Genomic DNA, 72,089 nt, shown 5'->3' with positions numbered 1-72,089 from the left:
CTCCTTTATCCTTCCTTCCCCACAGGGTGTAGGACAGTGAATCAGGGTGTAGCTGAGTGAATATAATGCAAATACTGTGTACTCACATACATGAATGGAAAAAACGGGAGCAGTTTACTTTGATTTTTGACACAGGATCTCCTTATGAAACTCAGGCTGGCCTTAAACTTGTGATCCTCCTGCTTCACTTCCCAAGTGTGAGGACAGAAACAAAACTCCTCAGTTTTAAAGACCATTGTCACCAAAGGAAAATTCTAGAATAATATACTTTCTTTCAAATTTAACAGTTTAATCACCCTTTCTTTAGATTTCATCATTTATTTTGACAAAATCTGTTAGTGTTGTTATTTCTCCCTTGAAATTGTCTCTTTATTCCTCGTCTACACTCAAGATTTTCTCTTTTTCTTTGTGTTTGGCAGTTTTATTATGATATGTCTGAATGTGATTTGTCGCTTTCTTTTCATGTTGACAAGACCTGTAGATCTTTCTGATTCTGTGAATTCTTACCATTTCAGTGATTTTGTCCTATTTTCAGACTGTTAATATTGCTTCTGTCCCATTTTCTCTTTAAATTTTTTTTTAACTTGATAGTACTTTTTTTTACAGCATATACATTACTGATTGTGTTTGAAAAGAAAAAGTGATTAACAAAAAAGTCCATCCAATTATCTGAAAAGAAATGAAGGACATAGGATCTTACATTAATTATATCATATTGTATTCCCAACACACACTGATCCAAAAAGTACTGTAGCATTTTTTTTTCCTTTTTCTTTTATTATTCATATGTGCATACAAGGCTTGGGTCATTTCTCCCCACTGCCCCCACCCCCTCCCTTACCACCCACTCCGCCCCATCCCTCTCCCCCCCACCCCCTCAATACCCAGCAGAAAATATTTTGCCCTTATTTCTAATTTTGTTGTAGAGAGAGAATAAGCAATAATAGGAAGGAACAAGGGTTTTTGCTGGTTGAGATAAGGATAGCTATACAGGGCATTGACTCACATTGATTTCCTGTGCGTGGGTGTTACCTTCTAGGTTAATTCTTTTTGATCTAACCCTTTCTCTAGTTCCTGGTCCCCTTTTCCTATTGGCCTCAGTTGCTTTTAAGGTATCTGCTTTAGTTTCTCTGCGTTAAGGGCAACAAATGCTAGCTAGTTTTTTAGGTGTCTTACCTATCTTCACCCCTCCCTTGTGTGCTCTCGCTTTTATCATGTGCTCATAGTCCAATCCCCTTGTTGCGTTTATCCTTGAACTAATGTCCACATATGAGGGAGAAAATACGATTTTTGGTCTTTTGGGCCAGGCTAGCCTCACTCAGAATGATGTTCTCCAATTCCATCCATTTACCAGCAAATGATAACATTTCGTTCTTCTTCATGGCTGCATAGAATTCCATTGTGTATAGATACCACATTTTCTTAATCCATTCGTCAGTGGTGGGGCATCTTGGCTGTTTCCATAACTTGGCTATTGTGAATAGTGCCGCAGTAAACATGGGTGTGCAGGTGCCTCTGGAGTAACAGTCTTTTGGGTATATCCCCAAGAGTGGTATTACTGGATCAAATGGTAGATCGATGTCTAGATTTTAAGTAGCCTCCAATTTTTTTTCCAAAGTGGTTGTACTAGTCTACATTCTCACTAACAGTGTAAGAGGGTTCCCTTTTCCCCGCATCCTCGCCAACACCTATTCTTGGTAGTGTTACTCATGATGGCTATTCTAACAGGGGTGAGGTGGAATCATAGCATGGTTTTAATTTGCATTTCCTTTATTGCTAGAGATGGTGAGCATTTTTTCATGTGGTTTCTGGCCATTTGAATTTCTTCTTTTGAGAAAGTTCTGTTTAGTTCACTTGCCTATTTCTTTATTGGTTCATTAGTTTTGGGAGAATTTAGTTTTTTAAGTTCCCTATATATTCTGGTTATCAGTCCTTTGTCTGATGTATAGTTGGCAAATATTTTCTCCCATTCTGTGGGTGTTCTCTTCAGTTTAGAGACCATTTCTTTTGATGAACAGAAGCTTTTTAGCTTTATGAGGTCCCATTTATCTATGCTATCTCTTAATTGCTGTGCTGCTGGGGTTTGATTGAGAAAGTTCTTACCTATACCTACTAACTCCAGAGTATTTCCTACTCTTTCTTGTATCAACTTAAGAGTTTGGGGTCTGATATTAAGATCCTTGATCCATTTTGAGTTAATCTTGGTATAGGGTGATATACATGGATCTAGTTTCAGTTTTTTGCAGACTGCTAACCAGTTTTCCCAACAGTTTTTGTTGAAGAGGCTGCTATTTCTCCATCGTATATTTTTAGCTCCTTTGTCAAAGATAAGTTGGTTATAGTTGTGTGGCTTCATATCTGGGTCCTCTCTTCTGTTCCACTGGTCTTCATGTCTGTTTTTGTGCCAGTACCATGCTATTTTTGCTGTTATTGCTTTGTAATATAGTTTGAAGTCAGATATTGTGATACCTCCTGCATTGTTCTTTTGACTGAGTATTGCCTTGGCTATTCGTGGCCTCTTGTGTTTCCATATAAATTTAACAGTAGATTTTTCAATCTCTTTAATGAATGTCATTGGAATTTTGATGGGAATGGCATTAAACATGTAGATTACTTTTGGGAGTATCGACATTTTTACTATGTTGATTCTACCAATCCATGAGCATGGGAGATCTCTCCACTTTCTATAGTGTTCCTCCATCTCTTTCTTCAGAAGTGTATAGTTTTCCTTGTAGAGGTCTTTCACATCTTTTGTTAGGTTTACACCTAGGTATTTGATTTTTTTTGAGGCTATTGTAAATGGAATTGTTTTCATACATTCTTTTTCAGTTTGCTCATTGTTAGTGTATAGAAATGCTAATGATTTTTCTATGTTGATTTTATATCCTGCTACCTTGCTATAGCTATTGATGATGTCTAGAAGTTTCTGAGTAGAGTTTTTTGGGTCTTTAATGTGTAGGATCATGTCATCTGCAAATAGGGATATTTTGACAGTTTCTTTACCTATTTGTATTCCTTTTATTCCTTCTTCTTGCCTAATTGCTCTGGCTAGGAATTCCAGTACTATGTTGAATAGGAGTGGAGATAGTGGACATCCTTGTCTGGTTCCTGATTTTAGAGGGAATGGTTTCAGTTTTTCTCCGTTAAGTATAATGCTGGCTGTAGGTTTGTCATATATAGCTTTTATAATGTTGAGGAACTTTCCTTCTATTCCTAGTTTTCTTAGAGCTTTTATCATGAAACAGTGTTACATCTTATCAAAGGCTTTTTCTACATCTATTGAGATGATCAAGTGGTTTTTGTCTTTGCTTCTGTAAATGTGGTTTATTACGTTTATTGATTTTCATATGTTGAACCACCCCTGCATCCCTGGGATGAAGCCTACTTGGTCGTGGTGAATAATCTTTTTGATGTGTTGCTGAATTCGGTTTGCCATTATTTTGTTGAGGATTTTTGCATCAGTGTTCATTAAGGAGATTGGCCTATAGTTCTCCTTTTTGGAGGTGTATTTGCCTGGTTTTGGGATAAGTGTAATACTGGCTTCATAAAATGTGTTTGGCAGTTTTCCTTCCCTTTCTATTTCATGGAACAGTTTAAGGAGGGTTGGTATCAGTTCTTCTTTAAAGGTCTGATAGAATTCAGCAGAGAATCCATCAGGTCCTGGACTTTTCTTTTGGGGGAGAGTCTTGATTGCTGCTTCAATTTCATTTTGTGTTATAGGTCTATTCAGGTGATTAATTTCCTCTTGGTTCAGTTTTGGATGATCATATATATCTAGAAATCTGTCCTTTTCTTTCAGATTTTCAAATTTATTTGAATATAGGTTCTCAAAGTAGTCTCTGATGATTTCCTGGACTTCCATGGTGTTTGTTGTTATCTCCCCTTTTGCATTCCTAGTTCTACTAATTTGGGTTTTTTCTCTCCTCATTTTAGTCAGGTTTGCCAGGGGTCTATCGATCTTGTTTATTTTTTCAAAGAACCAACTTTTTGTTTCATTAATTCTTTGTATGGTTTTTTTGGTTTCTATTTCGTTGATTTCAGCTCTTATTTTTATTATTTCTCTCCTTCTATTTGTTTTGGGATTTGCTTGTTCTTGTTTTTCTAGGAGTTTGAGATGTATCATTAGGTCATTGATTTGGGATCTTTCAATCTTTTTAATATATGCACTCATGGCTATAAACTTTCCTCTCAAGACTGCCTTAGCTGTGTCCCATAGGTTCCGGTAGGTTATGTTTTCATTTTCATTGACTTCCAGGAACTTTTTAACTTCCTCTTTTATTGCATCGATGATCCATTCTTCATTAAGTAATGAGTTATTTAGTTTCCAGCTGTTTGCATGCTTTTTGTCTTTACTTTTGTTGTTGAGTTCTACTTTTACTGCATTGTGGTCAGATAGTATGCACGGTATTATTTCTATTTTCTTATATTTGCTGAGGCTTGCTTTGTGCCCTAGGATATGATCTATTTTGGAGAAGGTTCCATGGGCTGCTGAGAAGAATGTATATTGTGTAGAGGTTGGATGAAATGTTCTGTAGACATCTACTAGGTCCACTTGATCTATTGCATATTTTAGATCTTGGATTTCTTTATTGATTTTTTGTTTGGATGACCTATCTATTGATGATAATGGAGTGTTAAAGTCTCCCACAACCACTGTGTTGGTGTTTATATATGCTTTTAGGTCTTTCAGGGTATGTTTGATGAAATTGGGTGCGTTGACATTGGGTGCGTACAGGTTGATGATGATTATTTCCTTTTGGTCTATTTCCCATTTTATTAGTATGGAATGTCCTTCTTTATCTCATTTGATCAATGTAGATTTGAAGTCTACTTTGTCAGAGATAAGTATTGCTACTCCTGCCTGTTTTCGGGGGCCATTGGCTTGGTAAATCTTCTTCCAGTCTTTCATCCTAAGCATATGCTTATTTCTGTCGGTGAGATGAGTCTCCTGTAAGCAACAAATTGTTGGATCTTCTTTTTTAATCCATTTTGTCAAACGGTGTCTTTTGATGGGTGAATTAAGTCCATTAACATTAAGCATTAGTACTGATAGGTATGTGGTGATTCCTGCCATTTAGTTGTCTTAGCTGTTTGAAGGTTTGATTGTGTGTACCTAACTTGATGTTAGTCTCTACTGTCTTGCTTTTTCTTTTCCTGTGGTTTGGTGCTGCCTGCCTTTTCATGGTTAAGTTGGGTGTCACTTTCTGTGTGCAGAATCCCTTGCAGAATCTTTTGTAATGGTGGCATTGTGGTCACATATTGTTTTAGTTTCTGCTTATCATGGAAGACTTTTATTGCTCCATCTATTTTGAATGATAGCTTTGCTGGGTAGAGTATCCTGGGGTTGAAGTTGTTTTTATTCAGTGCCCGAAAGATCTCACCCCAAGCTCTTCTTGCTTTTAATGTTTCTGTTGAGAAGTCTGCTGTGATTTTGATGGGTTTACCTTTGTATGTTTCTTGTTTTTTCTCTCTTACAGCCTTCCATATTCTTTCCTTAGTTTCTGAACTTGTTGTTTTAATGATGATATGTCGTGCAGTAGTTCTATTTGATCTGGTCTGTTTGGTGTCCTGGAGGCCTCTTGCATATGTATGGGAATATCTTTCTTTAGATTTGGGAAATTTTCCATTATTATTTTGTCGAATATATTATGCATTCCCTTCGCTTGCACCTCTTCTTCTTCAATGCCCATGATTCTCAAGTTTGGTCTTTTGATGGAGTCAGTGAGTTCTTGCATTTTCTTTTCACAGGTCTGGAGTTGTTTAATTAATAGTTCTTCAGTTTTTCCTTTAATTACCATTTCATCTTCAAGTCATGAGATTCTGTCTTCTGTTTGTTCTATTCTGCTGGATTGGCCTTCCGTTTTGTTTTGCAGTTCTGTTTCATTCTTTTTTCTGAGGTTTTCCATATCCTGGCAGTTTTCCTCTTTAATGTTGTCTATTTTTGTCCTGAGTTCATTTATCCGTTTATTCATTGTGTTCTCTCTTTCACTTTGGTGTTTATACAGTGCTTCTATGGTTTCCTTTATTTCTTCTTTTGCTTTCTCAAAGTCTCTATTTTTGTTGTCTTGGAATTTCTTGAGTGTCTCCTGTACATTTTGGTTGACCCTATCCAGTATCATCTCTATAAAATTCTCATTGAGTACTTGTAGTATGTCTTCTTTTAAACTATTCTTGTGGGCTTCATTGGGTCCTTTGGCATAGTTTATCTTCATTTTGTTGGAGTGTGGATGTGAGTTTCTGTTCTCTTCATTCCCCTCTGGTTCCTGTACTAATTTTTTGCTGTGGGGAAACTGGTTTCCCTGTTTTTTCTGTCTTCCCGTCATTGTCGTTGGTGTTGTTACTGTCCATGTACTGTGTGCAATTAAGTATTTTCTAGCTTGTAATAATAACAATGGTAATATTTAGAATGGAAGGGTGAGCTGAGATGGAAAGCAAGAAGTTAAAGGGGAAAACAAATATACAGACAAGAGGGAGAAAGCAGAACAAGGTATCAGACAAGAGAGTTTCAAAGGTATAAACAGGGAGTGTTAGTGTACTAATCGACAGTAAGCTGAACAGACATTAGAGAGACAGAGAGAGGATTGAAAATCAAAGATAAAAAAATAAAAAATAAGTAAATGAAAGAAATATCTATATATAAAAATGAATTAAAATTAAATGGAAAATAGAAAATTAAAAAAACAAAAAACAGATAACTTCCACGTTTATATGCAATGCAGTTTCAGTCTTAATAATTTGGTGTCCGTCTCAATCTCCAGTCCTGGAGTTGGTGCCTCAGATGTTGTTCTGTAGTTGTCTCATCAAAGGGGATGCATAAAGTAGAACAAAACTACACACTCACATACACACACACACACACACACACACACACACAAAAGCCCCACCAAGTGTCCCAAGTTCAAATGCAATACATTTTCAGTAAGTTTTTTGGCTTGCAGGTGTAATTCGGTTGTTCTCTCATCAAAGGTAGGGAGAAAAAGAAAAAAAAAGAGTCTGGAGACCGTTCTGAAAGTGGTATCTGCAACTGTGGCTTGCCTGCCTGCTGCACTCAGCCTGCTCTAGCTGGCGGCGTTATTTATGCAGATCTCTGGGGTGAGCTAGCATTCACCTGGTCGCACAGGCTTTGTTTGTTCAGAGTTCTCCTGTGTGGGAGCCTCTGCTACAAGCTTTCCCCTTTCCTAGCACTGGGAAAGGTGACACTGCCCCCACGTTGTCAGGCCTGCATGTTTATTTACAGTTCATGTGGGAGGTGGGTCTTCCCCCCTCTTCTGTGCAGTTTTCCTCCCACTGCCACTTTCACAAACTTTCCTGTTCCTGATTACTGGGCGGTGCTGCTGCTCCTGCCAGCTGCCATGTTTGTTTACAGTTCATGTGGGAAGTGGGTCTTCCCTCCTCTCCTGTGGAGTTTTCCTTCCTCCACCACTCTCACAGGCTTTCCCGCTCCTGGTTGCTGGGGGCATGCCCTGCTCCTGCCAGAGCCTCTCAGGCCTGCCGGCTTGTTTATTTACAGTCCTGGGAAGGATTCCCTTCCCCCAATCTTCAGCGCTCAGTGCGCCCCACCCTCTTTCCAGCGTGTCTTAATTGTTCTTATTGCTTATTACTCAGTTTCTCTTTTTTTCCCTGGGTGGAGGTCAGTCTGTCCAGGAGGCTATGCTGCTCTGGCCCAGGCTTGTCTGTGGGAGAACCACGGTACCGCAAAGCTCACCTGGTCCGCGTCTTCCCAGTGGGTGCCTGCCACTGGCAGACGGGGGCCCTCCTCGTTTCTCTGTTTAGCGTGAAGTGGAGATTCTCTGCGCCATCTGGAGGTGTGGAGGGGTCACAGTTATGCCTTTTCTCAGTGACTATGCCTGCAAAGTGTGTCTCCGGCGTTTCTCCAAGATTTCACTATAGGAGGCTCTTCTGCTTCCTACCTCTAGCCGCCATTTTGCCATTCTCTCCTTCTCTCTTTAAATTTCTCATTGACTTCTTTTCACTAAAAGATACATATTTTGAGTTTCCCATGTCACTTTTAATCTATTTTAAATATTTGTATGTTTCCCAGATTTTCAGATTTAGCATTTGTATTGATATGTCTTCCATCATACCAATCCAGTCTTATCTTTATCTAGTTAATGTTTCATAGTAACTTTATTTATTGTATTGATCAGGTCTAGAATTTCTTTTGATTATTTCTTTTTGATTCAAACTTTCTAGTGATACTCCCCATGTTCATCCTTTTCTATTTATTTCTCTAGCTTTTTGGATGTTTTTAACATAGGTATTTTTAAGAGTTTTGTCTGATAATTTCCTCATCCTGATTAACTTGGAGTTGTTCTGTTGCTTTGTCATATGCTCATATACTCTTGTCCCTCTGTGGTGCTATATTAATAGTGAATAAGTCTCCTTAAAATATTATCTTCCCCAAGGAAATGTTTCCCCTAAACTATCACAGAGCAATGACTTATGTGTTCAATTCCATCTAGGAACAAAATTAACCAAATCTTTGAAAGAATATTTGATAAATAGTTTGCCTTGCATTTGCCCACTATTGACTTTAGGCCATCATCCTTCCATATGAAAGTTATAAAAATGTTCTTAGATTTGTTTGGGTTATTTCATTACAGATTATGGAACCCAATTCTGACTAACAAGGAAAATGTGGAATTTCTAGGAGAACTAGAGAAGATGAAGGACCAGTGTGTTAGTCACCTTACATCACTGTGACAAAATATCTGAATTAACATAAAAGGAGAAAGATTTATTTTAGCTCATATTTTCAGAAATTTTAGTCTATGGTCATTTGGCTCCATGTCTTTTAAGCCTGTAGCATGTCAGAAACATCATGGCTGCAGGTCATGGAGGAGAAATGATGCTTACTTCACTCAGCCAGCAAGTAGAGAGAGATAAAGCAAGATGCCAGGGACAAGATAAACCCTTCAAAGGTGTACATTCAGTGACCTACTCCCTCCAACCATACCCTGCCTCCTCATATTCCATTTAGCTATGAACTCATCAATGAATAAACCCCTTTATGAGGACAGCATCTTCTTGATCTCATCACCATTAATTCCAATAGCTGGGGACAAAGCATTCAACATGAGTCTTTGGAGCATTCTCACATCCAAACCATACTGACCAGGCTTATAGTAGAGGATAGGCAGCATCCCATGAAATAGATTAGGGCTGGATGGATGAATATTAGCAACTATTTAACCATCTGATTCAGGTTTCTTAACAATTAAAATATAATACCTTACTTTTTGTCAGCATTGTTTCACTTTGTATTACATACTAATTTCTGATATTTTTTTAAAGCCCATGTTTTTATTATTTGAACTAGTCAAAAGAACAGAAGAATGCAGAATCTCTGAAAACACATAGGAAGGAATGTAAGCATGGGTTCTGACTAAGAAATGTTCCTTATAAATAAGTAGAAAGGGAAAACACAAATCTTAATAACTTCTGCTAATATTTCACTTCATATCATCAGATATATAGAACCATTGGGTATCAGGACATTAAAGTAGAAAATGAAATATCTATGATCTGAAACCAATAAAATTCCCAATTTAGTTATTTTTACTATTTCTTAGAGGCTCACTAAGATACAGATTACTATGGTAAGATATGTTTGAAGAGATTTATCTGAAACATAAGATAAATTGAATTTAAAAGACATACAATTTTATGTGATTACATTAATTTAATCCTCTAGGAAAATGATAATGTAACTATGTAATATTGATGTTTAGAAATAAAAAGAAAATTTTACTTTTGACAGTATGAATCATAGAATCAAAGGAACGTTAGAGATCAAATAACATTAGCATATCATTGTACATTAATTATTCTGCATAAAAGTGCTGAGTTAGTATAGACCATGTGTAGAATTGACTCACTTTTGGTTTCACATATTCTGAGATGGTTTTTCATTTAGTAAAAAGAAATAGAAAACTTACTCTTTAATAGAATTAATATGTGAATTACCTTTTATACATTACTCTAGAAATTCACAGAGAAAGCAATTAAGCATTGTCTATAGAAATTAGTTGATTGATAGTAGTATTCCCAAATATTGATAACAATGTTATCTGATATGATGGAAAAAAACATGCAAAATATTTATATGTAATATGAACTTGTACAAAGCAGTAATATATTCTTTTGCATTTGAAATGACAAACCTGAATGACCGTTTGACCTTGTCACCAAACTTAGCCTAAAATAACTTTAGCGATTGAACTATTAGACTTTTATCATTTGAACAACAATTGCAACACACAAAATATCAGGTTATTAAATGACAGATCTAGGAACACTCATCTCAAAGCACAGTAATTTTTTTTTCACAAATTGTTTCTTTCATAGGAGGGACACTTCTTCATGAACATCTATACCAGTTTTTAATTTTATTGGTGTGTTCCAAAAAGTGCTCTGTCTTTATTCTTGAAGAGTATATAGGCTATTGAATAGATAGCAGATGAATTTGAAATGAGTTAAAATTGTTACCAACAATGTACAAATTAACAGTAAAAAGTTATTATATAATAAATGACAGACTGTGCAGGATCAATCAGGTACTTTGTGAAGGTAAGTTTAAAATCATGTCGTGAGATGATAAAGATAAATGAGTAGAGACATTAGAAAAATAATCTGGGTAAAAACACAAAGGGAGCAATGGGTAAGTGTAATTATAGCTTAGTAAAATGTTTTTGGAGATGAGGATAGACAATTGGTATAATAGTTATTAGAAAGCCAGTGGAAGGCCTTGTATTTCATTTGGTGGGAAAGATTAAGTCAAGCTAATATAGTTTCTTTAGGGTAATATTGTAGAGTGAAAATGTGCCTAAAAAGGAGTGTTTCAGTCATAACAAATAGTATAACTTTTTACAAAACCAATTATTTGCCTAGCAAATTGAACTTGTTTCATTTAACTTTTTTATTATCCTTCACAATTGCCATGTTTTTGGCAATGAGTGCTAATTGTCTCTTGCATGGATTTCCTCTTTACATAGAATTCTCAAGTTTAGCAACAAAGTGACAACTGAGGGACATATATTTTGTAGCCTTTTGTAGATGTATCCTTGTACTCTGGGTCACTGATATATATGGAAGAAAATTGTATGAGCAAGTACTAGAACAACACCATGGATTTTCTTATTTACATTTTCCTAGTGGATATGAATGTGAGAGAATGTTGACAATACAAAATGCTTGGAGATGCTAAAGCAAAATGAAAGTAACATGGATCCATAAGTATTTTCATGAAACAAACAATTCTCTCCACCCCTGAACCACTCACTTGTATACTCTAGGTAAAAATCCCATGATTCAAGCCCTGAGTTAGGATCTTTTGCTCCAGCAGTATAGTGTGAACAATAATTAACACAGAAATTAGTGCTTACAAATGGGGATTTTAGCAATAAAAGTTTTAAAAAATATGGCATTTTTTTGTTGTTTGAACAACAAAAATAAAAAAGTATTTTTCATATGCTGATATACTTATTATATTGTTTGTCAAAAAGCATTTAGTGACAGCGATGATTGGGAGTCACACCAAATGCTTCTGAAGTTATAGCTATAGTGGAAGAGGCTGGGATAACAAGAATTCTGTTCCTTAATACGTTTAGCAAAATCCTATAAGAAAGAGATAAGCCCAGTCAAGAATTTGCCAGTGTGTAACCAAAAGTAAAAGCAAGGTTCTGCCTGTGGTCGTAATCTAAATTACTATGAATCAGGAGATTCAGAGACATGGAAAAGTCAATATTTCAGTTTCCCAAATAGCAGGGGATAAGTCACTCAGAGCCTTCCCTGGTCTGATACAAGCCAGACCAGATTCAAAAATGGGAGTTCAGTTACTATCCTCCCATTTGGCCCTGTTATTTCATGAGATAACTACTCCTAAGTTGACCACAACAGGGATGGAATGGTTATAATTGTTGCCAAAGGTAATTTAATTAATTCTCTCACTGAAAAAAACCAAAATCATACAAAGTACAAAATATGTTGGAGGAAGGGGATAGTTTATGAATAGTGATAATCTGAAAGACAATAGGAAACCCCTACTTGATTTCTTAAATTAATTTTTAAAGCATTTTAAGTGACATAATTGTACACACTTCTGAGGCACAAACTGATATTGGATATATGTACACATTGTGTAACGATCAAACCTGAGTAATTTCCATAACTATCTCCTAAAACATTTATCGATATCTTTGTGGTGAGAACATTTGAAACTCTTTCTTCTATGTATGTTGACATATGCAATACATTATTGCAAACTATAGTCACCCTACTATGTAGTAGAATTTCGGAGCAGGATGAATTTTGATTAAGAACCTATAAGTAAAGAATATGAATACATTTTCCACTTACTTTTTGGTTCCAAATATCATGTCCTGAAGTTTGAATCTTATATTGTCATATGTTTTATAAACCATCTTCGCCCAAATCTCAGTGAGGACTGTTTAAATGCACATTGTGGGACTCAAAGCAAGTACCCAATGTGTCAGATTTCTACTGGTCAGATGCTGATAATTGCTTTTTACAGTTGATTGTTAGACACATTAAACTTGAATAAACCTTTCCCTGATCTTATAAAAGCTAAGATTGAATATGAGAAGCACATCATCTGTTTTCATCATTTTGCTTTGTATGTCAGGAAGAACAATGTCAGTGACAGGTACTAAGCAAACGATGCAGTTAAAATAAAGACAACAGTTATTTTAAAATATCCACTTTTCACATAGACCACTATGACAACAGTAAATGTTGACTTATGAACCTTTTTGTTAAATGTGGACTATTTTGGAATACAAACACTATTTTATACTACGAAAATGTTAAATTATAAAAGAACATGGATAATGAACTTATCTTTAAGAATTGATAACAAACCTAGTAGATACAGAAATAATCTTTGTTGTTAGCACTCTGCAAATCTTTCATGATAATTTTTTCTGACCTAATACTTAGTTGCCCCTGTGTAATATGGTCCACAACAATGACAAAATCCAATGCTTTGGAAATCTGCTTTGAGCTCTTTCATATCATTAGAAGATATGAATTCTTAAAGAATTCTACCTACAAAATTTAAAAGAACAAGTATTTTCTTCAAATAATTTCCAGTGTGTATTAAACTGTGAGATTTTCCTAAAGTTTGTACCTGGTGTAAAATTGCAAATACATTGACATGTCACAGAAACAACCCATATTTATAGCACATAGTTTTTGCTTTGAAGTTTTGTTATCTTCAGAGCCTTTAGAAATAATTTTAATCTCTTGAAGTTACTTTCCATAGGTTTCAAAATCTAAATAAAATATTATGTAGCTTTATCAAACTTGAATAATATCCCTTTAAATTTAATTCAGTGTTTTCAATATAACTGTTACACAAGTTAAACAGAATTTCCTTTGTTTCTACACTCTGATGAAAATTCACAGATTATAGAGACCTTGTATAATTTGCCCTGTGATCTTCATTAAAAAGTTATATAAATAATACTTAGGAAATATTTTCATTATTTAAAACATTTTAAAGCAATATTCAGTCATAAGACTTGAAAACGTTGCTATTCCACATATCATTTTTAAAGCAAAACAAAGTAATGTACCCAGCATATGGAATTTTTTGATGTTTAAATATTATAATCTCCTATGGAATTTCCAGTGCTCTTCAACTGTAGGCATTTTACTACATGAAGATAACAGAAAGGTGAGATATAAAATTTGACTATTCTGAGTGATTCATTCACACAGCTTTGATTTAGAATGAACTTCTCTGTTTACTCTCGCAGTTGTATTTTCATTAATGGAGATTGCTTAGTCCTTGGCAGAAAATGACTAATCGTAATGACATTCCTTGCCAAGGTAGGGTGAAGCAGCTCTTATACAGATGTCATGGCTCCCTATGGCCATATGTCCTAGTGAAATATAGCCTATCAGATTTTTGCATAGATCTGAAGGTTTGCCCACGTCAAGTTTGATATGAAATACAAAGAAACCAGAGACCAACATAAACAACCTATTAGCTAGTTGCTTATACACATATGCATGTAGTTCCTGAATTCTCTTTCACTCAATATTCAGTATACAGTGATTAGTTCCACAGTGTTGTAAACCATTAAATTTTGTGATGCTCATTCTCATTCTACTATATACAACATCAAAATCTGCAAGCATCATTTAACTGTAACAAAGCATATTTCAAATTTAATTTGCAGTTCTGATCCTTACCATTATTTATGTCAAGGTGCAACCAAGAACAAAATTAAAAATGGAAGTCTACAAATTGCAATATAAAAATATAACAATATGAATGTTATTAATCAAATTGAAAAGCTGCTGAATAATGTTCAGTTCCTACTCTGACATGTATATGTTTATAATGTTCTAAAAGACCAAATTTGAAATGTATCAGTGTCCTCAGGTTTCTATATCACAATCTATCCATCCACAAAGAAGCAAGTCTTGATCCTCATCCCACAACATGTTCCTACTTCCATTCTCCATATTTATTTCCCAAATCACCACTAGTCACTTCTTTATTCCCTACAATTCATGGCCTTATGATGAACACAGGATATCCCAGGTCTCAAGTCCAAACTCAACCTATGCCTTCCATGACTTCGATTTAAGGATTTGCACACCAGCCATCGGTCTACATTTTCAAGTTCTGATGTAGGTCTGAAATCTATAAAGATCCTAGAAGCAGGTCGAGGACTTTTAAGGTAATGGAAGTCTTGGATTCCAAAGTGATAATGTAAAAGGTAGATTGCATATCCTAAATGGGTACAAGTTTTTGCCTCTGTACATTTCTCTCAAAGGAAAGATTCATAATGGAAAGGGAAGGGGGCTGGGACCTAGAGGAGGGGTACAGGACAAGGGACTACATTGACATGATTAAGGAGAAAATTTCCATGGAATATCCATATTATCTGCCCCAAATTTCTTTTGAGTTGTTTCAAGATATCCTAGATATTACTAAATAAAGATCAATTTTATCCTGCTGTAAGTGAAGGAAATAACTCTGTCATACATGTAAAATGAAGAATTTTAGTTTTGCTCATTAAACATATAGCTTAACTCAATTCAACATTTTCCTGAATTACTTTGAGTGTGAGATTTGATTTAAATGAGGATTCTATCTACCTCTTCTACAGGATTGGCGGTCCCTGCACTGCATATTGGAAATGGTGTTCATAAGTCTTTACGCATTCAGTATCCTCACTTAAAATTCCCATGCTTATTAGCTGTTTGAACCTATATCAGTCAATTAACTATCAAAGCCTTATTCTGCACTGATGGAATGGATGATATCAGTACTACTTACAGTAATTCTTATTTTTATTAATAACAAAAGAATTCATACTTATTACATAGAAATTTGTGATAAATAATAAGATAATAAGCATGAGGCTTTACCATAAGACACATTTATTTGCATTATTATATGCATATAAAATACATATATACTATGCAATATATATGTACATTTCATATTTACATAAATACACACATATTTTATATGTTATTATGCAATACCTATACATACTATTAAATATTTGGTAAAATATATATATTTATATATGTGTATATGGATATGTACATTTAATAATATATGTGTATGCATATATATTATTAAAATAATAAAATTATTTTATCATTATTGGTAAGTTTTATTTCTTTAATTTTATTTCTGCATAATAGAAAGAAAAAATATGAAGGTACATAGATTGAGAGGTTTGTTAGCCATTGTCTCTACCCTGTAGCCTAGTACCTTTAAAACATTCTTCAGTTACTTTAAAAACTAAAACTGTGGTAGAAGTGAATACTTTTTAATAAATATATAGTTCAGTCGTAATGGCACTATTTTTTTAGTTCTGGACCATTATTTTCTCCTTGAAGAAACAGAAAGTACCTCAGTTTTAGAATTTTGTTACTGGAACACAGTACAACTCAGTGGTGTACTTGTAAACATTTCAGACCACACGGGTTTAGGTGGAGTGCAGTGACTGCACTGTTGCCAACTTCCATGGTATAAATACAGCTCCAATGGGACAGCATGATTCAATTACCCCAGAACATGGGTCCCTCGCTTTCATAGTGCAGGTGACATTATCCGCAATATCAAAGTACTTGTTCTGGTAAGATATCCCCCTTTTGTGGATTTCTCTGTGACTATGAAAAAATATCTGCTAATGTAAAACTTCGTGCAAAACTTAGTTGTCTGTGTATGACGTAGCTATGTATTTCCTTATACTGTCTTGTTGAGGAAAAAAGTGTTGAAAATAATCTATTAACTCATATTTATTTAAACATAATCTAAAAAAGTTTTGAAAATAATCTATTAACTCATATTTATTTAAACAATCTAAAATCTTAAGAAGAAAAATAAAGTGGTAGTCTAAGGTAAAGAAATAGTTTTCATTTTTTTCTTGGATTGGTAGTGTGGCTCAAGTGGTAAGAGTGTTGGTTTAGCAAGTGTGAGGTCCCAGGTTCAAATCCTAGTGGCCTCCAAAAAGAAATAGTTGTTATTTCTTTATAAGTTTGTGACAAATTTTATGGAACTTTTAAATAGTGTTCTGAAAAATGGCTGTTAACTTTTTTTAACAAAGTAAGGAAAGGTAACTTCAAATATATTCTTAAATATATCAAGTGATTTGAAATATTTGTGTTACAGATAAATATGTCTTGTATTTACTTGGAGTGGCATCTTGATTAAAAAAATATAACTCATCTGATTTTGGATTTTCAGATTGAAAGTGAAAGTGGTTGAGCTTCTCCACTAGGATTAGCAAATGTGCACTGCTTTTCCATTAGGATTAGCTGTAACCCATCAACTGTGATACTAGAAAAAGCACCACTCTACTCTGAACCAGTCCAGACAATGAAGGCAGGAAGCTATTATCAGGCTGTCCACCCACGTCAAACCAGCATGATTACAAGAAGGCAAAGCCTATGCTGAATATTTAGCACAAAAATGGCTGCTTTACCTTGCAGTGAACTTATTATGACCTAACTTATTTCATTTAATAAAGTACTCCAGGTCTTTTTAATTTCCATTTCTCCTTGAGAAACAGAAACATTAAAACCGTGCTGTTTGTCTTTGCAAATTCAGAAACAAAGATGTTGTTTTGATTTAGGCCTCTTGGATTCAAAGTTCAGTATCTGCTTAAAATATTAGTCATGCAACTTAAAAAAGAAATACCAGGTCTGGCACATGGCTCACTCCTGTAATCCCAAAAATTAGAGAAGAGAATATTGAAAAGTTCATGGTTCAAGGCCAGCAAAAAGTTGGCCCATCTCACTCAATTATTCTGTGGTGCATGCTTATCATCCCAGCTGCCCGGAAGGCCATAGTTAGGAGGACTGCCATCTGAGGAGGCCCTGGGCAAAAACATGAGACCCTACCTAAAAACAACTAAAGCAAAAAAGGACTGGTGGAATGGTTTAAGTGATAGAGGACCCGCCTAGAAAGTGTAAGGCCCTGAGTTCAAATCCTAGTACCACCAAATGAAAAAAAAAAAGAAAAATCATTCTAGTGACATTACATATATGCACATAAATGCAAAAAGCATTGCATCACTTCATATGTCTTCATGTATGTATATTAACACATATATCAGTATATGTTTACATTAGCAAGTATTGTCCATGACTAATTTTTATTCAGCAAATATTTGCTTGGTAGTTAGAATTTTCAAAACATTGTGCAAGGAGCTGAAGGGAAAATCAATGTGAACAAAACAAAAACAGTATTTTATTTTGTAGTAGAGAAGACTAACACATACATAAGAAGTGAATTTGGAACATCAAGCAGTGGGGAAGAAAACAAAAGCAGAATTGACAATGACAAGATGAGGACCCAAGCTATAAGGAGCATATTCAAAATCCTAACTCAGATCAGATGTGGGTAAACCATTCCACTAGGTCTAGTGAGAGTAAACTCTAAAGCTGATACCTACATCCTTTTCAGGCAGACCATTCCCTTGGCTGTAGGTGCAGAGTAGTGTCATCAGTCATGTGACTACATAAAGGATAAAAGCATTGAAGGGAACTGTTTCATTACCTATCAATTCTTTTTTTTCATTTTTATTAGGATATATTCATTGTACAGGAGGGACTCATATGACAATTCCATATAGGCTTACATCCGTACATTGGTTAGATCTCCCCTACCATCTCCTATCAATTGATTTTTTTTTGTTTTATTCATTTATTCACATGTGCATATATTGTTTGGGCCATTTCTCCCTCCACCCCCGGCCCCCTCCAACTTCCCCCCAAGCCCTCTCATTTCTAGGCAACCCTGTTCTGCCCTTATCTCTAATTTTGTCGAAGAGAAAACATAAGCAATAATAAGAAAGACAAAGCTACACAAAGAGATTCCTAGCATTGCTTCCATGTACTAATGTGTTACATCCCAAGTTGATTCATCTCTAACTGACCTTTTCTCTAGTTCCTGATCCCCTTCTCATATTGACCTCCATCGCTTTAAGTTTTCTGTATTAGTTCCTCTGCAGCAGGGACATCTAATACTTTCATGTTTTGGGTTTCCTACTTATCCCCATATCTCTCTATGTGCTCTCCCCTTGTCATGTGACCCAAGTCCAACCACATTGCTGTATTTGCCCTAGATCTAAAGTCCACATATCAGGGAGAACATAGGATTTTTGGTCTTCTGAGCCTGGCTAATCTCATTCAGAATGATGTTCTCCAGTTCCATCCATTTACTTGAGAATGATAAGATTTCTTTCTTCTTCATGGCTAAGTAAAATGCCATTGTGTGTAAATACCACATTTTCTTAATCCATTCATCAGTAGTGGGGCATCTGGGCTGTTTCCATAACTTGGCTATTGTGAATAGTGCTGCAATAAACATGGGTGTGCAGGTGCTTCTGGAGTAACCTGTGCCACATTCCTTTGGGTATATTCCCAGGAGTGAAATTGTGGGATCACATGGCAGGTCTATGTTTAGACTTTTAAGAAGCCTACATATTTTTTTTCCAGAGTGGTTGCACAAGCTTGCATTCCCACCAGCAGGGTACAAGGGTTCCTTTTTCCCCACATCCTCACCAACACCTGTTGTTGGTGGTATTTTGATGATGGCTATTCTAACAGGGGTTGGTAGAATCTTAGTGTGGTTTTGATTTGCATTTCCTTTATGGCTAGAGATGGTGAGCACTTTTCATGTGTTTTTTTGCCATTTGATTTTCTTCTTTTGAGAAAGTTCTGTTTAGTTCAGTTGCCCATTTCTTTATTGGCTCATTAATTTTGGGAGAGTTTACTTTTTTGAGCTCCCTATATATTCTGGTTATCAGTCCTTTGATGTATAGCTGGCAAATATTTTCTCCCACTCTGTGTGTGATCTCTTCAGTTTAGGGACCATTTCTTTTGTTGTGCAGAAGCTTTTTAATTTTATGAAGTCCCATTTGTCCATCCTTTCTCTTAGTTGCTGAGCTGCTAGCGTTCTATTGAGGAAGGTCTTGACTATACCTATTACTTTCACAGTGTTTCCTACCCTTTCCTGTACCAACTTCAGAGTTTTGGGTCTGATATATAGGTCCTTGATTCATTTTGAGTTGATACTCATACATGGTGATAAACATGGACCTAGTTTCAGTTGTTTGCAGACAGATAACCACTTTTCCCATCAACATTTGTTGAAGAGGCTGTCTTTTCTCCATCACATATTGTTAGCGCCTTTATCAAAAATAAGGTGGACCTAAATGTGTGGATTCATATCTGGGTCCTCTATTCTGTTCCACTGGTCTTCATGTCTGATTTTGTGCCAGTACCATGCTGTTTTTATTGCTATTACTTTGTAATATAGTTTGAAGTTGGGTACTGTGATACCTCCAGCATTGCTCTTTTTGCTGAGTATTGTTTTGGCTCTTGTGTTTCCAAATGAATTTTAGGGTAGATTTTTCAATCTCTGTGATAAATGTTATCAGGATTTTGATGGGAATTGCATTAAACATGTAGATTGCTTTTGTAGTATAGCCATTTTTACTATATTGATTCCACCAATCTAGGAGCACAGGATATCTCTCCACCTTCTATAGTGTTCCTCAATCTTTTTCTGCAGGGGTTTGTAGTTCTCCTTATAGAGGTCATTTTGTATCATGCCACCTTGCTGTAGCTGTTTATGGTGTCTAGGAGTTTTTGGGTAGAGTTTTTTGGGTCTTTAAGGTATAGGATGATGTTATTTGCAAATAGGGACATTTTGACAGCTTCTTTACCTATTTCTATTCTTTTTATTTCTTCTTCTTGTCTAATTGCTCTGGCTAGGATTCCAGTACTATGTTGAATAGGAGTGGGGATAGTGGGCATCCTCATCTCATTCCTGATTTTAGAGGAAATGGTTACAGTTTTTCACCATTAAGTATGATGTTGGCTGTCGGTTTGTCATATATAGCCTTTACAATGTTGAGGAACTTTCCTTCTATTCCTAGTTTTTTTAGAGCTTTTATCATGAAATGGTGTTGGATCTTGTCAAGGCTTTTTCTGTGTCTATTGAGATGATCAAGTGGTTTTTGTCTGTGCTTCTATTAATGTGCTGTATTACATTTACAGATTTGCACATGGTAAACCACCCCTGCATCCCTGGGATGAAGCCAACTTGGTCATGGTGAATGATCTTTCTGATGTGTTGTTGTATTCAGTTTGCCATTATTTTATTGAGGATTTTTGCATAAGTGTTCATTAAGGGGATTGGCCTATAGTTCTCCTTTTTGGAGGTGTCTTTGTCTGGTTTTGGGATGAGTGTAATACTGGCTTCATAAAATGAGTTAGGAAGTTTTCCTTCCATTTCTATTTCATGGAACAGTTTGAGGAGAGTTGGTATTAATTCTTCTTTAAAAGTCTTATAGAATTGAGCAGAGAATCCATCAGGTCCTGGACTTTTCTTTTTTGGGAGACTATTGCTGCTTCAATTTCATTTTGTGTTATAGATCTATTCAGGTGATTAATGTCCTCTTGGTTCAATTTTTTGTGGTCACAAATATCTAGAAATGTGTCCATTTCTTAAAGATTTTCAAATTTATTAGAATATAAGCTCTCAAAATTGTCTCTGATGACTTCTTGGATTTCCATAGTGTTTGTTGTTATCTCCCCTTTTGCAGCTCTGATTTTACTGATTTCAGTTTTTTTCTCTTCTCATTTCAGTGAGATTTGCCAGGGGTCTGTCAATCTTATTTATTTTTTCAAAGAATCAAGTTTTTGTTTCACTGATTCTTTGTATGGTTTTTTTGTTTCTATTTCATTGATTTCTTCCCTTATTTTTATTATTTCTCTCCTTCTACTTATTTGGAGATTTACTTATTCTTGTTTTTCTAGGAGTTTGAGATGAAGCATTATGTTATTGATTTGAGATATTTGTGACCTTTTAATACATGCATTCATGGCTATAAACTTTCCTCTTAGGATTGCCTTTGCTCAGTAGGTTCCAATAGGTCATGTTTTCATTTTCATTAACTTCCAGGAAACTTTTAATTTCCTTCTTTATTTCATTAATGACCCATTGATCATTGAGCAATGTATTGTTCAGCTTCAAACTGTTTGCATGTTTTTTACTGTTGTGTTTGTTGTTGAGTTCTAGTTTTAATGCTTTGTGATCAGATAGAATGCATGGCATTATTTCTGTTTTCTTATATTTGCTGAGCCTTGCTTTGTGACTGAAGATATGATCAATTTTGGAGACAATTCCATGGGCTGATGAGAAGAATGTATATCGTGCAGCAGTTGGATGAAATATTCTGTAGACAAAAACTAGGTCCATTTGATGTATGGTGTGATTTAGATCTAAGATTTTTTTACTGAATTTTTGTTTGGATGACCTATCTATTGGTGATGGGGGTGTATTAAAGTTTCCCATTACCACTGTGTTTGAGTTTATATATGTTTTTAAGTCCTTCAGAGTATGTTTGATGAAACTGGTGCATTGACGTTGGGTGCATATAGGTTGACAATTGTTATTTCCTTTTGATCTATTTCCCCTTTTATTAGTATGGATTGTCCTTCTTTACCTTGTTTGATCAATGTAGGTTTGAAGTCTACTTTGTCCCAGATAAGTATTGCTAATCCTGTCTGTTCTCAGGGGCCATCAGTTTGGTAAATCTTCTTCCAGCCTTTGACCCTAGGCCAGTGCTTATTTCTGTTGATGAGATGGGTCTCCTGTAGGCAGCAGATTGTTAGATCTTCCTTTTTAATCCAGTTTGCCAAACAGTGTCTTTTGATGGGGTAGTTAAGTTTGTTAACATTCAGTGTTAGTACTGATAGGTATGTGGTGATTCCTGTCATTTAGTTGTCTTTGTTGTTTGAGGGTTTGATTGTATGCAGCTGAATCAATGTTACTCTACTTTCTTGACTTTTCTTCTCTTGTGGTTTGGTATTGCCTGTCCATTCATGTTTTTTTTTTTTTTTTGCTTTCATTTTCCATGTGCAGAATTCCTTGAAGAATGTTTTGTAGTGGTGGCTTAGTGGTCATATATTGTTTAGTTTCTGCCTATCATGGAAGACTTTTATTGCACCATGTATTTTGAATGATAGTTTGCTGGGTAGAGTACCCTAGAGTTGAAGTTATTTTCATTCAGTGCCTGGAATACCTCACTCCATGCTCTTCTTGCATTTAAGGTTTCAGTTAAGAAGTCTGCTGTGATTTTGATGGGTTTACCTTTTTACATTATTTGTTTTTTCTCTCTTACAGCCTTTAATATTCTTTCTCTGTGCTTGTTGTTTTAATGATAACATGTCATGCAATAGTTCTATTTTGGTCATGTCTGTCTGGTGTCCTGGAGGTTTCCTGTGTCTGAATGGGCATAATTTTCTCTAGATTTGGGAAATTTTCTGTTATTATTTTGTTGATTATATTACAAATTCCTTTTGCTTGCACCTCTTCTCCTTCTTCAATGCCTATGATTCTCAGTTTTGGTCTTTTGATGGAGTTGGTGATTTCTTGCATGATCCTTTCACAGGTTTTGAATTGTCTGACTAATTGTTCTTCAGCTTTTCCTTTAATTTCCATTTCATCTTCAAGTTCTGAGATTCTGTCTTCTGCTTGTTTTAGTCTGCTAGAGTGGTCTTCCATTGTGTTTTGTATTTCTGTTTCATTCTTTTTCTAAGGTTTTCTATTTCATGGGTCTCTTCCTCTTTAATATTGTCAATTTTCATCCTTAATTCACTTATCTCTCTATTTGTAGTGTTCTCTCTGTCAGTTTGGTTCATTTGGGGCTCCTCTGAGTTCACTTATTTGTTTTTGTGTCTTCTCATATTCTTTATTTTTATTGTCTTGGAATTTCTTGAGTGCCTCCTGTACATTTTGGTGGACCTTGTCTAGCAACATCTCCATGAAATTCTTAGTGATTTCTTGCAGGATTTCTTCTTTCAGAGTGTTCTTGTGGGCTTTCTTGGGTTCCTGGGATAGTCTATCTTTGTTTTGTTGGAGTCTAGAAGTGGGTATCTGTTTTCTTAATTTCCTTCTGAATCCTGTACTAATTTATTTTGGGGGGGGAGGGGGAGAATGGTTTCTATCCCTTTTTTGTCTTCCCAATGTTCCACTTGGTGCTGTTTCTGTCCCTGGTCTGTGTGTAATTCAGTATTAGCTAACTTACAATAGTAAAACTAATGAAACCAAGAAAGAAAGAGAAAAAAGAAAAAGAAAGAAAAAAAGTAGAGAACCAAAGAATCAAGTGGGAGAGATGCTGGACAAACAAACAGTGAACAAGACAAACACTTTGGGAGAAAGAAGAAAAAGAAAAATTCCAGGCTCAGGAACAATAGAATTTCAGTCTTAGTGGTTCTGTTGTTACTCTTTCAGCATCCACTCCTGGTGTTGCTATTTAAGCGGTAGCTCTGTCATAGTCTTGCCGGATGGCTGGGACAGATGAGTTTTGTGGACCACTATCTGCCCTATTTCATGCAGTGGTTCATCACTTGCCTACTGTCAGCCTATCTGCCTTTCTAGGCTTTGTTTATTGAAAGTTTATGTGGAGTTCAGCTCCTTGCCCTTCCCTCCTTCTCTGGTGCAGCAGCTTGTTGACTATCTACTTTTCCAGGTTTTGTTTACTGAAAGTTCTCCCAGAGATCACCTCCTTGCCTGTCCCCCCTTCTCCTGTGTGCTGAGTGCACCCTGCTGCCTCTGCTGCATGTCATTTTCAGTTCCTTGTTTATTATCCAGTGTTTTTGGTTTTTTGTTTTTTTTTTGTGGGGTGGCAGTCAGTCTATCCAGGGGGCTATGCTGGTTTATCCCAGGGATAGCTGTGGGAATACCATGTGCCACTCATTTGCTCATCTGTTAGTCTGTGTCTCCCAAGCAGATTTGGAGACAGAGTCTGGAGGTGCAGGAGCCCTCCTGTTTTCTCAGTGTAATGTGGCATGGAGAAGTTTTGTACTGGCTGGGGGTTCAGAGTGTCAGAGTTTTGCTTCTTCTTGGTGGAATTTTTTTCTGCGAAATGTGGTTCCATCTTCTGAGCAAAATTTTTGATTTACAGAGCTCATGCTGTCTGCTTCCCCCCTCTAGTCACCATCTTGGATCTCTCCTATCAATTCTTAAAATGCACACAATATTTAATATAACAAATTTATAATTAAACCTTGCTTCCCACCTTCTCAACTGGGAAAAAACTGGTATTTGTCCTCCTGAAAATACTCAAAAGGACATTATTACAATAGGATAAAGTTAGAAACCACCTACCTAACTTTCCAGAGAGAAAAACTGATCTGTGACAAATGTTACAACCATATAATTGAATAGCAGGCAAAGATAATGATGATTTTGTTTAAAATACACTCATTTACAGAAAACATTCACAATACTTTATCATTATAGAACAATGTCTGACACAGAATTAGCACTCAATACAAGAACACTTTGCCTTCTAAACAAAACTTAGAGATAGATGTATTTACAAAAGAATTTGTTTAAACTTGAACCAAAGTACTACCCATGGAATTTTTCATTGTTGATATATATTATATCATCTGTGGCTAGTGTCTCTTACACAATATTTCACAATGTATATATATTTTCAGTACTCAAAAGGATTCTATAAAGAGGAGGATTGCTCAAGATTTCAAAATCAAACCAAGTTGTGCATAGCATATGTTCGCCAAATCATGTTTATTTACCCCAAGCCCCTAACACAGTTATGTGTGTGAGGGATATGACAACACTTTCTAAATTCAGACCAGATTTCCACTGTGATGCCTTGATTATTTAGAGCTCAGCATTGTAAGGAGAAAAAAGCCTTACGTAAGCAGTATGTCACATCTCTTTTTTAGATTTTTAAAATTTTCAGGCACTAAATAAACTGTAATTGAAGTTTTGACTACGTCTCAATTCTAAAACAAACAAACAAAAATCTCTCTTGAGAGTTTTTCCTTCAATTCTGGACTTTGAGCTGCTCTCCAAAGCTTTTCTTTCTTCTTGGATACTTCTATAAGCACCTAAGTCTTGGAGTATCTTCAGTGAATGGGGGAATATAAGTCAGTAATAGTCACATAATGAATAAGTACATTATTATATACTGTCTCAGATGATATTTAATATCAGTTGCTTGATATCTGAAAAATATACCAAGTGTTTTCTTTTTGTTGTTGTTGATACACATTTCTATAGCCCTAGAACATCCATTTAGGTAAACTTGCTTTTCTGTACAAATAGTGCTTTGGTTCTTTGATTACTTTCCTTGAGTGCCATCAATTCCTTATTACATGTGAACATTTATCCCACATAGGTATAAAATAGTCAAAAACATGTGATGGTGTTGATGAGTTAATTTGTCACCTCATAGTTGTTTAGGCATTTCTAAATCTTATCCAAACACACTTTATTTAGAGATGTAGTTGACCTATGAGTTCCTATACCAGAAAAGCCCTAAAATGCAGATGCAGCACTAAATAATTGATGGCTGCATTTATATTTTTTCCCTTTATTATTTTGAGTTTTATCTAGACACTTTATGACATTGAGCCCTGAAGTTGGATATCTCTCATCTAACATCAAAGCAAGGCATTGATTATTCTTCTGAAGCTTTCTAAAATGGTATATACAGTAAATTATTTTAGTAGCTCTTGAACATGGCTGGCCATTTTTCTTTGCTTCTGTATCTCTCCTTAAACACAGTGATCTTCATTTTATATAAGGTAGAAATGATAAGATTCAAAGATGGCTCTTTGTACCTAATAGAAACAGAGTAAGGGATGTGTGAGAGATAGCCCAGAGTTAGAAGTTTCCTTCCAAACTGATAAAACCTATTCTAGTTACTTATATTTAATCTAATTCTTTTGCACAATTTCCCCTCTGGGTAGGTATCTCTAATAATGCATTTAAAACAGGATAAAAACTTTATCAAATAATTGCTACTAATTGGAATATCCTTGGTATTTATAGTTTTCCAATTCTCCCCTACAATAATTTCTTCATTTCTAGTTAGTTGTTTAGGTGACCCCATTAGCAGCATAGCTGAGAATTCACAGTTAGGAGTCTTGTTCAGCCAAATTAATTAAGTGCCATTTTTCTTCTGGGAGGAAATTAGCTGTTTAGATAAATATATTAATTGAGTGTTTGTTTTTGTTTATTGTAATCATATTCAGGATTCCTTGGTGCAATTATACCTTATTCCAAAAATCCCCTCTCTTTTAAATAGTTCAGATATTTCAATCACTTTTGGAAAACACCTAGAGTTTTATCATCCACAGAATGTAATTTATGATACATGTTTCCAATTTATATCATTCCTTTCTTTGAAGCAATTTCAGGAGAGTACAGTAATCAAAGTGATTCTGTATGTACATTCATTCAAAGAACTTGGTTCAGTTTCTATTCCTTGTTACTGAGAGGAGTCTACAATGTTAGCCTCAACATGAGGCATATCACAAACACTCCACAAAAAGGTAATACAGGGTTTATATGGCATTACTCTCGCCCATGATACAAATAAACTACAAATGTAATGAAATAGTGTTAGAAGAGCATTCAGAAGGGAAACATATTTCACAGGAGCACTGTTAACATTATAAATGTGGGCAGATATGTAAGTGGGCAAGTGTGGTGACTACATGTAAAATGCATTAAAGGGTGAACATATTGAAGAAATCTAATTTGGCCAAAATGCCTGTTGTAGACAGCTAAGTGTATGCAATAACCTACAGATGAAGACTGCATTTGAATTCAGACATTAGAAAAACTTTGGTCCCTAGCTGAAAAGTTAGACTTTTAGCAGGCAATGGGCATATTATGTATCTGTGCTCAGATTTGTGATTTGGAAGACAATTAAATTGCATTTTAATTTGTTTTTGCCAACACCAATGAGTACTTTCCTGAAAGATGGTCATATTTGTTTCACCTACCATTCTTTGTTCTTTACATCATTTAAATACTCAAAAAATTATTAGGAGTTGCTGATATATTAGTAATATGGAACCAGTCACCTATTCACTATATACTGAAAATATAGTGATATATTCATATCTATGACACACACAGGTGACTCAGACATGACTCTGGACTATTATTCCTATTCCATAAGATAGCATAAAAAGTAAATAAATAACTACAGAGTGAATTTTAAGAGAAGTAGGGTATCATGGAAATATTCATGAAAAGATGGCCTAAGAAGTTAGACTCAAATTAGTTATATCTTTATAAAAATTATTTTACGATTTATCTTAGGGATACACACACATGTATTTACTTGGGGTATTCTAGGTTGATATGCTACCCCAAGGCACCTGCTAAAAGACTTCACAAGATCCCTTTTGGTCTTTAGAAAGTGAATCCCATTGGATTATCTCACTGTGTTTCAATTGCATTTGAATTACCTGCTTGAATGCAGGTTATGATAGGTGATGAGAGGAGTTACTTCCAATTATAATAAATTCGTTTAGCACCTTATCAGATCATATTTTTCCATACAAGCAATTTGATACAAGAAGAAATTGGAATTTTGATATCATTAAGATTCCAAATCATAATGTAGATCACTGAGTCAGAATCAGAAAGATGACACAGTAAGTGAGTCTGAAGGACTAGGGAGATGCATGACAATGGTAGAGTGAGAGAACAAAAGTGGGAAACTGGAGAAACAATCATGAAAAACAAAAGAAAGAGGGTGGATCAGGTCCTGCCTGGTGGAGAGAGGGGTTGTTTCAGTGGGAGAAGGGAGGAGGTGAGGAAAGGTCATGGAACAGTGAACATAGTGCAAATACTGTGTACACATGTATGTAAATGGAAAATGATGCCTGTTGAAACTGTTCCAGGAATGGGGGAAGGGGGTAATAAAGGAGAATGGTGGAGGGGTGAATTCAAGCAAGATTTTTTTGATATATTGTGGGAACTTATGTAAATGACACAATGTACCCCCTCCCAACACAATAATAATAATAATAATAATAATAATAATAATAATAGCAATAATAAAAACCAAGAGGTTCTGAGGATTAAACTAGGCATCTCACTGTTTGACATGCCACTGCAGACACTCAGGACTTACATCCACAGGATATGCACTAATTTAATTGCTTATTGCCAGCAGCTGTTCTGACTGGTCAGGGTCTCTGTGGTAGCTATTACTAAATAATCTGCTTCCAGTTCAAACTCATGGAGTACCTGTACTTCTCTTGGTACCTTACATTAAATATTCCAATTCTATTCCAAACATATTGAAATTAAATTCTTAGTGCAAAAAGAAAAATTTTAAAACATTATTGTCATGAATGATTTTTTCCTTGAAATTTCCATTTGATTTGAGAAAATTATATAGTAAAGCTCACTACAGTAACTGGCTTTAGTTTCTTAGTCCATTTGATCATTTCTTTCTGGAGTCTGGCTCATTTCCCTGTTTCACAGTTCATTGAACCCCTTTGTGGTCTTCAATAACCCATCCATCTTATTTTCAGCTGAATTTGCGAATTTCACACATTTAGAGTAGAAGATAGGGATAAGTGGAATCTGGAAACAGAGGTCTCACCTTTGATATGCGTGTGACATCTAAAAGCAGATTTGACAAAAATGAATGAGACAGCTTGGGAAGTGATAGATATGATGAATATAGCATCTTCTGTGACCTTGAAAAGAAAATATTCATAGTTTTATATTGAGCCCCAATAATATTCACATGTATTTTCAAAATAATATATCCTTAATAAACTAATTCATATCATTTAATATACATTTGGTTTCATGAGTTTGTTTGTTACTTCTGCTCCCTCTTGTCTTTCTATGAACTTCTATCTCTATTTTAAATATATTTTTCTCCTTCATCTCTTTGATTTATATAATTTCTGATTGCATCTCTTTGGTTTAGATTTTATACTTAGCACTTACTTGAAGCTTTTAATCTTTAAAGCACCTTGAGAACATTACCTAATTAATCCTCCCCACATTCTTATAAGTAAAGTCATTATTAGAACTTCTACATTTTGCATGTGGGAGAAAATAAGACAGAGGTTAAATGACTTACCAAAAATCACAGATAGTCACAACATGCTCTGAGACCCTTATGCTTAATCCCCTCAATCACAAGGCTCCCGTCTCTCTCTTTTGGGGTCTTTCTTCTTGCATTCACTAGTACAATTTATTTGTCTTGATATTGTAAGATGTATTTCTTCATCATGAATTTTCTCCTCTTCATAATAGTTTTTTATAGTTAACTGTTTCTATTTTCTCAATACCAGTTTCTTGGTTACTTTACTTTTGTGTTTATTTTTAATTTTATAATCCTTTTATAATATAGTCTATGTTTTAGCCATCCATATTATTAATTTTTTAAATTTTAGACTTCCATATTTAAAAAATGTTTTCAGGTTGAATACTTACTTTTCAGTTTGTTCTATACTAATTGGTCTAACAAATTAATACCCTAATCTATGCTATCTTTTTTATATATTAGAAAAATAGAACATATATTTCACTGGACTGATGAAATAGAGAACACATGCAAAATGCCTAGCATAGCACTTGAAAATGGTTGTTTAAGCCCTTCCTTTTTAAAAATCTCCATTATTTTTTTAAATTAAGATGTAACTTTGCATCTGGGCACCAATGACTCACACTTGTAATCCTAGCTACTCAGGAGGTAGAGATGATGAGGATCACTGTTAGAAGCCAGGCAAATAGTTCTACAAAACCCTATCTCGAATAACCTTTCACAAAAAAAAGGGTTGATGGAGTGGCTCAAGGTGAAGGCTCTGAGTTCAAACCCCAGTATCGAAAAAAAAAATGTAAGTTTGCATACATTTAAAGGCTAAGACCTCAAATGTTCACTTTTATGACTTGCTAAATGTAACCATTATCTGCCTGTGGATATAGGACATTCTATCACCCATGGATTTTTCTCAGCAAGGTGAATAGCACCCCTAAGGCATCACCCTTTTGATTATCTTGGTTATTCACAAATTTCATAAAAATGGAATGATTTGGTATTATTTTTCTTCTATTTTCTTCCACTCAGCATGTATTTTGTGATCTACTGAATGTCATTGTATATTGTATCAATAGTTTTGCCCTTTTGTGTTTCTAATTCTCCTATGGATGGACTTTGAAGTTATTTCCAATCTGGATTATTTCCAATTTGAAGATAATTTCAGTAAAGATTCCATGTAAATTATTATAAAGTCCTGTTTTGAACAAATACTTGTATTTGTCTTGTGAAAAATACCTAGAAATGGAATGCAGATTCATAAGATAGTGTTTATTTAAGATGGTGAGACACTGCCAATCAGTTTTCCATGGTGGTTGCTCCATTTTATACCACCCCCAGGAATGGATGTAAGTCTCCTATTTCACGTTCTTGCCAAGTCTTTATAATGACAGTATTTTAAACTTGAGTCATCCCATTGGTTATCCAGTGACACTTCCTTATGGAACTGTTTTTGCATCTTTCTGATGACTAACAAGGTTGAGCAACAATTGACCCAATTATTTTTCTAGAAGAGCACTACTGTTTCATTTCTTAGCAACACTTTCATTGCTTAGTAGATTTTTTCTTCACATTTTCAGAAGACAGCAAATATTCATCTACTATCTCATCTAATTTCATAATGTGAACCTTATGGAAATTATCATATTAGAACTTGTTCTGTCAAAAGCAGGAGAAATATATGGCCAGCCCTTCTAATTTAACTTTCAGTATTCCCAAAATAAAATTACAGAGAATGATCTATTGCCTGGTTTTTGATAGAAAAATCATGAGATTTTCTTCTGAAGACAGAAACATCTTTATATTTCCTAGAATTTGATAGAAGTTTTTGGTGAAAATGGAAACTAAAGCTAGAAAAGTTGTAACAAAGTAGCAGTTTTCTTGAAAATTATGGAGGAGGAGAGAGGGCATGGTATACCAAAATAAGGGAATAATACTTTTATGTTTACTAAAAGTAGATGAATTAAGCAATTTTAGAGCAACTACTTAGAGAATCAAAATTTAGATCTTATTGGAATATGATGCATTTGAAAACAGGTGTTGGAGAGGAAGTGAGCAAGGAAAGTCAGAAACCATGCTACTAGGATTCAAAGTTCTCCTGAGAAGAAATCATTTACTTCCTCTTATCTTAACTGGCAAATTGTTTCTGTGAACAGAAGATACTTAAAGAGCTATGATAATTCTAGCTATGACTTCAAACCAAAACACACTGCAGGTGCTTTTCTGCACCTCAAACTTCCTTAACCACTTTTCATGTATCAACCACTCACTTTAGAAAGAACTGAAAGATTAGTATTTTAAAAACATATTAAAAGTATATATACCATACATGAAAGGTCTGCACATGGTGTATAACCTGATTGCATTCAAGCTTTTCAGTTTGATGGAGCATACTTGACCAACATGCCTTTAGTAATTATAGTTAGACTTTCATAATTGCTAATAAAAAGAAATTGTATTAACTGATTTTCTAATACTTTTTGAGTAACTATAATATTCAAAATTAAGTTGAAAATGGAAACTAAGTAGATATAATTCATGCCTACCTCATGTCCAGCTGCTTTGTTGTCCTGACTTCAGAGCAGTTGTTTTGTTTTATTTTGTTTGTTTCTGTATATGTGTGTGTGATTGTGTGTGATTCATAACAATAATTGCAACCAGAACAAAAATTTAAAAATTGCAACCATAAAAAGAAATGGTATCCAGCAACTGTGACCCAGCTATTTGGGAGGCAGACATGAGGAGGATCATGATTGAAAAACCAGTCAGAGCAAGAAAAATAGTGTAACTTCATCCCAACCTACAATATGGGCATGATGGTGCATGTCTGTGATCTCAGCTATGTGAAAGATAAAAGTAAGAGGATCCCTGCCCCAGACTACCTGGGAAAAAGCATGAGACACTATTTGAAAAATAACTACAGCAAAAGGGATTGGCGGCATCATTTAAGTGGTAGATTGCTTGCCCAGCAATTTCAAGGCCCTGAGTTCAAAACTCCAGTACTACACAAAAAGGTAAATTCTGTTGTTACTTAATATCCCAATGTTAGTTTAATTTTTAATAGTACCTTGTCTTAGTTCCAGTTCTCTAAAAGCAAACCATGAGATAGAGATAAATTTGTAAGTGACTTATTAACCTAGAAGGTAACACACACACACAGGAAATTAAAGTGAATCAACTCCCTGTATAGCTATCCTTATCTCAACAAGCAAAAACCCTTGTTCCTTCCTATTATGGCTTATACTCGCTCTACAACAAAATTAGAAATAAGGGCAAAATAGATTCTGCTGGGTATTGAGGTGGTCGGGGGGGAGAGGGGGGGCGGAGTGGGTGGTAAGGGAGGGGGTGGGGGCAGGGGGGAGAAATGAACCAAGCCTTGTATGCACATATGAATAATAAAATAAAAAAATAAAGAAAGAAAATAAAGAACTAAATAAATCAGAAAAAAAAAAAAAAAAGGAAATGCTTTCAGGAGAAACCAATAAGGGAAAGGGAGAAGGAAGGCAGAAAAGGAGAAGCCAAGCAAGGGTGTGATTGTGGCTAATTCCATTTCCTGTCCTCAGGAGACCTGGATGATACAACATATCACATTTTGACCACCCCTGACTCAATGGAGTTTACCTTTCATACACCTATTAATCCAGGTTAATCACTGACTGTGAACTGCGTCAAGGAATATAAACTCTCAGCTACTGCTGCCATGGAATCTCAAGGGTAGTTTTTTGTTCTATCAATGTTCCTCAAGTAAGAGCACCAGAGAACAGAAAAGTGAAAAACAAATGCTGATGACCATTGCTGGACATCCAACCTGTGAGATTATTCCTGTCCCTAGCTATTAACATAGCTTTTATATCTTTTAGTCATTTATGTTGATCACAAGAAAAAAAATATGGAAACAAATTGTGTGGGGGTAAGTAAAATGTCCAACCATCAAGTCTCAGCAATAGATAACTAAGGGTAAGCAAATCTGAAAAAGTATATTGCTTGGCTTTGAGATTAGCAGGTAAAAAAAGAATGAGTATTTTAGTCTAGAGGTTAAAGCTCTTGGTCTTCCAAAAGAAATACCCATTGATCTTGTGAGTTCTGCAGAAAAATAAACCACAATTCTTTTCAAAACCATTGGAAGCAAAATACAAAGAAGTTGAAAACAGATACAGAGAACTATAAAGAGAATCCAAGGAGATCTAGGCAGGACACTAACCATGTTCAATATAACCCCCATTTTAGAAAGAAGCAGACTAAGCAGTTCCATAAGTGTCCTGGTGTGTTGGGGAAGCTCTGGTAAAATCTACTAAAGGGAAGCTCCTTTGTTCAAACCTAACTTTTCAGAGAAGGGAAGAATAACCTCAACTTTTTTATTATTTATCTGTGCCTACTGGAAGGAAAACAGAAAAAAGATAGAATGATAATAATTATAACACTAATTATGTCAGTAATAGAAACTTTAAGGAACTTCAGAGAACATGAGCACATTACATTCAGTGAAGCAGAAGATAATGGCACAGAAAAAATAAATATTGCATGACCTCATTCATAGGCAGAATCTAAAAAATAGATCTGATAGGTGTAGAGAAGAGAATGGTGATTAGCAGAGGCCAAAGAGGTAGGGGAAAGAGGGCTGTTTGTGAGGGGATACTTAATTACAATTGGATTCGAGGATTAAGTTTGTGAAATCTATTGTACAACATGGTGACTTCAGCTAAGAACAACATATTGTGTTCTTTAAAAATGCAGAGTGGATGATAAGTGTTTTTACATAGAAATAGTAACGGAGGAATGCACTTGTTAATTAACTATATTATATATACTTAAAACATATGTTGTACATGAATAAATTTTATCTGTCACTTTAAAAATATTCTCAAAGTTCAAGATTGAAATAAAGAAATTTGAACAAAAGAGAAAATGCTGAAATAAAGTAGTCAGTTCCAACTGAACTTACCTATAAATTGAATAGGGTCTCAAGGAAAATATTAAAATAATATTTTAACTCTACAAAAAACCACCAAATTATTTTAGAAATTAAGCATTAAATCAGCCCCAGCCATCATAAAAACTGAAGTAGGGGAGAAAACTTGCCAGATATTAATTAGTACTTAACTTAGTCTACATAATCTTTAATCTGAAGAAGATCTAGAAAGATAATAAATGAATCAAACAGAATAAGGTCTGCAGAGAGATTCAAATAGGAGTGAATTTAAATTATAACAGGGGGAGCTCAATGTAGAATGAAAAGATAGTTAACAAATGGAATGGGAAGACTTATTAAATGTTTGGGCAAAAAATCTTTATTAACTTTGCTATCCAATCAATGTAAATTCAAAATATATTAAATACTAAAACCCAAATTGTAGTGACACAGAAGAACATCATGCCAGAAAGTATATTGGATATCACAGAATAGTTGATAGATGGTGTACCAAGTGTTAGATAAGTGTAAGCAAATGTAGATACAGGAGCAGAAGGTCAAAAAATGAGAGTAATGAGGGAAAATGTGACTCACGCATGACTTGATCACTTAGTAAATAATTTCATTATAGTGGAGTCTTATCTAAGTATTGTTCATTATTTTGTTTTGTAAACTAGTCAATTTTTTGTTCACCATTTAGGCAGGAAAACTTTTTTCCTTTACCAATCATTTAAATGTATCACTTAATTTCCTCTATATCATTATTCACAACTACAAAACTTGGAAATCACTATGCTTTGCTACTGTCCAATTAGTTGTGTTACAAAAGCACTGATATGATTACTATGAGAAAAAAGAGGAATTCAGCCATCCCAATCATTTAACTACAAATTTGTAAGACTTTGAGATTTTTTTTTCCACTCAGCTTTTGGAGAGTGGTAAAAAATCTGACATAGTTCATAAAAAACAACGATTTTCTCAGGGCCTGGTAGTCCTCTTGAAACTCCAGAGAACTGATAAGGGCTGAGTTTGCCAGGAAGGGAGTTTAAGTATCTCTACACCTGTGTTTATGCCACCCTTTTCCTACATGTCTACATGCCTTCTCCTGTTTCTCCTTCATTTGCTCTTCTTTTCAAAGTACTAAAAGCACAACCATAAATATATTTCTCCTTTCCTAATAGTCCTCAAAGATTTTTCACTGAATATTTGCATTGAATTTAGAGATTAAGAATGAAGAGATTCATAGACATGAATTCTAATTACCATCCACTTTCCTTCTTTTGCTCTGCTATAATTTCTGACTTCAATGCCATCACTGGAGATGTTGCATTATCATGGAAGTCATTTTGAAATGAGAGTTAAATAATCAATAACCTGTAACATACAAGTTATGATTCTTTGTTTTGTAAGGTAAAGAAACTGGACTTAAAAAAATTATCAGACAAGAAATCCGATGTGATATTCATGGTCCTCATTTCTTCAGCCACAACCGCAATGGAGTCCATGTGAACTCTTTTTGTTTTCCATTTTTCACAGAGGTTCTTATATACATTTATTTATCTTTGGTCTCATTGTCTGCCTCCATATGATCAAGGACAGTGAAAAGCCACTGAGTTTCTCATGATTCTAGCAAAATTAACTCTTTCATCTGGGCCTGCTGAGATCCTGAGTACCCACAGTTCTAGTTCAGCTAGGGCAAATAGTTTGTGAGACCCCATCTCCAAAATAATCAGAGCAAAAAAATGGACTAGGGGTCTTACTTAAGTGGTAGAATTCCTGCTTTGCAACCATAAAGCCCTGAGTTCATACCCCAGTCCCACCAAAAGAAATTAATAAATAAAATAAAATAAAATTTGTTAAGACCAATATATTATTGCTCAGGAAATACTCTGATTTACTCTAATCCAATTTCTAGCCCTTCCTGAAATGTCATGGCAAGGAGTTCAAATACTCTAAATTGTTGGCCTGGATCACTATGCATCTTTGTGCTGAAAATAGGTTTATCATGAGTGACATCCCACTGATGAAGAGTTGGTAGTGCTCTGATTGCTTTATTCCCGTCACATTCATCCTTTCCATGAATACCATATATGATCTTCTAAATGGCATTAAGGAGGTAGATGTCAAAGAGGTAAAATTGAAGCTAATACATAGCACTAAGAAAAAAAGATGCTGCTAGTAAAGTTATGCAACACTTACTGCTTATATTTTATTTTATACAATATTTGTTGAAAGAGATTCTTTAGATCTAATAAAAGTATGCTCTTGTTCACTTAAAGGGTCAAATACATGTGTTAAAGTGCCATTAAAATATTCACATTCAGTGCCCAAGTCTTCTAAACCTCTTCAACTCAGAGTCTGCGTATGAGTCTCTGTCATTGAGTGAGAGATTTGCTATTTCAATATTTCTTTAAAGAATATTCATCTTTGTAGCTGGAATTTTTTTGAAACTGGTAACACCCTGTCTGTAAGTTTTGATGCAAGGTATAGACAGGACAAGTGCTTCATAACTGTCACTGGGATTATAGCACTTTAAAGATAGATCCCAAATTCACAAGTGTCACACTATGGTAAAATTTGCATGTTAAAATCCATGAAACATATTATACCTATTATATATGTGCAATATAAGTGATTGGAATTTGGGTTTCTTGATATGTTTAGTTTCACTTAAAGATTATAAATATAAATTTATCAAATAATATATGAATACATTATACATACACATATATATATATAATGCAACATATACACACATATGATGTAACCTGTTCATTTGCTTCACCTAATTTATTTTCCCAAGTGGTTTCTCTAGCAGCTAAGTTTTTCAGAAATCTGATTCTAACAGTTTGGGTAGAGTCCTTACATAGTAGACATTTTTGAACTGACACAACCTAAACTCAAGTGAAATAAAAACCAGACATAAATATCACCCTTCAGAAATATTTGCCTACTGTAATAAATATGATTACATCATTTGCAATTTAGATTCTGAAGAATCAGTTTATACTCTAGTAACATAAAATTGCAACCCCCAAATATGTCCCCATACTAATCCCTGGAACATATTCCACGAAACTGTGTGCTATATAACAAGTACATAGTAGAGGTGAAAAGGTTTCAGGTAGAAAAAAGGGTGTTAATCAGCTGAACTTGAGCCAGGGAGATTATCTTGGATTTTGGTGGTGAACCTAATGTAATTACAAGTATCTTTAAAAATAAAAGAGGGAGATGGTAGAGTCAGTGTCACTGCCAGATAAAATGGAAAAAGTACTTGTCACTGCTGGCTTTGAAAATGGAAAAAGACCATGAGCCAAGGAATGTGAATGATGTCTAGAGGATGGAAAATACTAAGGACACAGATTCTTCCCTTCAGCCTCCAGATACAATGCAACCCACAGACATCTGGATTCTATTCCATTGAAGCCTGATTGAATTTCTCATCTGCTGAACAGAAAATAAATAAATGTATGGTGCTTATGATTTCTTAACTCTACCAATTTTCACAAAGAGTAATATTGTTGATTAGTAGACATCTCTGATTTGAGTTTCACAAAACACCGTTTTTCTACATTTTCATTTTTCTGGAGAAATAGTCCAATGTAACAAGACCTGATTCTTCTAACACTGAATACTGAAAAATGTTCCTGTCTTGATCTCAGGCTAGCTGGCTTCATTATGATGATTGAAAGGGAGGGAAACCTTCAAATCTTCCTGAGAGTGCCCTTGATTGGATAAATCACAGGCTGGTTAATCTGTCAGGCTACCTTTACAGAGAATCAAGGATCTTATTAACAAGAATCTATTCAGGAAGAACCATTGCCAGTAATCAAATACCAAGACACTTTCTGACAGTTGTAATTAATAATACAGATTTGTTTATTGGCCCGTAAAATTTTCAGAGTATATGTTTTCTATTGCAAAGTCATCTTTTAAATGAACAAACACAAAAACAGCCTATCAAAGACAGAGAGTCATCAAACATCATACAATATATAATGATTTGTGGGGAGAGGATTTCCACTACTTTGTACAATACATTTGGCTTCTGTCTTCTTTCTTATTAAATAAAAAGGGAGACACAGAGTTAGAAGCAAAGAAATGTTGCATTCATCTTGAAAACATTTGATGTCATATCTTGTCAAAGATGCTAAATAATAGAAATGTTTAATTCAATGTAAGAAAGCAATTGTCTCATTAGAAATTACCATCTACTTCTTCTCTCATTAGCAGTTTTATCTCATCACAATCATATGTGCCTTCAGACTCAAAGATGATATGAGACTAGCCATCATTAGCCCATATACTTAAAGTGTTCACTGACCAATTACAACAGTAAATAGCAATATAAATCCCAAAACAGGGCAAGAGTTGGGGGCTTCAGGAGTGAGTCCAGGGAATGAATCTGTAGACATGTGTGCCTCCTAGCAACCGTTTCCATAGTTATCCAAAACACAACACTGCCTCCCCACCTTCTTTCCCTGCCCTGTTTCCCCTCTCATTAAGACTAATTTTACTCAACAGCAAAGACTAATAAAGCAGAACCTTTTCATGAACTCTGAATTTCTGTGAATGCCTTTGGCATTTTCTCTGTATAGCCAGTTTTTATAACAATTGTATGAAGTCATAGGGAGCAATGTTAGAGTGGCTAAAAAGGTAATTATTTCTTTTTTATACTATTATAGTGGGTTAATTAAGGAAAATGTAGAGCTATAATTTTCATGGATTTACTATAGAATCTTCTGGAAGGTCACTTTGTTTTATCTTATCTAAGAAATTCATTGCATATATCATAAGCTATTATAGCACAGGTAATAAGAGCTGTCTAGAAGAAATTGTTTCATTAATAGGCTTTTTAAATGGCAAAAAAAAATAGAAAACTTGGGAGGGTGAAAGAATTTATAGTTATAGAAAAACTAGGCACAAATGTAATGTACGAATGCTATATAATAGCTCATATTCTTACATATATATGGATATATGTGTACCTATCTATAAATGCACAGGGGATAAGTTTATGGATAGTACTGAACCCTATGCATTTTTAAATTTTTATATTAGTTTTGGTTTATCATTCATTAATAATACAAGAAGATTTCATTGTGCATGCATACAGTATACTTGGAACAAGTTCATTGCCTTCATTATGTTCTCATCAATTCTCTCTTCTCTTTTTCAAACAATATTTGGTGGGTTTCATTATGCTGTCTTCATATACATATATGTAGCATATTTCCATTTTATAGATATACATCTGTGACAAGTATTTAAGTAATAAATTAAGCACAGTGAGAGATTATCAACAGTAACTAATAATAAAGTAGAATGAGTTGAAAATAATATAATAATAAAGTAGAATGTAATGAAATTGCCAGCATCCTATTTTTGCATTTTGGAGCCATTATTAAGTAAAATAAGGGTTGCTTAAACATAGAAGTGCTGTGATACCTACACCTCAGTGTCAATCCAGTAATTGACATAGCTGCTGACTAATGGGTGTGACGGGGGCAGTGGTAGCATACACGCTGTGAATGAACTAGAACAGAGGATGCTTTTAGTCACATTTGGAATGCAGCACGGTGAGACAAGACTTCATCGTAATACTCAAAATTGTACACAGTTTACAAGTTATGAGTCATTTGTTTATGGAAATTCCCTTTTAATAGTTTCAGGTGATTTCAGGTAATTAAAACTGCAGAAAGCAAAACCACAAAGGAGACTACTCATACACATGTACCAAGTAGATAGATATGTGTTTGGACATTGTGTAATTGTTAAAGTCAAAGTTAAACTAGAACTATTAGTAGATATAGTAAAGGGTTTTTTTTTTGTCACCTCTCCAAATAGAGCGCTTGTACATGCCTATCACTCAATAAATATGTAGTAATTGACAAAATTTTCATCCTGTATAATTTCAGATTAGTGTCCTATTCTTTACTTTCTATTTAAAAAAATCACCAACAACAGGAGTTGGCGAGGATGCGGGGAAAAAGGAACCCTCTTACACTGTTGGTGGGAATGTAGACTAGTACAACCACTCTGGAAAAAAATTTGGAGGCTACTTAAAAAGCTGGACATCGATCTACCATTTGATCCAGCAATACCACTCTTGGGGATATACCCAAAAGACTGTTACTCCAGAGGCACCTGCACATCCATGTTTATTGCGGCACTATTCACAATAGCCAAGTTATGGAAACAGCCAAGATGCCCCAGCACTGACGAATGGATTAAGAAAATGTGGTATCTATACACAATGGAATTTTATGCAGCCATGAAGAAGAACGAAATGTTATCATTCGCTGGTAAATGGATGGAATTGGAGAACATCATTCTGAGTGAGGTTAGCCTGGCTCAAAAGACCAAAAATCGTATGTTCTCCCTCATATGTGGACATTAGATCAAGGGCAAACAGAACAAGTGGATTGGACTATGAGCACATGATAAAAGCGAGAGCACACAAGGGAGGGGTGAGGATAGGTAAGACACCTAAAAAACTAGCTAGCATTTGTTGCCCTTAATGCAGAGAAACTAAAGCAGATACCTTAAAGCAACTGAGGCCAATAGGAAAAGGGGACCAGGAACTAGAGAAAAGGTTAGATCAAAAAGAATTAACCTAGAAGGTAACACCCACGCACAGGAAATCAATGTGAGTCAATGCCCTGTATAGCTATCCTTATCTCAACCAGCAAAACCCCTTGTTCCTTCCTATTATTGCTTATACTCTCTCTACAACAAAATTAGAGATAAGGGCAAAATAGTTTCTGCTGGGTATTGAGGGGTGGGAGCGGGAGGGGGTGGAGTGGGTGGTAAGGGAGGGGGTGGGGGCAGGGGGGAGAAATGAACCAAGCCTTGTATGCACATATGAATAATAAAAGAAAAATGAAAAAAAAAAAAAACTTGGAACACTAGGGAAATCTGAAAAAAAAAAAAACAAACAAACAACAACAAAAAAATCACATTCTTTCTTGGATACGTTCTGCCATTAACAGTCCAAAGAAGTCATGGGATAACGAGGTACTTAACTCATAGGACTCACCTAAGGTTACTTTTCCTGGGGCAAGAATTCATGCATACTCTAAAGGTTTTCTTTAATCTCTTGGAGATTATCTCTTTGCCATTATGCTTTTTTTTTAATTGCCCTCTGTTCTATACCTCAAAACCATTTTCTATGATATTATGCTTTCTCTCTACTTAAATATGGGAGGGATGTGGACCCATAACTTGAAAGTGTTTGATGTCCCCACTGCAGAGCAGCTAATACAGTAACCTTAAAATGACAAAATGAGGTCAATATGGAAAGGTGACCAGGAAGTAGTGAAGAGGTCAGGTAGAGATGAATCAATTCGGGTTGTAATACACTTGTGCATGGAAGCAATGCTAGGAATCTCTATGTAGTTATTCTTATCTCAATTAAAAAAATGCTTTGTATTTTTCATTATTGCTTATGTCTTTTCTTCCACAAAATTGGAGAAAAGGACAGAACAGGTTCTGCCTGGAGGCAAGGGAGAGGTAGGGGTCAGGAGCCATGGGGGAGAAATTGCCCCAACAATGTATGCACATATGAATAAATGAATAAAGAAAAAAATTCCCCAGAATAATTTTAATTAGACATATCTATTGCTGTGGCACTCTGGTGACAGAGATTTTAAGACAAGTACATATTTGACAAAAAATCATGTGATTTATTCATTGGGTGTTCAGCAAATTTAGCTGGCTGTCAAAATCCAATCACTCTTAATTTTTGTGGAAGTATTTGATATGATGTATATGTTACATAAATTAATTAAATCATTATATATTGTATACATATATCATAGCATCACTTTATACCCCATTAATATATACAATTGTAATTTGTCGATATTCAATCTGAAGATGAAAGAAAAAATTAGAATCACAAGAAAAGAGTTGTAAATAGCCAAGATACTTATGTAGGGTCTGTTATATATGAAAGTTGTCTCTGTTGCTTTAAAAGTCAATTCAGCCAAACCACACTGCTTTCAATATTTAACCTACAATGATCGATAGTGCGCTCTAGTTGCTATCAGATTCTGATTTCCTAATATTTATCCAGCTTTGTGAAAAAAAAAACTTGCCTTTCTATTTAAAGTAAAACAATATGTGGAAAAACATTTTGTGACTCAATTTCTCAGCTCTTTCCCCCTGCTGGAGTTGTTGCTTTTAGGAGCATATGTGAAATACTGGAGTTTATTCTCATTATCACCTGCTAATTACCTATTGAGAAGAATGTGTTTTATAATGTTTGACATTGTAAAACATTGATGGAAACTTTCTTAGCACTCAGAGGTATCATTGAAAATGTCTTTGTTTTCAGTGGCTATGTTGTCACAAAGTGAGGAGTACACATTTTAGGAACAACTATTCCATAAAGCCACCATTACCTCTCTATATCAGAAAATAATACATAAGAATTCTTTTACTTCATTTTTTCCTCTATAAGATTACAAGAGGAAAAATTCATCTTCACATGGAAAGATGAATTCCATGTAAAGAAATTAAATAGCTATAGCCTAGAAAAACACTAGTTAATTGCATTACCCAAATATCAGGAGACTCTCTGCTGTGAATAATTATGTCTAAATTAACATAAGAGGGCCTGTAGATAAACTAGGCACAAATGCAATCTATGAATGCTATATCATAACCTGTAATTTTTTAACAACGTATATGTATATACACCAGCCTCGTTCATCCACACAGGATGCATCCGAAAACCCTAGATGATGTCTGAGTTCATGGGTAGTCCTGAACCCTACGAATACTGTGTTCTTATTTACATACATATGTATGTAAGACACAATTTAACTAATAAATTATGCACATAAAGAAATTAACAATTACTAATAGTAAAATAGAACAAGCATAGTATGATAACTAATAAGAAATCAGAATAAGTACTACTTTTAAAATAGATAATTAGTGAAATTGAGCAATCATTTTGAATTGGAATAAAAAAGCTTTTTCATAAAATAAAAAAATAGAGAATAATCAATTTAAATCAAAATATAAATTTATGAATTTAAAAGACTTGTATATGATTTTAACTGCAAATGTAACACAAAACTGACTTAAGAGTTTAGAATTGTGAAAAGGCTACAGAAATATATTAAGAAACAAAGAGAAAATATTGTTATTTCTAAAGTTTACATAAGTTTATTTTTCTGAATGAATTATTGTTACTAAAAACAGCTGCTTCAATAATAAAGTTTTAGAGAAGCAAAAATAAACAAAGGAAACATCAAATTTTCTCATTTTTATTGAGTTGGAAATGTCTGATATCTTAGAATATGCAGCCATACTCCAACTGGAATAAATACTAAGGTTATCTGAATAAAGCAAGCACACAACATCAGAACAAATTCTTCCTGACTCCACCTGCCACGACACCCTATGGACACTCTCCGTCATCCGTGAATGTGTGTGTTCATTGCAGGATTAGACCTATTAAAGATGCTTCTCAGACTGGGCAGCTTTTACAAAATGTAAAGGTCTCAGCCCTTAAATGAATTCTGGAGGGAGAAATTCTGAGAAAGTCTATATGTTTGTATTTCATAAATCCTCCCAAGGTATTTGGAGACATGAGTTCTGTGGAAAAAGTATGAATGGTGTATTTTGCTTTTCCATTTCTTTCTAGTTATGATTCACTTTTCTAGAAACTAATTCAATTCTTAACACATTCAAAACCAAGGCAAAAAAAATACTATTTTTATGCTTTCCTTGACAGGAGCTGGTTTCTGTCAGTCAGTCTCTCCTGCTACTACTTATAATAGTTTTACATTGAGGTGCATCAAAGTCTACTTAGTCTAAATTAATCTAGCTCAGTTACACTTTTACCTACATCACCATGAGGGTTTGTTGGAATTCAGCTTGCTTGGCATCAGTTCCAAAGTTTCAAATTCAGTAGGCTTGAGGTTGTACCTCAGAATTTGCATTTGCAGTAAGTTCCCAAGTGATGCTAATGCTTCAGGTCCCAAACCACAACTTGAAATCCTCAGCTTTAGAATATTAGAGTAACATAAGAGGAGCACAACATTGAGCAATCTTCTAATTAGCCTAGTTTCTAGATTCCCTTATGGATTGCTTGTAATTAAAATATTAAGCATGCCTAAAAATTTTTTTTCCTTTATGAGACAAAGTCTTGCTATGTAGCAAGGGATATTTTCACCACGCTTTCACCTGCCAAGTGCTGAGATTATAGACATGCACCATTATGTACAGTCCTAGGAGTCTTTTGTTTTATTTTATTCAGTACTGGGGTTTGAACCCAGGACATTGTGCATGCTAGGCATGCCTGCTACCACTGAATTTTGCTGCAACCCTTTAAAGACAGAAAATTTTAAAATGATGAAAAGAATCATTGAAATAGATTTAAGCTCACTTCATCATCATACTCATGAACCGATATTCAACCTTTTCACACATTCAAAGAGTAGAGTAAGTTAGATTCTTTTTTCCATCAATTTTTTACATTTAGAAAACAATGTCAATAGCATCATTTTTTCCATTGCAAATGTTAAAATTATTGGCAAAAATAATAATTCCTTTGAAAAACCAAAAATTCCCTAGCAAGAAATTAAGTGTTTAGCACTTTGGAATAAATTAGTTCATAATAACACCCATATAAATATCTTTGAACATCTCATATTGTGAAGACACTCAATACATTGGTGTTCAATCAGGAATGTATTTGTAAAGTAAAATATATCACTATTGTTGCATTGGGTTAGATTTTAGTGCATTAATAGACAGAGTTTGCATTGCAAAATCACTTTATGCATTGATTTGTCCAAGAAACTTCAATGACAGATCAAATTAATAGATTTAAGTGTAGGCCTCATTGCTTGTATACTGTTTATTCTAAGGTAATATTTTACCTCTCTTCATCACATTTTTTTTCTTTTATTCATATGTGCATACAATGTTTGGGTCATTTCTCTCCCCTTCCCCCTGCCCCCCTCCCCCCTCAGTACAGGCAGAAACTATTTTTCCCTTATCTCTAATTTTGTTGAAGAGAGAGTATAAGCAATAATAAGGAGGACCAAGAGTTTTTGCTAGTTGAGATAAGAATAGCTGTGCAGGGAGTTTACTCGCATTGCTTTCCTGTACATATGTGTTACATTCTAAATTAATTCTTCTTGAACTAACCTTTTCTCTAGGTCCTGGTCTTCTTCTCCTATTGGTCTCAATCACTTTAAAGTTTTTGCATTGTTTCCTTTGCATTGAGGACATCAAATGTTATCTTTTTGGGGGGGGGTTTCTTGCCTATCCTCATACCTCCCTTGTGTGCTCTCGCCTCATCATGTGATCAAAGTCCATTCCCCTTGTGTTTGCCCTTGATCTAAAGTCCACATAGGAGAGAGAACACACAACTTTTGGTCTTCTGGGCCTGGCTAACCTTGCTCAGGATGATGTTCTCCAGTTCCATCCATTTACCTGCAAATGCACCTCATTTTATCTGTTGGTGAAAATTATATTTTTGTAAGGATCAAAGAGTATATTTGTATGTGAATATACATCTCAGTAATTATATTACATAGACTTTCCATAGGACTATGTAATGATGAATAAAATATAATGTATTAATATAATCAATGTTTTCCCAGTCAGTGTGTAGAAAAACTGAACTTAGAATTCTATTGCTCCTCAGCCACACCAAAGATCTTTCTTTTAAATCTGAGAAGAGTCAGGGTTCTGAGAAATAGAATCTGGAAGAAGAAACCAGACACATTGGGCATATGATGTGAACCCATATCTCAATGTCAAAGATGAAGTGTCTCTGCTGTCAGTTCCTCAAGGATTACCTCAGCAGAAGATGGTGGATTATTGACATCCCTAAATCCCTGCAGTGCCTAACTACACCAAAGAAGGAAGATACTGGTACCCCAAAGGACACCCAAAAGGTCCCATAACCAGGGAGACACAGAGCTCTCTTTGAATCCACAAAGAGAGAAGCAGCTAACTACATGAAAAAATGGCTCACAGGTCAGCATTCCTAATACTCCCATGCCACCTCCCCCTAAGTCTCTCCAGTTCCACTCCTCCATGCTCTACTCCAAGGTAAATCCTGCTTTCCCACCCACAAAGAGGCTCTGAGCTCCAGGCTGCCCCCAGCTCCAGGATGCTACTCCACACCCCTGCACAAGCAGGCCCCCAGGGCCCCACTGCTCCATGGGAGCCAGAAGACCCATACCTGCAGACTTTGTTTTTCCAGTATCAAGCAGTAGCTACTCTGCTCAGCATCTGGAAGCCTTCTCCCCCACACAAGCAAGCACTGGACCCCGCTGTCCTATGAACACCAAAAGGCACATGTCAGCTGGCTTCCTTGCCCCACAGGCACCCAGAAACACTACTCAAGCCCACTGCCACACTCAAGTTAACCTCACATTCCATGCTGCATTACTCTGTGGGAACCAGGAGGCCTGCTTCCCCACAGTGCAGAGAGGCCCAGTGCTCCCCACCATGACAGCCCACAGGAGAGTTCCTGCTCCCCTGTCAAAGATCAAGAACACCAACTCCTTCACTGAATGGAAGAAAGTGGTAATCTGCATCATAAGAACCATGCAAGGTTGGAGTGCCTCTCTGAGGAAAGTTGCTGGAGCCCTACCAGAAAAAGCAGATATGCTCCATGTGGCTGCCCTTGTACAAGAACCTGCCCTGGGCTGGAAAAACACAGGACAATGCACAGTGAAACTTCCAAAAAGCTGCTGACACCAGAGTCATCTGTCAATGAGTATACCTAGCAAAAGCCTACCTCAGAGCATGAATACAATCTGTAAGCACTGGGGTGCAGGAAAGGGAAAGCTGATGCCAGGTGATGACATGACACTGGCAAATTGACAAGAGATTCAGCTTAGATCTCCAAACACCCCTTATCCCCACCATCAGCTACCACAGGGATCCTGAGCCAGGTATCCAATTAGACTGCATCTAGTGGACTGAAAGACCCAGTCACAAAGAGGGAGAGGACATAAATCGCTCTGAAGAGCACAAGAAAATTTGCAGTCTTTTAACGTAAAATTTGTGTTTGTCACTGTCAAGAATGCAATGTAAATTTTATATTCATCTACCTATATCTTCCTGTGCTGTGCACTCCAATAGCAGCTACACATTCTCCACTCCAATTTTTCTCTCAAACCCTATCTTCCATCTTTCCCATTCTGGGCCATCATCCCAGGAAAGCATTTCAGTCTTTAACCTTAAACCATTTCTTCTCCTCCTTTCTGTCACCATCCCCAACTCACACTTTCCTTCCCAAAACAACTACAACCTCTCCCTAGCTCTTATTTCCCCTTTTATTGTTCACCCACCTACAATTCTTTGTCACTACCAATACTATTAGTGTCTAAACTGAATTCCAGATAAATTTGCAGTTTTGTTGTGGTCATATATCTGTCTGTCTGCCTTCCAACTTTCTCTATTATTATGTCCCCTTCTCACCCATTTCAAAATCTACTTATAGGCTTTATCACATTCCAGTTTTCTTAATCATCTCATTCTTTTACCCAAGTTACCATACCTTTCTGCTATATAAACTTCTCACCTCATATAATCCCCTAAATCTTTCCCTGTCTCCCTTCCATCACAACCCCTACAACTTTTAGACTTTCAGGACCACAAACATACAACCATTCTCCAATACATAACCAAGACACTGGAACAAAGTCATGAGGCATTATTGTAATTCCAAGGCTTCAGTTTAACAACTGAAGCAGCTGTAATAGCTAAGCATTTCTACCCTAAGAGGAACAAGGGATAGAATCCAGAACCCTGAAAATAATCAGTAGAAGAGAATATTATTGAGCTTCTACCTAACATCTAGAGACAAGAAAACACATCAGAGACAACCCTTCATAAAACCCCAACCACAGAGGCACAAGTGATTAGAATCCTGAACCAAAAACAACCCAGATGTGTAAATCTCAACACAGAAGCATGAAGCAACAACACAACAACTCTCCCTCAATACCAATTCCACCACTAATGGTCTAAACAACTACAAAAGAGAAATATCAAATATTGAATACCAAAAAAAAAAAAAAAGTAAGAATGATCAATGAGCTCACAGAAGAGACACAAAAGCTCTTTTCTATCTTAAAGAGGGTGTGAATAAACAACAAAATGAGTGCAAACAGAATACAAATGGATGAATGGAATTAAGACTATTCATGCTGTGAAAGAGGAAATCAATATAACTATGGAAATCCTGAAAAATAATCAATTTGAAATAAACAGCTTCCCAAATAAAAATCTCACTTGAAAGCTTGGTGAAAACAGTGGAGCAAACTGAAATTGGAGTATCAAGGAGAGAAAACAAAGTAGAGAATTAGATCAAACAGTAGAAGATCATGAAACAAAGATAAGAAAATATGAATGGAAAATACAAGACATCTGAGATGCCATTAAAAGACCAAACCTATCAATCATAGGTATAGAAGAAGGAGAAGAGATACAAATTAAAGTCAGTGACAACCTGTTCAGTAGAATAATAGCTGAAAACTCTGCTAACCTCAAGAAACAGACAGTCATCCAGGTGCAGGAAACTTATAGAACACCAAACCACCAGGACCAAAAAAGAAACACCCCCAGACATCATAATCAAATCATTCAACACACTGACATACTGGACAAAAAAAGAATACTGATAGCTATAAAAGAGAAAAGAGAAGTCATGTGCAAAGACAAATCCATTAGAATAACAGCAGATTTTTCAACACAAACTCTAAATGCAAGAAGGCATGGAAAGACATATTTCAGGTCCTGAAAGAAAACAACTGTCAGCCTAGACTAATCTATCCAACAAAACTATGCTTCCTAATCAAAGAGACATTAAAACCTTTCACAATAAGGAAAAACTAAAGGAATTCATGACTACCAAGCCAGCACTGCAGAAAATACTTAAAGACTCTTACACACAGAAGAAGAAAATAGAATGAGACAGAAGATGCAAGAAAGAATAAATCCTCTTGACCAAGCATATCAGTAAATAAAGAATAAGTAAAAAGTAAACAACAGGGGAATAAAAATGACTGGAAACACCACACACCTCTTAATACTAACACTGAATGTAAATGGCCTCAATGACCCAATCAAAAGATGAAGAATAGCAAACTGGGTTAAAAAACAAGACCCAACAGTATGCTGCTTACAAGAGACTCATCTCAGCAAAAAAAATACATACTGGCTTAGAGTCAAAGGATAGAAAAGGGGTTTTCAAGCAAATAGACCCTATAAACAGGCAGAAGTAGCTATACTCATATCTGACAAAGCAGACTTCAGACTATCAGTGAAGAGAGACAATAAAAGTCACTTCATATTAATTAAAGGAAGAATTCATCAAGAGGAAATATTAATTCTTAAAATATATGCACCAAACATAGGGCACCCATCTACATTAAAAAACTCTAATGGACCTAAGACCACAGATAGACCCCAAACCAATGATAGTAGGAGAACTGAATACCCTACTGCCAGCAATAGATATGCCATCTAGGCAAAGGTTCAACAAAAAGAACATCAGCTCTACAGCACACATTAGATTAAATGGACATAATAGACATCTACAGAGTATTTCATCCAACAACCAGGCAATACACACTCTTTTCTGCAGGTCATGGAACTTTCTCCAAAGTAGATCATATTTTTGGACACAAAGAAAGTCTCAGCAAATTCAAGAAAACTGATATAACTCACTGTATTATATCAGATCACAATGGAGTAAAACTATACCTAAACATCAAAAGAAACTGCAGATAATATTTAAAAACATGCAGGCTAAATAATACACTGCTGAATGACCAGTGGATGACCAAAGAAATAAGGGAAGAAATCAAAAAGTTCCTAAAATCTAATGAAAATGAAAATACAACCTACCAGAATTGGTGGGACATAGAAAACATTTTGCTAAGGGAGTTTATAGCTTACATTAAGGGTGTTTAGTGCTTACGTTAAAAAAACAGTGACTTCCCAAATAAACAATGTAATGGTGCACATTAAGTTTCTAAGAAAACAAGAACAAACCAAACCCAAAACCAGCACACAGAGAAATAATAAAAGATCAGGGCCCAGATCAATGAGATTGAGACCAAAAAACACTATACAAAGAATCAATGAAACAAAAAGTTGGTTCTTTGAAAAGATTATCAAGATTGACAAACCCTTAACCAAAATGACAAAACAAAGGAGGGAAAAGACCCAAATTAATAAAATCAGAGCTGTAAAAGGGGACATAACCACAAATACTACCAAAATCCAGAGGATCATTAGAGAGTACTTTGGAAACTCGTATATCAAGTAAACTGGAAAATCTACATGAAATGGATAAATTCCTAGATATGTGTAACCAACCAAAACTGAACCAAGAAGATATTAACCACATAAGTACACCTAATACAGGCACTGAAATTGAAGCAGTGATAAAAGCCTGCTTATAAAGGAGAGCCCAGGACCTGATGGAGTCATAGCAGAATTTTACCAAACTTTTAATAAGGAGCTAATACCAATGCTCCCCAAACTTTTCCAGGAAACAAGAAGGGAGGAAACACTACCCAACTCATTCTGTGAAACCAGCATTATAATCATTCCAAAACGCAATAAAGATGTAACCAGAAAAGAGAATTATAGATCAATATCTTTCATGAATATAGATGCAAATATTCTCAACAAAGTACTGGCAAACAGAATTCAACAACATGTCAAAAAGATCATACACCATCTCCAAGCCAGTTTCATTCCAGGGATTCAAGAATGGTTCAACATAAGTAAGTCTATAAGTGCATATAAACAGAGGCAAGGACAAAACCCACATTATCTTCTCAGTAGATGCAGAAAAATACCTGTGACAAAATGTAACACCCTTTCATGATAAAAACACTGAAAAAAACTAGGAATAGACAAACCTATAGCCAACATTATACTAAATGTAGAACAATTGAAACCATTCCCACTAAAATCAGGAATGAGACAGGGAAGACCTCCTTCCCTACTCTGACTCAATATAGTCTTAGAATTCCTAGCCAGAGAAATAAGACAACATCAAGGAATAATAAGAAGTATTCAAATAGGAAAGGATGAAATCAAACTATTCTATTTGCAGTTAACATGAATCTATACATAAAAGACCTTGAAAATTCTACCAAAAAGTATTGAAATCATAAACTCCTCTGACAAGTAACAGGATACAAAATTAATATGCAGAACTCAGTATACCAACAATGAACAGACAAGATAGAAAGCAGAAAAACAACCCCATTTACAAAAGCCTCAAAAATTAAGTAACTTGGAATAAAATTAAGGAAGGAAAGCAAGGAGTTTGTTGATGTAAACTATAAATCACTGAAGAGAGAAAGCAAAGAAGGCATCAGAAGATGGAAAGACCTCTCATGCTTGTGAATTGGTCAGAACAACATTGTGAAAGTAGCCATATTACCAAAAGAAATCTACATGTTCTATGCAATTCCTATCAAAATTCCAATGACATTCTTCACAGAAATAGAAAAAAATCAATTCTAAATTACATATGGAAGCACAAAAGGCCTTGAATAGCCAAAGCAATTCTGAACAAACATCCAATGTGAGAGGAATCACAATACCTGACTTCAAACTATACTTCAGAGCCATAATAATAAATACAGCATGGTTTTGGCACAAAAAGAGACAGGAAGAACAATGGATTAGAATAGAAGACCCAGAAATAAACTCATGCAACTACAGCCAACTGATCTTTAACAAAGGAGAATAAAACACACAGTAAAGAAAAGACAACCTCTTCAACAAATGTTACCAGGAACACAGGATATCTCTGTCTTTCACCCTGTACCTAAATTAACTCAATGTTGATCAAAGACCTAAATATGAGGCCTGAAACTTTGAAACAACTTCAGGAAGCATTAAGAAATACAATGGAACATATAGGTATAGGGAATGACTTCCTAAGTAGAAATTTAGTTCTCAACATCAAAGAGCAAGAATGAACAACTGGGACTGCATCAAGCTAAAAAGCTTCTGAATAGTGAAAGAAATAGTCACTAGACCTAAGAGACAGCCCACAGAATGGAAGATAATATTTGCCTGCTATTCATTTGATAAGGAACTAATATCCAGAATCTACAGGGAACACAAAAACTCAACCCCCAAGGAATCAGCATATCAATAAAGAAATGGGCACTTGAATTAAATAGGAAATTCTCAAAGGAAGGGGTAGAAATGGCCATGAAATACATGAAGTATTCAACTTCCCTTGTAGCAAAAGAGATACAAATCAAAACTACACTTTGATTTCATCTCACCCCAGTTAGAATGGCTGTAGTCCAGGAAATAACAAGAAATGTTGGCAAGGATACAGCTAAGTAGGAGCCCTTATACACTGTTGGTAGGAATGCAAATTAGTACAACCATTGTGGAAAGCAGTGTAGAGATTCTTCAAAAAGCCTAAGATAGACTGCCATATGATCCAGTGAAACTGCTCCTGGTCATCTACCCAAAAGAACATAAATCAGGATACAGTAGAAACACCTCAACACCAATGTTCACTGGAGCACTATTCACAATAGCCAAGCCAATGAAACAATACAGATGCCCTACAACTGATGAATGGATCAAGAAAATGTGATATATATACACAATGGAGTTTCACTCAGTCATAAGGAATAATAACATGTGGTTTTAAGGTAAATGAATGCAATTGGAGGACATTATGTTAAGTGAAATAAGCCAAGTTAAGAAAGTCAAAGGTCACATGTTTTCTATCATACATCAAAAATAGATCCAAAAGATAAACATATACACAAAAACAAGCATGATCACATACAAGCTTATATGTAGAACATATTTGAATAGTGGAACTACTCTGTGGCACTTGGAAAAAGAAGGAAAGGGAAGGAGAATGATAGAGCATCAGTAATAGCATAAACTATAACATCAGTGTAGTAGAGGATATAAGGATGTATATTGAAAGCTGTTGAAAAAATGGGGGGATAGGAGATAAAGGGGTAAGGGAGAGTAATGAATTGAATGGACCAAAGTAAAGTATATTCACAGCAGGGATACATTGAGAAACCCCTTTGAACATTGACTTAAATATTAATAAAGACAGGATTGTAAATTAGGTACAGTATGGGGGGGAGTCCTGGGAAAGGGCGGGTGAATGAAGGAGATTAAAGTGAGGGTATATGGTTGATGGATTTCATGTGCTTATATGAAACAAGACAAAGAAACCTCTTGCAATTTCTTTAAGTGGGGCAGGGAAGGGGTTGAGGGGGAGAGACATTGGGGGTGATCTAACCCATGTACAATATAAACCTAATTGGAATTGTCACTATGAATGCCCCCCTGTATAACAAATATATCCTAATAAAAATTTATGATTAAGTAAAAAGAATCACCAGATCTGAAATAAACTCCCTGCTTGAACATTATTCATCTTCCTAAGAAATCCTGTATCCAGAGTTGAAAAAGTCAGAAGAACAAATAACTGGTCATTTACATTCAATGCAGGAAAAAGTTCTGAAGGGTCATTATAGTTTTGCAGATTTTCTTGTGGTCAGCTGAGGCTCTGATTGGCCTACATTTTAGTTCTACTTTTCCCTTTGCCCAAGCTTGCTCCCTTACATCCCTCTTGACAGATATTGATTCTAAAGGTATCCATTACAACCATTCTGCTCAGTAAACTTTAATGTAGCCCTCCAAAAAAAAAAAACCTTCCAACACCAAGACCATAGCTATAGCATCAGCAAAAGCATCAATAGCTTCACAGATTCTAAAGATTGATCTACCACCATTCATATTCTATGAGAAGGTATTTTCTTTACAAAAATACATCAAATAAATTAATATAATACCCATTTGTCAATTAGAACATGGAGGTCCAAAGTTATGATATTGTGTCCCAATAGCAGCATCCCATTAGATGAATCTAATTTAGATCAAGAAAGAGAGGAAGAGATTCCAAGATGGTGGCTAGAGGGAGGAAGTGGAAAGTGAGCCTCCTATAGTGAAATCTTGGAGATACACTGGAGACACACTTTGCAGGCAAAGTCACTGAGAAGAGGCAAAACTTTGACCCCTGCACAGCTCCAGCCAGTGCAGAGAATCTCCACGTTAAACAGAGAAACAAGGAGGGCCCCTGGGCCACCAGTTGCTCGTGCCCAGATGGCTTGAGAAGACGCGGACAAGGTGAGCTTTGCAGTACCGTGGTACTTCCAGAGACAAACCTGGGCCAGAGCAGCATATCACCCTGGACAGATCGACCTCCAACCAGGGAAAAAAACAGCAACTGACTAATAAGCAATAAGAACAATAAAGACACATGGGAAAAAGGGTGGGGTGCACTGAGTGCTGAAGATTGGGGGAAAGGAATCCTTCCCAGGACTGTAAATAAACAAGCTGGGAGGGCCGGAAAGGCTCTGGCAGGAGCAGGGGCACATGCCCAGCAACCAGGAGTGGGAAAGCTTGTGAGAGTGGCAGAGGGAGGAAAACTCTACAGGAGAGGAGGGAAGACCCACTTCCCACATGAACTGTAAACAAACATGGCAGCTGGCAGGAGTAACAGCACTGCCCAGTAATCAGGAGCAGGAAAGCTTGTAAAAGTGGAGGTGGGAAGAAAACTGCACAGGAGATGGGGGAAGACCCACTTCCCACATGAACAGTAAATAAACACACAGGCCTGAGGAAGCAGGTGCAGTGTCACCTTCCCCAGTGTGCTTGGAAAGGGGAAAGCTTATAGCAGAGGCTCACGCACAGGAGAATTCTGAGTAAACAAAGCCTGCAGGGCCAGGTGAGTGCTAAGCTCATCCCAGAGATCTGCATAAATAAGGCCTCCAGCAACAGCAGGCTGACAGCAGTGGGCAAGCAAGCCACAGCCACAGATACCATTGTCAGAACTGCCTTCAGACTCTTTTTTTTTCTGTTTTTCTCCCTACCTTTGATGAGAGAATAACCAAATTACACCTGCATGCTGAAAAACTTACTGAAACTGTATTGCATTTGAACTTGGGACACTTGCTGGGGTTTTTTTTTGTGTGTGTGTAGTCTTGTTCTACTTTAAGCGTCCCCTTTGATGAAACAACTACAGAACAACATCTGAGGCACCATCTCCAGGATTGGAGACTGAGACAGACACCCAAATTATTAAGACTGAAACTTCATTGCATTTGAACATGGAGGGTTTTTTTTATTTTCTATTTTTCATTTTGTTTTATTTTATATATATATATTTCTTTCATTTACTTATTTTTTAATTTTATTCTTATCTTTATTCTTTTTATTTTTTATTTTCAATCCTCTCTCTGTCTCTCTAATGCCTGTTCAGCTTACTATTGATTAGTACACTAAGAATCCCTGTTTATACCTTTGAAACTTTTTTGTTTGATTCCTTGTTTGTTTTCTCCTACTTGTCTATTTCTTTTTCCCTTTTCTTTAACTTCTTGCTTCCTATCTCCTCTCACCCTTCCATTGTAAGTATTACAATTGTTTTTATTAAAAGCTAGAAAATACTTAATTGCACACAGTACAGGGACAGTAACAACATCAAGGACAATGACAGGAAGACAGAAAAAACAGGGAAACCAGTTTCCTCACAGCAAAAAATTAGTACAGGAACCAGAGGGGAATTAAGAAAACAGATACTCAGATTCAGACTCCAGCAAAATGAAGATAAACTATGCCAAAGGACCAAATGAAGCCCACAAGAATAACTTAAAAGAAGACATACTACAGGTACTCAATGACAATTTTATAGAGATAATACTGGATAGCATCAACCAAAATGTACAGGAGACACTCAAGAAATTCCAAGACAACAAAAACAGAGAATTTGAAAAAGCACAAGAAGAAATAAAGGAAACCATAGAAGCACTGTATAAACACCAAAGTGAATCAGAGAACACGATGGATAAACAGATAAATGAACTCAGGACAAAAATAGACAACATTAAAGAGGAAACCACCCAGGATATAGAAAAACTCAGAAAAAAGAACGAAACAGAACTGCAAACAAAACAGAAGGCCAATCCAGCAGAATAGAACAAACAGAAGACAAAATCTCAGAACTTGAAGATGAAATTGTAATTAAAGGAAAACCGAAGAACTATTAATTAAACAACTCAAGACCGGTGAAAAGAAAATGCAAGAACTCACCGACTCCATCAAAAGACCAAACTTGAGAATAATGGGCATCAAAGAAGGAGAAGAGGTGCAAGTGAAGGGAGTGTGCAATATATTCAACAAAATAATAACAGAAAATTTCCCAAATCTAGAGAAAGATATTCCCATACAGATACAAGAGGCCTCCAGGACACCAAAGAGACCAGATCAAAATAGAACTACCCCACAACATATTATTATTAAAACAACAAGTTCAGAAACTAGGGAAAGAATATGGAAGGCTGTAAGAGAGATAAAACAAGTAACATACAAAGGTAAACCCATCAAAATCACAGCAGACTTCTCAACAGAAACATTAAAAGCAAGAAGAGCATGGGGTGAGATCTTAAAGGCACTGAATGAAAATAACTTCAAACCTAGGATACTCTACCCAGCAAAACTATCATTCAAAATAGGTGGAGCAATAAAAGTCTTCCATGATAAGCAGAAACTAAAACAATATGTGACCACAAAGCCACAACTACAAAAGATTCTTCAAGGGATTCTGCACACAGAAAGTGAAACCCAACTTAACCATGAAAAGACAGGCAGCACCAAACCACAGGAAAAGAAAAAGCAAGAAAGTAGAGAGTAACCTCAACTTAGGTATACATAATTAAACATTCAAACAACTAAGAAAACTAAATGACAGTAATCACCACATAACTATCAATACTAACAATTAATGTTAACGGACTTCATTCACCCATCAAAAGGCAGAGCTTGAGGAAATGGATTATAAAAGAAGATCCAAGAATTTGTTGCTTACAGGAGACCAATCTCACAGACAGAAATAAGTAAGGCTTAGGATGAAAGGCTGAAAGAAGATTTACCAAGCCAATGGCCCCCAAAAACAGGCAGGAGTAACAATACTTATCTCTGACAAAGTAGACTTCAAACCTACATTGATCAAATGAGATAAAGAAGGACATTCCATACTAATAAAAGGGGAAATAGACCAAAAGGAAATAATAATCATCAACCTGTATGCACCCAATATCAACGCAACCAGTTTCATCAAACATACCCTGAAAGACCTAAAAGCATATATTAACACCAACACAGTGGTTGTGGGAGACTTTAACACCACATTATCATCAATAGATAGGTCATCCAAACAAAAAATCAATAAAGAAATCCAAGATCTAAAATATACAATAGATCAAATGGACCTACTTGATGTCTACAGAACATTTCATCCAACTTCTACATAATATACATTCTTCTCAGCAACCCATGGAACCTTCTCCAAAATACATCATAACCTAGGGCACAAAGCAAGTCTCAGCAAATATAAGAAAATAGAAATTATACCATATATACTATCTGACCACAATGCAGTAAAAGTAGAACTCAACAACAAAAGTAAAGACAAAAAACATGCAAACAGCTGGAAACTAAATAACTCATTATTTAATGAAGAATGGATCATTGATGAAATAAAAGAGGAAATTAAAAAGTTCCTGGAAGTCAATGAAAATGAAAACACAACCTACCGGAACCTATGGGACACAGCTAAGGCAGTCTTGAGAGGAAAGTTTATAGCCATGAGTGCATATATTAAAAAGACTGAAAGATCCCAAATCAATGACCTAATGATACATCTCAAACTCCTAGAAAAACAAGAACAAGCAAATCCCAAAACAAATAGGAGACAAATAATAAAAATAAGAGCAAAATCAATGAAATAGAAACTAAAAAAACCATACAAAGAATTAATAAAACAAAAAGTTGGTTCTTTGAAAAAATGAACAAAATTGATAGAAACCTGGCAAAGCTGACTAAAATGAGGACAGAAAAACCCAAATTAGTAGAATCAGAAATGCAAAAGGGGAGATAACAACAAACACCATGGAAGTCCAGGAAATCATCAGAGACTACTTTGAGAACCTATATTCAAATAAATTTGAAATCTTAAAGTAATGGATAAATTTCTAGACACATATGATCATCCAAAACTGAACCAAGAGGAAATTAATCACCTAAATAGACCTATAACACAAAATGAAATTGAAGCAGCAATCAAGAGTCTCCCCCAAAAGAAAAGTCCAGGACGTGATGGATTCTCTGCTGAATTCTATCAGACCTTTAAAGAAGAACTGATACCAACCCTCCTTAAACTGTTCCACAAAATAGAAAGGGAAGGAAAACTGCCAAACACATTTTATGAAGCCAGTATTACACTTATCCCAAAACCAGGCAAAGACACCTCCAAAAAGGAGAACTACAGGCCAATCTCCTTAATGAACATTGATGCAAAAATCCTAAACAAAATAATGGTAAACCGAATTCAGCAACACATCAAAAAGATTATTCACCGCGACTAAGTAGGCTTCATCCCAGGGATGCAGGGGTGGTTCAACATACAAAAATCAATAAACGTAATAAACCACATTAACAGAAGCAAAGACAAAAACCACTTGATCATCTCAATAGATGTAGAAAAAGCCTTTGATAAGATGTTACACTGTTTCATGGTAAAAGTTCTAAGAAAACTAGGAATAGAAGGAAAGTTCCTCAACATTATAAAAGCTACATATAACAAACCTACAGCCAGCATTATACTAAATGGAGAAAAACTGAAACCATTCCCTCTAAAATCAGGAACTAGACAAGGATGTCCACTATCTCCACTCCTATTCAACATAGTACTGGAATTCCTAGCCAGAGCAATTAGGCAAGAAGAAGGAATAAAAGGAATACAAATAGGTAAAGAAACTGTCAAAATATCCCTATTTGCAGATGACTTGATCCTATACCTTAAAGACTCAAAAAACTCTACTCAGAAGCTTCTAGACATCATCAATAGCTATAGCAAGGTATCAGGATATAAAATCAACACAGAAAAATCATTAGCATTTCTATGCATTAACAATGAGCAAACTAAAAAAGAATGTATGAAAACAATTCCATTTACAGTAGCCTCAAAAAAAATCAAATACCTAGGTGTAAACCTAACAAAAGATGTGAATGACCTCTATAAGGAAAACTAAACTTCTGAAGAAAGAGATTGAGGAAGACTAGAAAGTGGAGAGACCTCCCATGCTCATGGATTGGTAGAATGAACATAGCAAAAATGTTTATACTCCTAAAAGTAATCTACATGTTTAATACAATTCCCATCAAAATTCCTATGATATTCATTAAAGAGATCAAAAAATCTACCATGAAATTTATATGGAAACACAAGAGGCCACAAATAGCCAAGGCAATACTCAGTCAAAGGACAATGCCGGAGGTATCACAATACCTGACTTCAAACTATATTACAAAGCAAAAATGATAAAAACAGCATGGTATTTGCATAAAAACAGACATGAAGTTCAGTGAAACAGAATATAGGACCCACATATGAAGCCACACAACTATAACCAACTTGTCTTTGACAAAGGAGCTAAAAATATACGATGGAGAAATAGCAGCCTCTTCAACAAATACTGCTGGGAAAACTGATTAGCAGTCTGCAAAAAACTGAAACTAGATCCATGTATATCACCCTATACCAATATTAACTCAAAATGGATCAAGGATCTTGACATCAGACCCCAAACTCTAAAGTTGATACAGGAAAGAATAGGAAACACTCTGGAGTTAGTAGGTACAGGCAAGAACTTTCTCAATGAAACTGCAGCAGCACAGCAACTAAGAGATAACATAGATAAATGGGACCTCATAAACTAAAAAGCTTCTGTTCATCAAAAGAAGTGGTCTCTAAACTGAATAGAACATCCACAAAGTGGGAGAAAATATTTGCCAGCTACACATCAGAGAAAGGATTGATAACCAGAATATATAGGGAACTTAAAAAAACTAAATTCTCCCAAAGCTAATGAACCAATAAAGAAATGGGCAAGTGAACTATACAGAACTTTCTCAAAAGAAGAAATTCAAATGGCCAAAAAACACATGAAAAAATGCTCACCATCTCTAGCAATAAAGGAAATGCTAATTAAGCCACTCTAAGATTCCACCTCACCCCTGTTAGAATAGCCATCATTAGCAACACCACGAACAACAGGTGTTGGCAAGGATGTGGGGAAAAAGGAACCCTCTTACACTGTTGGTGGGAATGTAAAGTAGTACAACCACTCTGGAAAAAAATTTGGAGGCTCCTTAAAGCACTAAACATTGATCTACCATTTGATCCAGCAATACCACTCTTGGGGATATACCCAAAAGACTGTGACACAGGTTACTCCAGAGGCACCTGCACACCCATGTTTATTGCGGCACTATTCACAATAGCCAAGTTATGGAAACAGCCAAGATGCCCCACCACTGACGAATGGATTAAGAAAATGTGGTATCTATACACAATGGAATTTTATGCAGCCATGAAGAAGAACAAAATGTTAACATTCACTGGTAAATGGGTGGAATTGGAGAACATCATTCTGAGTGAGGTTAGCCTGGCCCCAAAGAGCAAAAATCATATGTTCTCTCTCATATGTGGACATTAGATCAAGGGCAAACACAACAATGGGATTGGACTTTGAGCACATGATAAAAGCTTTAGCACACAAGGGAGGGGTGAGGCTAGGTAAGACACCTAAAAAATTAGCTAGCATTTGTTGCCCTTAACACAGATAAACTAAAGCAGATACCTTAAAAGCAACTGAGGTCAATAGGAAAAGGGGACCAGGAACTAGAGAAAAGATTAGATCAAAAAGAATTAACCTAGAAGGTAACACACACATACAGGAAATTAATGTGAGTCAACTCCCTGTATAGCTATCCTTATCTCAACTAGGAACACTTGTTCCTTCCTATTATTGCCTATACTCTCTCTTGAACAAAATTAGAGATAAGGGCAAAATAGTTTATGCTGGGGATTGAGGGGGTGCAGGGGAGAGGGAGGGGGTTGAGTGGGTGGTAACAGAGGGGGTGGGGGCAGAGGGGATAAATGACCCAAGACGTGTATGCACATATGAATAATAAAACAATAAAAAGAGAGAGAGAGAGAGAGGAAGAGTTGAGGAAGAATGAATTACCAACTTACAGGACAAGGATGTTTGCCTCCAGGTGTATGTTTTCTCTGATTCCAAACTTTAAAAATGGCAAGTATTTCATAGATGGTTGATGGACTTTTCTTTTGCATATGCTCTGTACTACAACTCTTTCCCAAGTACTAAAAGATAATGACTATTCTATGCTCTTTCATTGCATGACCCACCATCTATAGCATAGACAGAATAAGAAACACAAGGTTCCTGCTTGAATTTTCATGGTGGAAAATAAAAAATAAATAAGCAAAATTATTTTAGATGGGAATTGACAAATATAATGAAACTAGATCAGAAGATTATGATGCACAGTAATGTATGAAAAATCATATTTAGTGGTCTAGATCTTCTTAAATCTTCATTCTGCTATTGAGTTTGGATTGTATCACTCTCTTGTGCTGACATTGATATCTCTGCCACAGAACAAAGGGGACAAGTTTGTACCCTTTGCCAGGGATACCCTTTCTCCTCTTATTTTTCAGACTGAGGTAAGTTTTGCTTACCATCACAATGAGATTAAATGCCTCTACAAAAAAAAGTGTTACTATGTACAATATTTGTCATGATCAGAGTTTATATTTGTTTGACTGTTTACTTGTTGAATATTTCCTTGACCAGACTGCAAGCTGAAAGAGTAAAATAGAAATTTCATAATTTTTGTTTACCTTCCTATTCATTGTACCCAAGAGAGTGCCTAAAACATAACAGAAATTCAACCAATTATGTGCTAGGGGTTTTGTCCAATACCTGGAATGCAAAATAATATGCAAAAAATTAAAACTGGTTATCAACTTCAATGAACTCACAGTATAAGATGAATGATTAGCATTCCAAATTCATGATAAATTGTGTACTCTGTTAGAGTTACCATTTTAATATTAATTATACTTCTGTGTATAATGATTTTCAATAATTAAGGAGTTTGGAGGAATTTTATATATACACATATGATCTGCACTATATATTACCTTATGGTATAGTTATTCAGACCAATAATTCTCAAATTAGTTATATGACTATTGTACCAGTTAAATAAAATGATTTATCATAAAGTTTATAATAAATTTTATGCTTATCATCTCTTTAGTTTGTTGGTTATTTATTCCATTGGAGAAGGTATTTTAAGTAGCAGTGATTTAAGTAATTAAAGACATGCACACCCATCCTTCAAATCTTAAGTACTGTTCTTATTGATAGGAAACAAAAATAAGTTACTTCACTTTCAAGTGAACATGAGAAAGCATCATATCTTCAGGCTGCAAAATAAAATAAATTCTAAAAATATTGTTTTTTTGCTTATGGAGAATGCATAAAATACAGAGGCTACCAAACAGAGATGTAAGAATGCAATCCTACTTTAATTTATCCTGCTTCCCTTCAGTGTGTACCAAGTAGATCTTCCAAAGATCATATCTTAGAGACAATACATTTAAATTACTCAGGATGCTGGTTTCCTAGCTAAGATAAAAATTTAACTTATTTTGCCGTGTACACACACACACATTGGAAGATAAATACTTAATTTTTTTACCTTTCTGGTATTTATTTTTCAGTGTAATCATCAGAACTTACATTTAATTCATTATGACAGTGCATTGTCTTTCTATAAGAAAGACAAAACACAAAAAAACTTTGCAAAATACACAAGTTACTGGCAAGTAATCATAAAACATCTCAAATGATTGTTTTTAATAAAACTCAAGTAAATATATCTCAGGATGATTTAGAATATTAGAGCAATAAGTTTACTATAAAGAAAGCTGGGAGATTATTGATTAATTGATGTAACCAAGTGGATCAGCTTTCAAATGGAAGAACTAAACTTAAATATTGTCTCTGAAGTTGCATTCTTCTGAAATTTTACTACTATAATAGTACTTCCTAAGTTATTTCAGTGTACTGCAAACATTTTTGTGGTATTTAGAGAAAAATTCTGTACTCAATACAAAACAAAATGAATAATTTTGAAGCATATTAAGAGTCCTTTAGAGATATTATGAAACACTGTATTGAACTTGTTTTTTTCCTAAGGACAGTTTACATTTTATTCCATTTTCTCTAAACTAGCAACAAATGTACTGAGAATTTATATGAGATAACCACTATTCTCAATGAACAAACTTCTAAAATAATGTGCTATTCTGTTTGCAACCAGGAAAATATAACATTCACAATTTTCAGAACAGTTTCATGAAAAACTTCTGAAATCATAAAAATGAAATAAACATGTCTTTTTTATATTAATTTATTTCTTTTTTACCTAAAGATATATTCTTCATTGTCCCGTCTATGCCTATATTAACAGAAATATAGGAAGTTTTATGTTGTCTTAGATCTTAAAAGTTGATTTGCATGTTCAGAATACATACACACTGTTAGGCTCTTGATTAGTTTCTTGCAATTTATGAGGATTGATAACTTCAGGCAAACCAGGTAAGATGGTGTCTTAAGCATTTATTCATTGAGAGGTGATCATTCAAAAACCTGTTTTCCTGTCTACTGGTCAGAGAAAAGTGTCTACAGCATTGAATTCAAGAGTGAAGGTAGATTAATATATTTGAAAACTTAAGTTAAGCCCTATTTTCCAGACACTGGATCAATTGTGATCATTAGTATCATTAGATGTCCACTTATATTAGAACAGTTTGAAAACTCATCTGGATTCACTGTAAATATTGATTTCAGGTACATTCATAATACATGGTGGGGAAAAGTGACTAGTTTAATAATTACATTAAATTATTCTGTTATATGAGTTTAGACACAGTTTTAATAACTGTGTGTTTTTTAACCAATTGTACTTGTATAATTTGCTGAACTTCTTATAAGAGTAAAAAGTGCAAAAGCTAGAATATGTTTAGAAGGATAGTACATGCTCTTATAAAATACACAAAGTACAGATAGTCAAAAATTCATCTTCATTTATAATACACTGAGATGCCCAAGTTAATATTTTTATGGATTAGTGATTTACCTAGATAATTATATTTTTAGTGAATAGAAGATAATATGTTTTATACTATTTAGTAGCATGGGAAGGAAATCTAATTACCTGTTTCACAACCATAAGAGAAGTATTGAACTTGAAATGAGTATTTAATCTTTAGGGGTAATAATAGAAATCAAGTAGTCAAAAGATATTAGATAGATCAAAATGTTTTATAGTTATGATAGAAATAGTGTGGAAGACAGATAAATTATCCAGGAATAAAAATCTAACAGAAATGAAAGTGACAGGTGAATAGAAACTGGCAACAAGAAGGGTGATGTTTGATGTAATTTAGTGATAACAAATCAAAAGTACAGAATTTTACAGCAGAGGTGGCAACAATGAACAAAACTAGCCCACTTCCAATTCCATGACTAGAGATACAAGAAAAGTGGGAGAAAAGACAGTATCAGTTAAGAAGTCAGCAGCAGACACAATATCTCCAGATTCAAATAATTTTTAGTCAGTGCAAAATCAGGCTAATAAATTTCAATAGAGTAAGACTATTGCATCCTTTGCCTATGAATTAAGAAAGTGGAAGAAAAAGCATTACAATTTGGGAAGAGGTGATGATAAAGTTAGAAAAGAGTATGTTCAAAGTCCATATAATCATGGAATCTGGAGGTTGGCGTATTCCTGGGATTTTCTAGATGTCTTGAGGTGATTGACAAGGTCAATGCCATTCAGCATATATGATTTAGGGTCTACCACATGGGAGGCACTAATCTACAACCCATGGATAAAAGATAGAATAAGGTTAGACTTGATCCCAAAATTCAATGGTCATTAAGCTCTGAGTTTTGGGGAAAAAAAAAACATGGGGTAGACTACAGGAGAACTCAAATTTCTGAACACACGCTTTTGCTTTTACACTCCTGTGAATTCGCAGTGACAGCATTCCTTAGCCAGAGTGACTGGATATTTGAAGCTTTCTTATAATTTCCAAGGCAGAACTAGCTCTAGCATTCCCTCAGAATTCCTTCAAATTAATCAATAGAGATCCTAGAAGAGATTATCTTCTCTGGAATAAGTGTTCTCAAGAGTATATATATTGTCTTGATTTATACGTTTTTTTGATAATCAACTTGATTTAAAAAACTGGTTAACAACTTATAGAATTAAAATATATTTTCAGTTGTTCAATTAAAGGCCTTTATGGAAAAGCCTGAGGTCTCCTGTACAAGACTTATCCTACAGATTTTAGACTTGTCAGCCACCCTAATCTCTCTCTGTCTCTCTCTGTCTCTCTCTGTCTCTCTCTCTCTCTCTCTCTCTCACACACACACACACACACACAAACTCACACACATTCTTGTTTCTTCTATGTCTCTGCAGAACATCATCTTATAAACTTAACATTCATTTTTGTTTTTAATTTTCTACTTTCTGTGGTTGCCATGGTCTGAATGACTGTGTCACCTCAAAGTCTGTATGTTGGTCTTTAGTACATGATTAGGAACTAGAGTGTGGTTCAAGTGGTAGAGTACCTGCTTTTCAATGGCAAAGTCCTGACTTCGAACCCTGCTCCCACTAAAAAAAAAAAAAAACCAAAAGTGTAGGTGATTAGGTCATGAAGGCAAATCCCCTCATGATGAATTTAGTGGCCTTTTAAATGATACCTGAGAGAACTCCTTTAGCCTTGTCACTAGGTGTAGACACAACTATATGTGGACTAGAAACACCAAATCTAGAAATAGTTGTGCTTTTCACAGATAAGTTGATGGAATTTGATTAGGAATGCAAATGAGTCCACCCAGAAGAGAATAGATAAATAAGCAAAGATAGGCCTCTCATACTATGAATATGGTATTTCCCACTATTGATTCACCCAATAGAATATTCCTTAACCTCACTCAAAAATCTTTTTTTTTTTATTCTTGTGCTGAGTGGGGGTACATTGTGGCATTTACAAAAGTTCTTAACAATGTATCAAGTATATCATACTTTAATTCATCCCCTCCATCACTCTCCTTTATCTTCCCTCCCTCCATTCCTAGAATAGTTTCAACAGGTCTCATATTCCCATTTACATGTGTACACAGTATTTGCGCATATTTACACTCCTACACCCTTTACCACCTCCTCCCCACTCCCACTGGTATCAATCCCCCAGGCAGGACTTGTTCCATCCTCTGATTTTGTAAAATAAAAAAATTAGAGTTTTATTTGTTTAAGATGGCTACACAGGGAGTTTCCATGTGACATTTTCATATATATATATATTTATATATATATAAAATAAACTGAATTTGCTCATCTCCTTGACTTTTCTTCTTTTCTCCTTAAAATGCCATAAGTACAGGACAAAGAAAGAACATTAAAGTTGTGAGAAAGAATTATCAACTTAACTATAAAAGAAAACCCATTAGAATAAAAGCAAACTTCTCAACAGAAATTCTAAAGGCCTGGAGAGCATGGAATGATGTAGGTCAAGCACTTAAAGAAAATCCAGCAATGTTATCCTTAAGAATTGAAGGAGAAATAATGACCTTCCATGCTAAGCACAAGTTAAAGGATTTTTATGATCACTTAGTCAGCACTGCTGACTTACAACATATAGCACTGAAATTTAGATAGTCATTAGCAATAAATTAAGAATATCACACAGAAGAGGAAGATAAACATAGCCAAAGAGCACAGGGAGGAATAATACCACTAGAAATAGTAGATAAACAAATAAGAATTAGGAAATAATTAAACATTATAAAGACAACCTAATACCAGGTCTTAATTCATACCTCTCAATTATAACTTTGAATATAAATGGTCTTAACTCTCCAATTAAAAGAAACAGAGCAGGTATTTGGATAAAAATTAAGATTCAAATGTTTGCTGTCTGCAAGAAACACCTTGCCTGCAAAGACATATACCGACTGAAAGTAAAGGGATGTAAGATGATATTCCAAGAAAATGAAATATAGAAGCAAACAAAAGAGTTGTGCTCACATCTAACAAGTCAGATTTCAAGTCAAAATTAGTGAGAAAGGACAAAGAAGGTCACTACAGTATGTACTGGTAAGGGGAAAAATGAATCATTGTAAATATATGTACATGAAACATCAGTGCACCTAATTTCAAGAAATGCTAATGGAAATAAAAGGCACAAATAGTACCAAGTATTACTGGATGACTTTAGTACCCCAATATTACCAATATATAGGTCATTCAGACCAAAAATAATGAATAAAGAAATTTCACAGTTAAACCATACTGTAGATCAAATGGATTTAACAGATATTTCTAGAACATTTCATCAAAAAAACTGCAGAATACACAGTATTTTCACAACCCATGGAACTCTGCACAAAATAGGTCATAATTTAGGACACAAAGCAAGTCTTAACAAGTACAAAAATGACAGAATTTTCTTTCATCTTATCATACCATAATAGAAGGAAACTAGAAATGAATCGCAATTCCAAGAAGGAAATTTATAGCTGTGAGTGCCTATGTGAAAAAGTCAGACAGCTTTCCAATAAGTAACCTAAAAATGTACCTCAAAGCTCTTTAAAAAAAGCAAGAACAAGTGAAATCCAAAATCAGTAGAAGGAAATGAGTAACAAATATGTCAGCTAAAATGAATGAAATAGAATCAAAAGGGATCAATGAAATAATGAGTTGGTTCCTTAAAAAGATTAACAAGATCCACAAACTTATAGGCAAACTAACCCAAAGAAAGAACAAGAAGACCAAATTTATTAAAATAAGAGATGAAAGGGGACATGTTAGAAAAGATAACACTGATATTCAAACAATTATTAGGGGTTACTCTGAAAACTTGTACACTAATAAATTTATAAAATGTAGGAGACATGGGTAAATTTATGATCTAGCAATATTAAAAAAGAAGGTATAAAAATATTAAACAATTCAATAACAAATAATGAGATTGATACTAAAAATGTTTCCCAAAAAGAAATGCACATAATCAGACAGAGGAGTTAATATAATAACCTTAAAATGACAGAGGTCACTATGGGAAGGTGACCTGGAAGTAGTGAAGAGATCTGGTAGAGATGAATTAGTTTGGGTTGTAATACACATGTGCAAGGAAGCAATGCTAGGACTCTCTCTGTATAGCTATTCTTATCTCAAACTAGAAAAAACTCTATGTCTTTGTTATTATTGCTTATGTCCTCTCTTCAACAAAATTGGAGAAGAGGGCAGAACAGTTCTGTCTAGAAGCAAGGGAGATGGGGAGAGAAGGAGGGGGTGGGAGACAGGGGGGAGAAATGGCCCAAACAATGTATGCACATATGAATAAATGAATAAAAAATGAATAAACAGAAAAATCAATAGCTCAGCAAATAAGAGCAAGGATTGACAAATGAGAATGCATTAAGCTAAAAAGTTTCTGCACAGCAAACAGTTACTAGAATAAGCAGACAGCTCATAGAATAGGAGAAAAATCTTTGCCAGCAATATAACTGACAAAGGATTAATAAGTAGAATATGAGGAGCTCAAAAAACTAAACTCCAAAAGAACCAACAACCCAATGAATAAACAGGCAAGTGAAATGAGGACAATTCTTGAAAGAAGTACAAATACATGAAGCAATGAAAACTTCCCTGGCCATTAAGGAAATAACAGATGCAAACAACATTGAGATTTCATCACACTCAGGTCAGAATGGCCATCATCACTAATTTAAAAAACAAATAGTGGTGAAAATGTGTGGGAAAAGGAGCCCTTATATACTGCTGGTATGAATGTAAATTAGTACAATGCTATGGAAAACAGTATGGAGGCTCCTCAAAAAACTAAACTTAGAACTGCTGTATGTTCCAGCAATACCACTACTCTTGGGCATAGATTTGAAGGAATGTAAGTCAGGATACAACAGAGACACCTGTACATCCATGTTTTCTGCAGCACTATTTACAATATCCACACTATAGAATCAGCCTAGATGCCCTTCAACCAATGAATGAATAAAGAAAATGTGGAATAAAAAAATGGACTACCTTGGAATAAATGTATCTAAGGAGATAAAAGTCCTCTATAATGAGCATTAAAGAAAGAAACTGAAAAAGACATTAGAACATGGAAAGACCTCCATGTTCAAGGGTAGAAAGAATCAATTTTGTGAAAATGGCAATATCGCCAAGTGATCCTCAGATTCAAGGCAATCCCCAATCAAAACACAATGGCATTGTTCAAAGAAATAGAATGTAGGACACTCCAGTCCTCTTCACCTCTCAGTATCCTTTCCTTTCTCCCTGCCACCTCCTGGTCATCTCTCCCTTTCACATTCAAGTTCCATTATCATCATCACCATCATCATTTTAGGTCAATGTTCCACAAATGAGCAAGAATAGGTGACATTTGTTTTTTTGAGTTTGGCTTGTCTCACTCCATATCACAATCTCTAATTTCATCCATTTTCCTATAAATGACATAATTTCACTTTTATTTATGACTGAGTAGTATTTTATAGTATTTACGTATATGTATATATACATGTAGATATAGATATTGATATATGAATCTTTATCCATTCATCAATTATTGGGCACCTCAGCAGACCCAAGTTTAGCTATTATATACAGAGCTAGATGGATATGTAGGTATCTCTCTTGTATTTTGATTTACACTCCTTCAAATATAAGTCCAGGAGTGGTATGTTGTGGTTATAAGGTATGTGTATTTTTAGTTTTTTGAAGAACCTTCATACTGCTTTCAAACTGGTTACACTCACCACAGTATACAAGATTCCTTCCTTTTCCCCTGCAACCTTGCCAACCTTTTCGTTGTTTGTTTTCTTGATGATTGTTAATCTGGCTCTGGTGAGTTGGAATCCTAGTGTAGTTTAGATTTACATTTCCTTTATGACAAAATGTGCTGAACATTTTATTCATATAAATGTTTTTGCCACTTTTGTTACTTGAAATGCAAACAACAAGGGGCCTTTGACTGAGCCCTACTTTGGATCAATCTAATAATTCACAGAAAGCAATGCCCTAAAGAATCAACTGTTTCCGGGTACCTTAATTATACCCCTGATCAAAGATTGAGAATATTTATAGGAGCACAAAAGTACCTGGCAGGTAAAATTCACAATGTTTGTCATCCAGTCAGTCTACCAAGTATAAAACAATATGAAACACAACACAAAAGGGAGGAAAATAGTCACTAAGAAAATGGACACAAATGTTAGAATTCAGAGAAAAAGATAAGACAATTTATTATAACAATTTCTTACATTTAAAAATATTAGGTAAATATATAGAATATGTAAAAAGACAAAAATCAGTTGTATAGGCCTCAAACAGACCATTCTAATCATAAAACAGTAATAAACATGAAGACTGCCAATGATAAATACACTTTTGAAGAAAAGTCCTAATGCAGCAAATAGAAACAAATAAAAAGAATTTTCAGGAAATTGAAAAGGAATGAAAGAGGTAATTATTATCTTCAAATATATAAGAAATCATATATTCTCAAAACAAAATGCAATAAAATAATATCAAAGTATTAAATATAGCTAATTAAGTGTTGGAGAATGAAGTTAAAGAGATTTTCCTCAATGTGTACCCTAAAAGACAAAGCAATAGGAAACAAGCAAAGTAAACAGTGAAGATGAAAAACAAAAATTGATCAAATCCATTTTAGGATGTGAAACATTTGAAAAAATGGGAATATCAGAAAGTGAAAGAAAGAAGATGGAAATGATGAAAGATGACTCAAGAAAACATTTGTGAACTAAATGAAAGTTTCCAGACTGAAATGAATTATGTCTACTTTACCTTGTATGAAAATAGACAGATAATAAGGCATATTTTCATAAAATGTCAGAAAATTGAACTAATATACAGTTCTACAACCTTACAGAGAGACAGAAAGAGAGGTTTTATTCAAATGATCAAAAATCAGAAAGTAACACTAGTCTTCATAGTAGGACTAAAAAATGGAATACAACAGACTTTTGAGGTTTTAAATTCTGAAGGAAAATGGATGAAATAGGATAAACATATTTATAGACATGCCAGGCCTCAAATTTTACCTTCTGTGAAGAAGGTAAACTAACAAAGATGATGGTCTGGGATGACTATAGCAGAGAATCCCAAGAAGAGAGAGGAAAATCACTAGCTAATGAGGAAACACATGTACAAATGCTGGGCCCAGAGGACAGCCAGGTTAAGACCAAAGAAGGTTAGAAGAATCTGGGAGGAAGTTTCTCAGGTGGTATAATTTATGTAAGATCAAAAATAGTCTAGCATACTAATGAAATAACTTCAGCATTAATTTGTTAACAGCACACAGAAAAAAAACAAAGGAAAATAAATACAAAGCCTAAATAATTAATATGCAGAGAATAAAAATGATTACAGTATACATTTGTGTATATATAGGTTCTACATACATTGTATGTTACTTGTTTTAGCTCTAATGAACCATGCTACTATAAATTCTGAATTTCTATCTAATCAAAATCAAGACATAATTTTGGGGATTGTAAGAGACAAAAATCAAGTATGGGTCTGTGTGTATGTGAGAGTTAGGTTCACATTTTCTACAATGAGAAGTCAATAGATGGTGTCTCAAACTGAACAACTAAAAAATTTTAGGAATATTACTTAGAAATACAGAAGTAAATACTACACTTCAGCTGAAGATTTTA

The sequence above is a fragment of the Castor canadensis genome, chromosome 8, assembly GCF_047511655.1.
Source record: "Castor canadensis chromosome 8, mCasCan1.hap1v2, whole genome shotgun sequence".
Taxonomy (NCBI): domain Eukaryota; kingdom Metazoa; phylum Chordata; class Mammalia; order Rodentia; family Castoridae; genus Castor; species Castor canadensis.
Note: the sequence above shows the minus strand (reverse complement) of the source record.